The sequence below is a fragment of the Lithobates pipiens genome, unplaced genomic scaffold (assembly GCF_037356315.1).
Source record: "Lithobates pipiens isolate NorthernLeopardFrog02 unplaced genomic scaffold, aLitPip1_a1.2 Scaffold_30, whole genome shotgun sequence".
Lineage (NCBI taxonomy): Eukaryota > Metazoa > Chordata > Amphibia > Anura > Ranidae > Lithobates > Lithobates pipiens.
In genome coordinates this window covers 179567268-179639356 of record NW_027507791.1, presented here as the reverse complement: position 1 = coordinate 179639356, position 72089 = coordinate 179567268, and the positions used below count along the sequence as shown (strand labels likewise).

Here is a 72089-nt window from a genome sequence, read left to right as displayed (position 1 = left end):
GCAAGCCTATGCCATTGCACCTGTTCAGCTGACATGAGGTTGTAGAAAACCCAGGTCCTACACAGCTGAGAAACCTTCTGCAATAAGCCACAAGACACATAGGGGGTTATTTATGAAAGGAAAATCCACTTTGCACTGCAAGTGCACTTGAAAGTGCACTAAAAGTGCACTTGGAAGTAAAGTTGCTATAGATCCGAGGGGGACAAGCAAGGAAAATACAAAACAGCATTTTAGCTTGCACGTGATTGGATGATAAAAGCAGCAGAGCTTCCACTCATTTCAGATCTACCCCTTAGATTTAGAGCGACTGTACTTCCAAGTGCGATTGCAGTGCAAAGTGGATTTGGCTTTTGTAAATAACCCTCATAGTTTTGCAAGTATGCATATATTCACTATTTTGAAATTGTCATTTTCAGAATGCCTGCTTAAAAAATACAAATAAAAACTTTAGTTCTTCTTTTATTATTTCATTAAATGTATTATTTGCATGCAAGCACTAGAAGTTGCAGTTCACTGTACAGCAGAGCTCGGACGGAGGAGGGAGAAGCAGTACAAGGATAAAATCATCTGTGCTGCAATGCAAAAAGCTTGCTGGTAGGAAGAGAAGATTCACATAAATCTTATCAAGTCTGCTGCTTTTCCTTTTACCTGTATGTGTTCCTGAACTAAAGCAGAGACACATCAGAACTCTATCTAAATGATGACAATTGGGGGGGTGTGGCTGGCCGGAACCCAGGAAAGACGCACTGTGGCTGTGCTCCGCCAGCCGTAACAGAATCCACAGCCATCCTCCGTTGTGGTTTGTTTTTTCTGCCCAGAAGCACCTCCTCCTCTGTACTGGGCTCTCCCTCTACTGCCCCATACGGATTTGGCCGCTCTCCACTGCCCACAGGCCGCACGATCCGGCCCGTCGCTGACTCCATCTTGCGGCCTACTCGGCCTCCAGGATCACCGTGCTTGCCTGCCGTGACCACCGGGAGTTGACCCATTGGCAGTGGGCGGTACACCAGAGAGGATTCCTCCAGCCTCCAGACCTTGGAAACGTGAGCCGCCTCCCGGACCCCCACACAGGCCTTCTTCAGCCTGGTGAGTTCCCTGAGGGGTTGTGTCTGTGCCCCATGGGAAAAATTGGTCAGCAATAGGAATATTACAAACACATCCCTGAACAGCAAACAGTGCCTACTATGGACCGCTTTGTTAGCAGATCTCAGCCTCCACCCTCCCATTCCCCTGCAGACCCTTTCTCCAATATGGACCCACATCTGAGAATGGAGGACTCTGGCAACCCCCCAGCTACTGCCCCCCCAAGCCTCCGACCTGGGTCCGTCATCCCCACAGGGGATCCTTATCCCAGATATTTTGGACGCTAAACTGGATGCCAAATTACATCTCCTGCTCCAACAGATCACAACCAATGTCTCGGCCGAGGTGAACAAACTTGCGGTGGAACTGAGAAAGGAAATTAACTAGCTTGGCGAACGCACAGACACACTCGATAACAAATTTGACGAGATGGTCAGCTATGTCCAGACCATCGAGGAGGACAACCACAACTTGTGCCTCTCAGTGTCTCAACTACAGCTGCAACAAGAAGACCTAGAAAATAGAGAGAGACGCCAGTATCTGTGCTTCAGAGGTATCCCGGAGACTGTGGGAGATCCTGATCTACGCGCTTTCTGTTGGTCTCTTTATTACCCTGGCTCCCACGGTAGTGGACATAGACTGGCGCCTTAATAGGGCCCACCGATCTCTGGCCCCCAAACCACCTGCTGGAGCTAGACCCAGAGATGTTATCGTTCGGTTCCACTTCTTTGAAAGCAAAGAGGCACTGATCCAATCCACGCGCAATAAACCTCAAATTGTTTATAAAGGGGCGAAGTTGCAGATTTTTAGTGACCTCTCTCCCATCACTCTGGCTAAACGCAGGAACCTTCGGCCGATTACCTCCTACTTGTAACATCACAAGGTCCCATACTACTGGGGCTTTCCCTTCCGTTTTCTAGTGTCTAAAAATGGAGCCCAGTACACCCTACGTGATCTTCCGGAGAGCAAATCTTTTCTAAAGAGCCTCGGTCTCCCTCCCCTTCCTGAGGATGACATGCACCCAGCTGATGTCCAGACTCGCCCACCCCCCAATACTCCAAGCCGCATCTGGACACCCATGAGGAGTAAGCCCAGGAGGCACCTCTCCACACCTCAGCGTCCACGGTTCTCCAAGCAACCCCCCTGACCTCCCCCAGCAACCCCCACATGGTTCAGTTTTATATGCTGTTCGCATTCCCCCATCTTTTCTTTTTCCTTTGAGAATTAAAAGGAAAAGATCATGTTGCTACGATTATACCAAGTTTGTCCTCTGCCTTGAATATTCAAGCCAGGACTTGATTTCCCCACCCCATGGGGTTTCTTTCTTACAAATGACTATATGTTGTTAATGCATTTTGATAATTTCCGAGTTCATAAGGAGAGTAGATGGCCCTCCCATCCTCACGTACGGCCTCCTCTGGTGATCGTCCGGTCAGGACCCTCCTGACCCTCCTGACCTGGGTTAATACCCTGGGTCCCCTAAGGTACATGTTTCCCTCATTTTCTCAAGATGTTCTGCTTTTTTTTTTTTTTTCTGACGCTTTTGTTAATGTTTCTTTTCAACGTTTTATGTTCTACTGTGTCCATTCCTATAGATCAGTTTCATTGTTTACACATGCATTGCTTATGCTGGTACAGCCTCAGGTTATCCCGTCTCAGGGTATACCCAGTCTTTCCCCACTACCTAGGAATAACTGACACTAATGACACTTTTTACCAGTTAGAGTTCTGGTTCATTGTTACTTATTTTCTGCTGTATTGCAACCTTATGGCTCTTACATATGCTTACCCACCTAGACCGCCCTTATGGCTCTTGTCATACAATGTAAAGGGCTTAGGTTCTATACGTAAGCACTGGCTGGCCCTGAAGGAATTCAGGTTTTCTGGAGCAGACGTGATTATTTTGCAAGAAACCCATTCTAAAGCAGATGGCTCCCTTAAGTTTGCCTCCAAACACTTCCCAACCTCCTTCCTAGCCTCTGACACCACAGGTAGGGCGGGTGTTGCGATTTTGATCAGAAAGTCATGCCCCATTAAGGTTAAAAACTCCCATGTAGACCCTCATGGTAGATACCTAATCCTAGACTGCCAATATTTTAACACCTCTCTGACCCTCGTCAACCTCTATGCCCCTAATGCTGGTCAGTAGGGATGAGCTTCGTGTTCGAGTTGAACATACGTTCGACTCGAACATCGGCTGTTCGCCCGTTCGGCGAATTCCGAACATTATGGGCCATTCGCGTCAAATTCGTGTGGCGCTCACGGCCCACAATGCACTGCGATGGCGCAGTGCATTGCTGGCTCATGATTGGTCAAGCATGCACTGTGACCCCGCATGCTTGGCCAATCACAGCGCCGGCAGCGAGGAGAGCCATGATTGGCCACAGGCAGGATGCCTGTGGCCAATCATAGCTCAGGCTGTGTAGTACACGCCCCACACTATATAAGGCCGCCAGCGCAGCGGCCTTGTGTAGTGTGTTGGCGTCTGAAGCAATTAGTGGGTGTTCTGTGTACCTTCAACACAGTATACACCGATCGTTATCGGCCGATTTTTCGATCTTGCTCTTCTGTAGTGGTTGTTGTCTGCGTGCCCTGACCGCAGTATACACCGCTATATTCACCTCACCTATATAGCTAGCGATATATCTATCTTTTATAATAGAGTTTGCAGTCAGTGCTAGGAGCTTGTGCGTGCTGTCTGCGTGCTTTGTACCCAGTACACACCGCTATATCCACCTACATAGCTCTTCTCTATTTGAGCCATCTGCCATCTGCAGGAGTTATTGGAAGTTGTGTGTGCCTCCAGCACAGCACAGTATACATCTGTATTTACCCTTTATAGCTGGTGTTCTATAATAAAGGCATCTGCAGGAGTTAGTGGGTGTTGTGTGCCTCCAGCACAATATACACCTGTATCTACCCTTTATTGCTGTTCTCTAATAGAGCCATCTGCAGGGCTTAGTGGGTGTTGTGTGCCTCCAGTACAGTATATCCCTTTATCTACCCTTTATTGCTGGTGTTCTATAATAAAGGCATCTGCAGGAGTTAGTGGGTGTTGTGTGCCTCCAGCACAATATACACCTGTATCTACCCTTTATTGTTGTTCTCTAATAGAGCCATCTGCAGGGCTTAGTGGGTGTTGTGTGCCTCCAGTACAGTATACCCCTTTATCTACCCTTTATTGCTGGTGTTCTATAATAAAGGCATCTGCAGGAGTTAGTGGGTGTTGTGTGCCTCCAGCACAATATACACTACCCAATTGCTTTTTTACCCAACTCCCTTCAGGCCATTACCATGTCTGGAAGGCCAGCAAGGAGAGGCAGACAGGCGCGAGCCGATAAAAGAGGGCAAGCAGGCTCTGTGTCTAGAGACAACAGTGCTGGTCGTGGACGCGGTGCATTGTCATCATCAGCACGTGGCCATGGGACACGCTTGTCCTTCTTTTCGGCAGCTGGACATGTTGAGCCGCAACATGCCAATGACTTGGTAGAGTGGATGACCAAGCCCTCTTCATCCTCCTCATCCTCTCTCACCCAGTCTCAGGGTACTGGCAAAGCAGCTGACAACGCATCGTCTTCCCTCCTCTCAATGTCATCATCAGTGACTCCTTCCCTAGACCCACCACGTCTTCCTGAGGAGTCCCCTGAACTCTTTGAGCACAGTGTTGGGTACATGCTCCAGGAGGATGCCCAGTGTTTTGTAGGCTCTGATGATGATACTCAGCTAGAGGAAGGCAGTAGCGTGAGCGCAGAGAGAGGGGATGCTCAAGAAGGACAGCAATCTGGCAGTCATGTTCCACAAGCTGCAGCATACTGCCAGGTTTGCTCCAGCGATGAAGAGGGAGGGGATGATGAGGGCACTGACTCCACATGGGTGCCTGGTAGGAGAGAGGAGGAGGAGGAGGAGGCATATGTCCAACGAGGCAGGATGCCCTCCGGGGGCCAGCTTAGGGGCAGCACACCGACTGAATCACACCGCAGAGCTCCGCCTGTGCAGGGCGCTGCCTCTGCGCGTTATTCTAAAAGTTCTTTGGTGTGGGCCTTTTTTGAGACGAGTGCATCAGATCGCACCGCTGCTATTTGCAACATATGTCTCAAGCTTATCTCGCGTGGCCAAAACATCAGCCACTTGGGCACCACATGCTTGACCAGACATATGTTGACCTGCCATGCAGCTCCTTGGCAAGCATACCTCAAAGACCCACACCAAAGAACAAAGCGGACCTCTCCTTGCTCCTCATCAGCTGGCATCTCCAACCCCACTAGACCTTCAGTCCTCTCTGAAACCTGCTCTGAGAGGAATGAAGGTGTAGAATTAGGTGTGTTACAGCCAAGTGCTTCCGGGCACTCTGCTAGCAGTACACCCACGTCCGATTATAGCAGGCAAATGTCCCTGCCCCAGCTGCTGGACCGGCAAAAGAAGTTCACTCCCAGCCATCCACATGCCCAGCGGTTGAATGCTAGCTTGGCTAAATTGCTAGCACTTCAACTGCTGCCTTTTCAGTTGGTAGACTCGGCCCCCTTCCGTGAGTTTGTACAATGTGCAGTTCCTCAGTGGCAGGTCCCCAAACGCCACTTTTTCTCACGGAAGGCGATTCCGGCTCTCTACCGGCATGTGGAAGGCAATGTCCTTGCCTCGCTGGACAGGGCGGTCAGCGGTAAGGTGCATATTACCGCTGACTCATGGTCCAGCAGACATGGACAGGGACGTTACCTGTCTTTCACGGCCCATTTGGTCACTCTTCTGGCAGCTGGAAAGGATGCAGGACAAGGTGCAGTAGTGTTGGAGGTTGTTCCGCCACCATGCCTCCAAAATGCTACTATTGGTTGTGACACACCTCTCTCCTCCACCCCCTCCTCTTCCTCTTCCTTCATGGCCTCTTCCAGTGCTCTATCCTCAGAACCAGCGGTGCTCCGTAGGCGTTCCAGGGGCTACGCAAGTACGCAGGCAAAACGATGCCATGCAGTGCTTGCGCTGGTTTGTTTGGGGGACAGGAGCCACACTGGGGCGGATGTTTTGTCAGCTCTGCAGGGGCAGGCCGAGAGGTGGTTGACGCCACGCCAGCTTAAGCCAGGAATGGTGGTTTGCGACAATGGCACCAACCTCCTCTCCGCCCTCCTACAGGGACAACTGACCCATGTGCCCTGTGTAGCTCACGTCCTTAACCTGGTGGTGCAGCGGTTCTTGGGCAGGTACCCCGGCTTACAGGATGTCCTGAAGCAGGCCAGGAAAGTCTGTGTGCATTTCTGCCGATCATTTAATGCCTGTGCTCGGCTGGCTGAGCTCCAAAAGGAGTTGAACCTGCCCAAGAACCGCCTTATATATGACATGCCCACCAGGTGGAACTCAACGTTGGCCATGCTGCAGCGGCAGCACGCGCAGCAGAGGGCCATCAATGAGTACCTGTGCGACTATGGCACCAGGACAGGGTCAGGGGAGCTCGGTTTGCTCTCACCATGCCAGTGGGGCATGATCAGGGATGCATGCACTGTCCTGTCACCGTTTGAGGAGGCCACAAGGATGGTGAGCAGTGACAGTGCATGCATCAGTGACACTGTACCTCTTGTCCACCTCTTGGAGCATACGCTGCGTGGAATAATGGACAGGGCACTTGAGGCAGAACAGAGGCAGGAAGAGGAGGACTTCCTTGCCTCGCAAGGCCCCCTTTATCCAGACAGTGTTCCTGCTGTGCCACCCATCACACAGGAAGAGGATGAGGAGGAGGAAGAGGAGGAGGATGATTGTGTCAGCATGGAGGTGGAGGCTGGCACTCAGCATCAGCAGCAACAGCAGTCTTGTAGGGATGATTTACAGTCCCAAGAAACCCGTGGACTTGTACGTGGCTGGGAGGAGGTAGCTGCGGATCATGTTGTCCCTAGTGACCCAGAGGACTCCGGACCGAATGCCTCAGCTAACCTACGCTGCATGGCCTCCCTGATCCTGCAAAGCCTGCGGAAGGATCCTCGTATTCTTCGGATCAAGGAGAGGGACCATTACTGGCTGGCCACTCTCCTTGATCCACGGTACAAGGGTAAGGTTGCCGACCTTATCTTGCCATCGCAGAGGGAGCAGAGGATGAGAAATCTCCGGGAGGCCTTGCAGAAAGGTCTGTGCAACGCGTTCCCAGAGACTGGGAGGATACAAACTTCTGGTCCTGGACAACATGTTGCTGAGGCATCGGTCAGAAGGAGCGGTGGAGAAGGTGGCCGTCTGACTGATGCTTTCAGACAATTTTTTAGTCCGCAGCCCCAAGGTATGATCGGTTCCAGCAACCATCGCCAGCGTCTGATTTACATGGTGCAGGAATACCTAGGGGCAAGGTCAGACTTGGACACCTTTCCCACCGGAAATCCTCTGGCTTACTGGGTCTTGAGGATGGATCACTGGCCAGAGCTTGCACAGTATGCAATTGAGCTACTGGCCTGTCCTGCATCCAGCGTTCTTTCGGAACGCACCTTCAGTGCTGCTGGTTGCTTTGTTACTGATCACAGGGTGCGCCTGTCCACCGAATCAGTTGATCGACTGACCTTCATCAAGATGAATCAGTCTTGGATCACCCACAGCTACCAAGCACCTGAAGCTGATGTAACTGAATAATTTTTTTTGAAATATCACATCCCTTCAAGACTGCCTATGCTGATGCTGAGTGACTGTCCTGTTATGTTGATTGTCTATCCTCTTCCTCCTCCGCTGATATGTTGGAAGAACATTTCTGGTTCTGGGTGATGCCATCAGCCCAATTTTTCTGCCCCTGTTTAACAGGGGCGTTTAATTACAGTTTTTGATGCAATGCTTTGCAGCAGGGCTAATTCCTGTAATAAAACTAGAGTATATGGGAGAGGTTGCAGTGTCGTGGCACCAGCACCAGTGCCTAAGGCCCAATTTTTCTGCCCCTGTTTAACAGGAGCGTTTAATTACAATTTTTGATGCAATGCTTTGCAGCAGGGCTAATTCCTGCAATAAAACTAGAGTATATGGGAGAGGTTGCAGTGTGGTGGCACCAGCACTAGGAATGAGCCGAACACCCCCCGGTTCGGTTCGCACCAGAACTTTCGAACGGACCCCAAATTCGTATGAACTTTAGAACCCCATTGAAGTCTATGGGACTCGAACGTTCAAAATTAAAAGTGCTAATTTTAACGGCTAATATGCAAGATACTGTCCTAAAAAAGGGTTTGGGGACCTGGCTCCTGCCCCAGGGGACATGGGCAATGCCTAAAATGTTTTTAAAAATGGCAGTTTTGGCGGGAGCACTGATTTTAATGACGATTAAAGTGAAAAAAAAAAGTGAAATATTCCTTTAAATATGGTGCCTGGGGGGTGTCTGTAGTATGCCTGTGAAGTGCCACGTGTTTCCCGTGTTTAGAACAGTCCCTGCACAAAATGACATTAAACGGAAATAACATCATTTAAAACTGCTTGCGGTTTTAATGTTATATCGGGTTCCTGCAGTATCGTTGATAATCATTGAGAAAAATGGCATGGGTAGCCCTCCCTTCCCATTACCAGCCCCTTCGGGTCTTGTACGCATATTAAGGGGAACCCTGTACCCATATTAAAAAAAGGAAATGCGTGTGACCCCCAGGCCCTATATACTCAGAACAGCAGTATACAGGCGGTGCAAACAAGACAGGGACTGTGTAGGTTTGTTGTGTTAAGTTGAATCTGTTTGTAATTTTCAACTGGTACATTTTTAAAGTGTAGCTCCAGTTAAAAAAACTATTTTTAAGCTTTTTGGAAAACATAGGGAAGGGTTATTACCCCTGTATAATTTGTTTTGTCGTCCATCTTTTTTCATCTCACTTGCTGTTGTCTCCTTCCGTTTGCAAGTAGGAGATGTTTGTAAGTTGGATGTTTGAAAGTAGGGGCCTGCCCTATATGCTCTGCAGAAATGGCAGAACAAGGTTGAAGTAACTGATCAATTCAATCTAGTCTTATTATTATCAGTTATGTATTCCTTTGTCTAGTCCCTATAGTTCAGCTAATCTATCAATCTATTACGCCCAGCACATGTTATTGTTAATACCACAATGCTACCATCCTTGGCTATGAAATCAATACACGGTCTAAGGTCAATTAAATCTTATTTATTTCCCATGGAAATAATACAGCGTGCACAAGGTATCAATAGAAGTTACAATAATACATAGCATACAATCACAGTGCAATCTAAGCCATACTTATCCGACCTTCGCAGCCACACCTCATGATGGAATAAAGAGGGACAGAGGAAGACCTCATGGTCGCAAAACCTTTTTGTTAAACATACCTCAGCCATACCACACCCCATAGCCCATCCTACTCTTTCCCGTAGACCAATCAGCGTCTCTGGGGCGTCTCCTCCCCCAGGCTAACAGTCCTGCCATACTTGGCCTCTGGGGGCAGTGTTTGCCCATGAATTGCAACTGCTCCGACTGGATTGCTATCTCGTGGCCTGATCTCGGACGCCCCACCAGCTGTCCCCCTGTTATTGCAGACAAGCCGGCGCCATATCATCTTTGAAATTCAGTACATTCCAGGTGGGCTGAATAGAAACTCATTCTGCTATTCAAATTGTGTCACATTCCTTGCTTTCACACATATGAAACTGCCTGGCATCACTATGGCTGAGTTCGGCTGTACAAACAGCTGTGTAGATGTATAATAATAATTCCTGTCTGATTCCAACATATGCCACTTTGCGCCTAAAAACAGCGCATACCACCCTTCTTCAGACACGGCTCCTTTTGAACAGTCCATAACTGTCTTAACGTGTGTGGTTCCCCAACATGTGCTTCCGAACCAGTACCTGTGGCACAGTCCTTAGCTTGTGTAACGCGTGGTTGTTTCCAACGAGCGCTCCAGAGACATCTCTTATGGAACAGTACACAAGTGTCTTACCACGTTGTGTTTTCAACGTGTGCAGAAACAGGTCCTATGGAGCAGTCCATAATTGTTTTACCACGTGATGTTTCCCAACACGTGCCGCTTTGCCACTGAGTGACACATCTCCACCATTCTTCAGCGACAGCTTCCATGTCACCATTCTGCATCTTGGGTATCTTCAGGATGGCAGTACAGGCAAGGGGTGCCCATTCATTCACCATTCACCAGCACCCATTCAGAGCGACATATCACCCAGCTTTCAGACCCAGAGTCTTGAGGAGGGCCTTTCTTGCCCATATTACTAGCCTACAATACCCATAGGTCATACTCTACCACAAACATAAATCAACTTATTACCATAATATATACTTATATATGTATTACGCACCCCGCTCCCAACCTCCTATAACCTTTTACTGTAAATACGGGTCGGGATTAGGCAGGCTTGCTCGCAGCGGCGTTGCAGGGCTCTGACTTGGCAGCAACGTCTCCAATTTGTACACAGAGCGCTCACCGTCAAATCGTCCCTCAACTTGCATAGACAACTGGGAGACCCTTCTAGATAAATATCGCTTAACTACACATATAAGTTTACAACAATCACCAAACCCACACAATTCCACCCCTGTACCTGGATTTCAGAGATCATGCCCATTGTGTACCATGCACCTCTACCTACGGTTAGGTTCAGGGAACCCTCGAGTCCCATGACTAACACTACACCGGTATTCTTTAGGACAAAGAAACAAAAACTCGCCTATGTCCTAAATAATACCTGGGTGCCTTCTTCCCAGCAATGACCTCTCCATCCAGAATACAGAGAGAAATAACTTCCCAACATTACTCGTTCATCCCCATGTATTGATCTAGCCTACAAAGGACATCATGGTCATGCTTCCGACAAAGGGAAATATCAACCTGCCTCCAGCGTTTATCTTCTCTGATCACATGTGTGATATAGCCTCAAATGCAACAAGATAGAGTCCCCAGTCAGTAAGCCCATTGATGCCACCAAACATACAGACCAAGTCTGCACTTCTGTATATGAGAACATACAGCATAACACCTTTCACAATCCAACTTAGTACCACCCATACAGGCATTCGACCACTATTTTGGATTAGTGTAAGCAACGTGTTTTGGCAAAATCTTACTGAGCGGTGACGCTAACTCATCAGGCCACTGCCCCTCATACAGAGACAGTACAATCAGCTTGATGTTGGCTGATATTTCCACCTGCCACAGAGTGCGCGCCAGAGCCAATGACAGGTTTCTGTCCTCCCTACCAACCTCTCAACATGGTTGACAAAATCCGGAGCCACTCTAACCTGAGTGTTTCTGTGACTTCATTGAATGTTATCAAGGATACCACCAATCTCCCGGGGTAACAAAGTCACGCTCCTTCTCTGAAGCTATGGCTGTGAGTTTGTTCCTCAGGAGGCTGATGTCCCCTCCATTAACAACACCCATCCCAGCTATTGTTCTCCCCCAATATAGTGCTGAATACAACCCTCCTCTTTCGGGTTACTCCTCAGCAATAAGCATCCTGCATGGACCTCATTCTCATCTTTGGGAGTAAGTCACTGGTACAATAACCGCACCTGATTCAGTGTATACTCAGCACATATAGGGTGATAGGTTTTTGTCAACCACCATGAGATGTTGCAGCACCATGTGGTGAAGTCCTACGGCACCCTGGTAGCCAGCGTTTGTTCCCTTTATTTTAACGGAGCATGCTCCTGTGTGTATTTACTGGCATTATCTGTGCAGGGTTTCAACCTCTCAGGTGAGACACCAACCGGGCGTATCTTCCTCATGTCTAGTTCTGGTGTCCCGCATGTCCTGTAACCGAAAGCTTCTCTCTAGGACCGCTAGGATTGAGACACCACCCCTACGAGGAAGTTTTCCCCCATTGATGTGTCACCTGGCACCCTTTAGTCTGATCCACAGCTACCTTATTATGCATAAGCGCCAGTATGCCTCCTGGGTACCTGCACCATATTAACTCCGTTACATCAATACATGTAATACATTAAAACCTTTCTTCTTTCAATTCCTCCTTCCAACAAAAAAACACATATTTTAAATTTTCATGTTTTGACGGATTGGATGTGTCACAACTCTTCCCCAACCTCCAACCCATTGCACATGTATAAATAACATGTTTGCATTCATCAGGAGAGACTTCAGCAAAAATATTTCACAAGTTCTCTTGCTAGGCACAGTCTTTCAGATTCAGCATTAGCACCAAATTGTCCATACGAAAAAAAAACAGGTATTAATCTGAATCTTTCAGTTTTCCTTCTCTCCTGATGTTTATTGGAACTAATTTGTGGTATGGTGTGGCACAGACAAACTGCCAACCAGATGATCATCTGTCATCCATGTTCCAGAAGCCTCTCCAATTCTCGCTCCACTTGGATTCTGGAAGTGAAAAACAAGAGCAGTATCAAATTCTTATCCACAATATCTGCTCGCTTACCATGTTTACTTATAGTTCCCTCCTTGGAGCCCAGGACCTCAGTATTCCTGGCTTCTGCAACTCTGACCAAACTATCCAAACAACCATGACCTCTTTAGGCTACACCCACTGTAAAATGCATCCCCATGGTATGATCAAAAAACGTTTAAAACTGAACGTCAGTGTTGTTTCTCAAAAACTTCAAATTTTACAAACTAAAAAAAACAATGCATCTATCTGTATCTTTACGATGTATGCACTACCCCTTTTCAGGTGACTGGTTCTAACTGAGGGCATTGTCAATTCCCCCCCTTTCAGGTGGATTAGACCTACTACTTTTCCACCTGAATAAAAATATAACTAACATAGAGGACTAAACCAATATCAACAAAAAAAAAAAATTTTAGAAGAAAAATAAATAAAAAAAAAAAAAAAAAAAATGAAAATAAAAATAATTTTTTTTTTTTTTTTTATTAAAAATCTGGCCATGATCACACAAACAACATGACAAGACAACCATCATAAAACAATGACAAACACTCAACTTTTAGTTAACAACATCCATGGACTTTTCTCCTGCAAAGAGTGCTTATTCCAATCTGAAATACAATTAGTTAATGGGGAAAACAAAAACAAAACAAAGCATATGTATCATCACAACATTTTAGCTTCATTTGTAACTCTTTTTAGTACTATTATTTTTCATTGTTTGCAAACAATTACTAACTAATGAGCTCATGGTACCATGTGATAATCGATTATGCATTTACAATAACCTAACCCCTGTTCTGTTATATTTTACCACTGTTGTTACTTTGAGAGACCTGCAAACAAATGCAAATGTCCGTATACGAATCAGTTTAACTTCTTCCTGGTCTCTGGAAAAAGGAACACACAAGTGATTACACACAATTCTTATGTTAATCAGCAGTATTGGATACTCAGGAAAAGTTTACAAAGACTGACAATAAGAGAAGAGTAAAGAAACACAAGATTAAAAAACTCATAACAGAAACATCTTTTAACCACACAAAAGAAAAACCACAATACCAATTCAGGGGTTTATCCCTAAAAGTACAAAACAAAAAAAAATGTATATCTATATCCAGGTCCTCTATCATATTCTGAACTTGAAACTTACATCAAACCTTTTTCATAGCCGGGAAACATTGACCAGAATATTCTTACCATGCTTGCAGCTCACTAAGTTCTGCTAACATTGTTTCCCCCAGTGCTATATTTGAGTAACCATGCGTCTATCTCCATTTTGACTCTACACAACTGTCCTACATATTGCTTTTTAGTTTCTAGACCCCGCATTTGCGTTTTACACGGGAAATGGGTTTTATTACTATTGGTTCCGTGCTGTGGATGGCTACCCCACCTGGCTGAATAACACACACGAAGCCTTGGGGTCGTTTTCGGGTATAATTTCCTTTCGATATCATTATTCGCCGCCCGACAATATTTTGAAGTGTGACCCCCCCTTTTACACAAAAAACATTTTAGTTCTGGTTTCCCTGCATAGGCCATTTTTTTAGCATATGGCGCTGGAAATCCACATTGCTGGATAATATTACTGCGATTGGAATGCACAGACTTTACACTTTCGTTGTCTGAGGAGTCATCCGAAGTGTCAACTCCTGAGTCAATTTCAAGTGCAGTTATCCCACCTTTATTTGCTTCTTCCACATCGATTCCCATCACATTACTATCATTTGCAGTGATAATAGCATACGGGTTTTCTTCATATTTCACTTCTGGCTTTTCTATACACTGAGCATGTGTGGAGGGTACCTCCACTATTGCACACTTGGAGGATAATTCCATTATGGCTGCTTGTGCCTTAAGCCTTGTGATAACCTGCAAATTCTCAGCCTCCCTTTGATTCAAAGAGGCAATGCAACTTTCTCTCAATTTACACGTTTGTTCTAATTCATCTAATCTCTGTTGCAATACACATTTCTCAGCCACTAATTGTTTAATCCGACTACAAGCATCCGCATCAGCCTTTTCAATCCTGATTGATATATCCCTTACCTGTTCCATCACTTTTTCTCTATCAGCAAACCATTCTAATTCTTTTTGTTCCGCAATTTCATTCATTCTCATTAACATGCATAAGGCATTGGCCATTCTCTGTTTCCTGCCTTTTTTTGATTTATTACATATGCGACTGTTATGTGTATCACATTGTTTTAAAAGTTCATTAAACTGATATGTTAATTTACCTTTGTGAGTAATTTGAAATCTAATCCCACCATGCTTGCTAACGAAACCTTCAATGGCTTCCATTGATATGCTAATTAGCCTATCCACACCAACTGGTTGAGCAATCTTGCTTAGACAAAAGAAATCAAATAACAAATGGACAAAAAAAAAAAAAAAAAAAATACGAACCGTTTAAATTTCCAGTGACTTGTGGTTCTACAGCATACAAGACACAAGGCACACTCTTAATCAATGCCTTGGTCTTCTATTGGACCAGAGCTATTTCACTCTCACGTGTGTAGAAATAAAAACCTATACTTCCCCCACTTTTTTCTCAAAGATGTATGGTAATTCCTGCCACTCTCTAACCAACACTGTGCATTAGCAATACACTAAACAATCAGATACCAAGCACACAAAGACATAGAGGAAGCTGTTTAGAAGCTAGCTTTGACCTGTAGTCCCCCTCCAAATACAAAAAACAACAACAACAAACAACAAATACAAATCCGTTTACCCACGAATTTCTGTAGGAGAACACACTCTTATTCAATGTCCTTCTACCCGATAGCAGGTCATAGGGAATTTCTATTGGGACATTGGGATATTTCCACTTTTCCCTCAAAATTGTATGATTTATCCTGTCAATCTGCGGTTATATCACATAACCAGGGATGATCAGTCCCTTATCTCGCCAGTGCGCCAATTTGCCCTCTGGTTACAGTTTCTGCAGCAAACACAACAATAATGTACATATATATATATATCAGTCACAGTTCTCACCAGGTTTTACGCGAGCGTTTATACCAGTGAAATATCTCACAGAATTTTCCTGCTCATCCAAGCGTGGTTTCAGAATTCGCGAGCCAGCGCTAATCTTGTCCACACTAAAGATGACTTCCAGTTCTGGGTGGCTTTGAGCATCTGTGCTTACAGGGACTCAAACAAAAATACCTTAGATTTTTGTGGATTCTGTGTAAAAATATGTTTTACACGCCTTCTGGGGTGCCAAATGAAGTAACTGATCAATTCAATCTAGTCTTATTATTATCAGTTATGTATTCCTTTGTCTAGTCCCTATAGTTCAGCTAATCTATCAATCTATTACGCCCAGCACATATTATTGTTAATACCACAATGCTACCATCCTTGGCTATGAAATCAATACACGGTCTAAGGTCAATTAAATCTTATTTATTTCCCATGGAAATAATACAGCGTGCACAAGGTATCAATAGAAGTTACAATAATACATAGCATACAATCACAGTGCAATCTAAGCCATACTTATCCGACCTTCGCAGCCACACCTCATGATGGAATAAAGAGGGACAGAGGAAGACCTCATGGTCGCAAAACCTTTTTGTTAAACATACCTCAGCCATACCACACCCCATAGCCCATCCTACTCTTTCCCGTAGACCAATCAGCGTCTCTGGGGCGTCTCCTCCCCCAGGCTAACAGTCCTGCCATACTTGGCCTCTGGGGGCAGTGTTTGCCCATGAATTGCAACTGCTCCGACTGGATTGCTATCTCGTGGCCTGATCTCGGACGCCCCACCAGCTGTCCCCCTGTTATTGCAGACAAGCCGGCGCCATATCATCTTTGAAATTCAGTACATTCCAGGTGGGCTGAATAGAAACTCATTCTGCTATTCAAATTGTGTCACATTCCTTGCTTTCACACATATGAAACTGCCTGGCATCACTATGGCTGAGTTCGGCTGTACAAACAGCTGTGTAGATGTATAATAATAATTCCTGTCTGATTCCAACAAAGGTGTTGGTTTTGCCACAACATTGTAAGCCCTGAAAGTGACTCTTGGTGGGCGCTGGAGAGCCCTGCTGTGAACGATTATATCAAGAATTGTAATTACATGCCATTGTTGAACAGTGGTAGAAAAATTGACCTTTGGTGGTTGTGGTGCTGGTGCCTCACAGTCCTCACAGTTACTCTGGGTGGGCACAGGAACGGGCCCTCCTGTGAAATATTATATCAAGAATTGTAATTACATGTCCCTGTTAAACAGGTGCAGAAAAATTGGGCCTTAGGCACTGGTGCTGGTGCCACCACACTGCAACCTCTCCCATATACTGTAGTTTTATTGCAGGAATTAGCCCTGCTGCAAAGCATTGCATCAAAAATTGTAATTATACGCCCCTGTTAAACAGGGGCAGAAAAATTGGGCCTTAGGCACTGGTGCTGGTGCCACCACACTGCAACCTCTCCCATATACTCTAGTTTTATTGCAGGAATTAGCCCTGCTGCAAAGCATTGCATCAAAAATTGTAATTAAACGCCCCTGTTAAACAGGGGCAGAAAAATTGGGCCTTAGGCACTGGTGCTGGTGCCACCACACTGCAACCTCTCCCATATACTCTATTTTTATTACAGGAATTAGCCCTGCTGCAAAGCATTGCATCAAAAATTGTAATTAAATGCCCCTGTTAAACAGGGGCAGAAAAATTGGGCCTTAGGCACTGGTGCTGGTGCCACCACACTGCAATCTCTCCCATATACTCTATTTTTATTGCAGGAATTAGCCCTGCTGCAAAGCATTGCATCAAAAATTGGAATTAAACGCCCCTGTTAAACAGGGGCAGAAAAATTGGGCCTTAGGCACTGGTGCTGGTGCCACCACACTGCAACCTCTCCCATATACTCTATTTTTAATGCAGGAATTAGCCCTGCTGCAAAGCATTGCATCAAAAACTGTAATTAAACGCCCCTGTTAAACAGGGGCAGAAAAATTGGGCTGATGGCATCACCCAGAACCAGAAATGTTCTTCCAACATATCAGCGGAGGAGGAAGAGGCTAGACAATCAACATAACAGGGCAGTCACTCAGCATCAGCATAGGCAGTCTTGAAGGGATGTGATATTTCAAAAAAAATTATTCGGTTACATCAGCTTCAGGTGCTTGGTAGCTGTGGGTGATCCAAGACTGATTCATCTTGATGAAGGTCAGTCGATCAACTGATTCGGTGGACAGGCGCACCCTGTGATCAGTAACAAAGCCACCAGCAGCACTGAAGGTGCGTTCCGAAAGAACACTGGATGCAGGACAGGCCAGTAGCTCAATTGCATACTGTGCAAGCTCTGGCCAGTGATCCATCCTCAAGACCCAGTAAGCTAGAGGATTTTCGGTGGGAAAGGTGTCCAAGTCTGACCTTGCCCCTAGGTATTCCTGCACCATGTAAATCAGACGCTGGCGATGGTTGCTGGAACCGATCATACCTTGGGGCTGCGGACTAAAACATTGTCTGAAAGCATCAGTCAGACGGCCACCTTCTCCACCGCTCCTTCTGACTGATGCCTCAGCAACACGTTGTCCAGGACCAGGAGTTTGTAACCTCCCAGTCTCTGGGAACGCGTTGCACAGACCTTTCTGCAAGGCCTCCCGGAGATGTCTCATCGATGCTCCCTCTGCGATGGCACGATAAGGTCGGCAACCTTACCCTTGTACCGTGGATCAAGGAGAGTGGCCAGCCAGTAATGGTCCCTCTCCTTGATCCAAATAATACGAGGATCCTTCCGCAGGCTTTGCAGGATCAGGGAGGACATGCAGCGTAGGTTAGCTGAGGCATTCGGTCCGGAGTCCTATGGGTCACTAAGGACAACATTATCCGCAGCTACCTCCTCCCAGCCACGTACAAGTCCACGTGTTTCTTGGGACTGTAAATCATCCCTACAAGACTGCTGCTGCTGCTGCTGATGCTGAGTGCCAGCCTCCACCTCCATGCTGACACAATCATCCTCCTCCTCCTTTTCCTCCTCCTCATCCTCTTCCTGTGTGATGGGTGGCACAGCAGGAATACTGTCTGGATAAAGGGGGCCTTGAGAGGCAAGTAAGTCCTCCTCTTCCTGCCTCTGTTCTGCCTCAAGTGCCCTGTCCATTATTCCACGCAGCGTATGCTCCAAGAGGTGGACAAGAGGTACAGTGTCACTGATGCATGCACTGTCACTGCTCACCATCCTTGCGGCCTCCTCAAACGGTGACAGGACAGTGCATGCATTCCTGATCATGCCCCACTGGCGTGGTGAGAAAAAACCGAGCTCCCCTGACCCTGTCCTGGTGCCGTAGTCGCACAGGTACTCATTGATGGCCCTCTGCTGCATGTGCAGCCGCTGTAGCATGGCCAACGTTGAGTTCCACCTGGTGGGCATGTCACATACAGTGGTGTGAAAAAGTGTTTGCCCCCTTCCTCATTTCCTGTTCCTTTGCATGTTTGTCACACTTAAGTGTTTCGGAACATCAAACCAATTTAAACAATAGTCAAGGACAACACAAGTAAACACAAAATGCAATTTGTAAATGAAGGTGTTTATTATTAAAGGTGAAAAAAAATCCAAACCATCATGGCCCTGTGTGAAAAAGTGATTGCCCCCCCCCCTTGTTAAAACATACTATAACTGTGGTTGTCCACACCTGAGTTCAATTTCTCTAGCCACACCCAGGCCTGATTATTGCCACACCTGTTCACAATCAAGGCATCACTTAAATAGGAGCTGCTTGACACAGTAAGGTCCACCAGAAGATCCTTAAAAGCTACACATCATGCCGAGACCCAAAGAAATTCGGGAACAATTGAGGAAGAAAGTAATTGAGATCTATCAGTCTGGAAAGGGTTATAAAGCCATTTCCAAAGCTTTGGGAATCCAGCGAACCACAGTGAGAGCCATTATCCACAAATGGCGAAGACATGGAACAGTGGTGAACCTTCCCAGGAGTGGCCGGCCGCCCAAAATTACCCCAAGAGCGCAGCGACGACTCATCCAAGAGGTCACAAAAGACCCCACAACAACGTCCAAGGAACTGCAGGCCTCACTTGCCTCGGTTAAGGTCAGCGTTCATGCCTCCACCATCAGGAAAAGACTGGGCAAAAATGGCCTGCATGGCAGAGTTCCAAGGAGAAAACCACTGCTGAGCAAAAAGAACATCAAAGCTCGTCTTAATTTCCCCACAACACATCTTGATGATCCCCAAGACTTTTGGGACAACATTCTGTGGACCGATGAGACAAAAGTGGAACTCTTTGGAAGGTGTGTGTCCAAGTATATCTGGCGTAGAAGGAACACTGCATTTCATAAAAAGAACATTATACCAACAGTAAAATATGGTGGTGGTAGTGTGATGGTCTGGGGCTGTTTTGCTGCTTCAGGACCTGGAAGACTTGCCGTGATAAAAGGAACTATGAATTCTGCTGTCTACCAAGAGATCCTGAAGGAGAATGTCCGACCATCTGTTCGTGTACTCAAGCTGAAACGAACTTGGGTTCTGCAGCAGGACAATGATCCTAAACACACCAGCAAGTCCACCACCGAATGGCTGAAGAAAAACAAAATGAAGACTTTGGAGTGGCCTAGCCAAAGTCCTGACCTGAATCCTATTGAGATGTTGTGGTATGACCTTAAAAAGGCCGTTCATGCTCGAAAACCCTCTAATGTAACTGAATTAGGACAATTCTGCAAAGATGAGTGGGCCAAAATTCCTCCAGGACGCTGTAAAAGCCTCATTGCACGTTATCGCAAACGCTTGGTTGCAGTTGTTGCTGCTAAGGGTGGCCCAACCAGTTATTAGGTTTAGGGGGCAATCACTTTTTCACACAGGGCCATGATGGTTTGGATTTTTTTTCACCTTTAATAATAAACACCTTCATTTACAAATTGCATTTTGTGTTTACTTGTGTTGTCCTTGACTATTGTTTAAATTGGTTTGATGTTCCGAAACACTTAAGTGTGACAAACATGCAAAGGAACAGGAAATGAGGAAGGGGGCAAACACTTTTTCACACCACTGTATAAGGCGGTTCTTGGGCAGGTTCAACTCCTTTTGGAGCTCAGCCAGCCGAGCACAGGCATTAAATGATCGGCGGAAATGCACACAGACTTTCCTGGCCTGCTTCAGGACATCCTGTAAGCCCGGGTACCTGCCCAAGAACCGCTGCACCACCAGGTTAAGGACGTGAGCTACACAGGGCACATGGGTCAGTTGTCCCTGTAGGAGGGCGGAGAGGAGGTTGGTGCCATTGTCGCAAACCACCATTCCTGGCTTAAGCTGGTGTGGCGTCAACCACCTCTCGGCCTGCCCCTGCAGAGCTGACAAAACATCCGCCCCAGTGTGGCTCCTGTCCCCCAAACAAACCAGCGCAAGCACTGCATGGCATCGTTTTGCCTGCGTACTTGCGTAGCCCCTGGAACGCCTACGGAGCACCGCTGGTTCTGAGGACAGAGCACTGGAAGAGGCCATGAAGGAAGAAGAAGAGGAGGGAGTGGAGGAGAGAGGTGTGTCACAACCAATAGTAGCATTTTGGAGGCATGGTGGCGGAACAACCGTCCAACACTACTGCACCTTGTCCTGCATCCTTTCCAGCTGCCAGAAGAGTGACCAAATGGGCCGTGAAAGACAGGTAACGTCCCTGTCCATGCCTGCTGGACCATGAGTCAGTGGTAATATGCACCTTACCGCTGACCGCCCTGTCCAGTGAGGCAAGGACATTGCCTTCCACATGCCGGTAGAGAACCGGAATCGCCTTCCGTGACAAAAAGTGGCGTTTGGGGACCTGCCACTGAGGAACCGCACATTGTACAAACTGAAGGGGGCAGAGTCTACCAACTGAAAAGGCAGCAGTTGAAGTGCTAGCAATTTAGCCAAGCTAGCATTTAACCGCTGATCATGTGGATGGCTGGGAGTGAACTTCTTTCGCCAGTCCAGCAGCTGGGGCAGGGACATTTGCCTGCTATAATCGGACGTCTGTGTACTGCTAGCAGCGTGCCCGGAAGCTGCACACCTAATTGTACACCTTCATTCCTCTCAGAGCAGGTTTCAGAGAGGACTGAAGGTCTAGTGGGGTTGGAGATGCCAGCTGATGATGAGCAAGGAGAGGTCCGCTTTGTTCTTTGGTGTGGGTCTTTGAGGTATGCTTGCCAACGAGCTGTATGGCAGGTCAACATATGTCTGGTCAAGCATGTGGTGCCCAAGCGGCTGATGTTTTGGCCACGCGAGATACGCTTGAGACATAGGTTGCAAATAGCAGCGGTGCGATCTGATGCACTCGTCTCAAAAAAGGCCCACACCAAAGAACTTTTAGAATAACGCGCAGAGGCAGCGCCCTGCACAGGCGGAGCTCTGCGGTGTGATTCAGTCGGTGTGCTGCCCCTTAGCTGGCCCCCGGAGGGTGTCCTGCCTCCTTGGACATGTGCCTCCTCCTCTCTCCTACCAGGCACCCACGTGGAGTCAGTGCCCTCATCATCCCCTCCCTCTTCATCGCTGGAGCAAACCTGGTAGTATGCTGCAGCTTATGGACATGACTGCCAGATTGCTGTCCTTCTTGAGCATCCCCTCTCTCTGCATTCACGCTACTGCCTTCCTCTAGCTGAGTATCATCATCAGAGCCTACAAAACACTGGGCATCCTCCTGGAGCATGTACCCAACACTGTGCTCAAAGAGTTCAGGAGACTCCTCAGGAGGACCTGGTGGGTCTAGGGAAGGAGTCACTGATGATGACATTGAGAGGAGGGAAGACGATGCGTTGGCAGCTGCTTTGCTAGTACCCTGAGCCTGGATGAGAGAGGATGAGGAGGATGAAGAGGGCTTGGTCATCCACTCTACTAAGTCGTTGGCATGTTGCGGCTCAACATGTCCAGCTGCTGAAAAGAAGGACAAGTATTTCCCATGGCCACGTGCTGATGATGACGATGCACCGCGTCCACGACCAGCACTGTTGTCTCTAGACACAGAGCCTGCTTGCCCTCTTTTATCGGCTCGCGCCTGCCTGCCTCTCCTTGCTGGCCTTCCAAACATGGTAATGGAATGAAGGGAGTTGGGAAAACCAGAAATTGGGTAGTGTATATTGTGCTGGAGGCACACACAACTTCCACTAACTCCTGCAGATGGCAGATGGCTCAAATAGAGAAGAGCTATGTAGGTGGATATAGCGGTGTATACTGCGTTCAGAGCACGCAAACAGCACGCACAATCTCCTACCGCTGACTGCAAGCTCTATTTAAAACGAGCAAGATAGTTTGCTATATAGGTGGATATAGCGGTGTATACTGGGTTCAGAGCACGCAGACAGTACGCACAATCTCCTACCGCTGACTGCAAGCTATATTTAAAACAAGCAAGATAGTTAGCTATATAGGTGGATATAGCGCTGTATACTGGGTTCAGAGCACGCAGACAGCACGCACAAGCTCCTACCGCTGACTGCAAGCTCTATTTAAAACGAGCAAGATAGTTAGCTATATAGGTGGATATAGCGGTGTATACTGCGTTCAGAGCACGCAGACAGCACACACAATCTCCTAACATTGACTGAAAGCTCTATTTAAAACAAGCAAGATAGTTAGCTATATAGGTGGATATAGCGGTGTATACTGCGTTCAGAGCACGCAGATGGCACGCACAATCTCCTAACACTGACTGCAAGCTCTATTATAAAAGATAGATATATCGCTAGCTATATAGGTGAATATAGCGGTGTATACTGCAGTCAGGGCACGCAGACAACAACCACTACAGAAGAGCAAGAATGAATCGGCCGATAACGATCGGTGTATACTGTGTTGAAGGTATACAGAACACCCACTAACTGCTACAGACGCCAACACACTACACAAGGCCTTATATAGTGTGGGGCGTGTACTACACAGCCTGAGCCTGAGCTATGATTGGCCACAGGCATCCTGCCTGTGGCCAATCATGGCTCTCCTCGCTGCCGGCGCTGTGATTGGCCAAGCATGCGGGGTCACAGTGCATGCTTGGCCAATCATGAGCCAGCAATGCACTGCGCCATCGCAGTGCATTGTGGGCCGTGAGCGCCACACGAATTTGGCGCGAACGGCCCATAACGTTCGGAATTCTCTGAAAGGGCATATAGCCGATGTTCGAGTCGAACGTATGTTCAAGTCGAACACGAAGCTCATCCCTAGTCCTCTCTTAATGCCACGAGTCAGTGGGCTGCTATTGATAAGGGGGTGCTATATCCGGTTCACCCCTGCACCTTGATCTGGGGCACTCCATCCCCTCTGCACCCCAACCTTAGGCGTCAATGTACGGCCCCGATGTCCTTTACCCTGGACATATGGCAAAAGTGCCAAAAAAAGTACTCCCTTACCTCACCATGTCCCCCCTCACGAATGTGTTGTTTAACCCAATTATTCCTGATGGACTGTCCCTGGGTAGGACTTTTGCGTGGCTCGATCCCCCCCTCTTCCAACTTAGAAATTTGGTGCATCCCATTTCGCGAAGGCTCTATGCTTTTGAGATCTTACGTGAAAAGTATGATATCCCTAACCATTATTTTACTTTTATATACAAGTTAGACACTTCTTTAGCTCCAAATCTCCGACATTAACCCTTGACAACCCTACGGCCTTTGAACACCTCTGTGCCCAGGGTCCGCATCAATTACATCTAATCTCCTCTATCCACCAAATCCTCCATGAGTCGACCCCCCCTAAATGAACTTACACATCTGTATATGAGTAAATGATCTCAACCTATCACCCTACAAACATGGGATAAGATTTGGGCCTCTACCTTTAAATCCTCTAAATGTGTCACAAAAAGGGAAATGGCTCTAAAAATCCTTATGTTCTGGTATAGGACCCCCAATGTCATCCACAAATTTGACCCCTCAGTCTCACCGCGTTGCTGGCGTTGCGGGGTTGACATCGGGTCACTATTCCACATCTTTTGGAAATGTCCCCTGAAACGTCCCTTTTGGGGAGAGGTGGGATCGTTGGTGATGGGGCTGACGGGGGTGTCCCTTCCGGTCAATCCCTTACACTGCTTGCTGGACCAAATATGACGCATCAGAAGCTATTGGCTACCGGCTATTGAACGTCCTTGTTTAGTCAGGTTTTACATCATCACGTTCAAAACAAACGGACTTTCGAACGGACTTAGTCCGTTCGTGTGTGGCCAAGGCCGTTCGTTCGGAAAGTCCGTCGGAACTCTGCCGATAGACCGTCGGGAAGACTGTCGGACCTAGTCTGCCGGAAAGTCCAGTCATGTGTACGCGGCATTAGTCTCCTAATATTGTATAGTGAGACATTTCAAACTATGGGTTGTGGTCAAGCTGATAATGTGTTCCATAATAGAAATTATTGTCTCTAGTAATTATTCTCTGAGTTACTTGTTCAAACTCTTTAGTGAATGTGTCAAAATAAAAACTTTCTATTTTAGGAGGTCCTACATGGCAACTGTCTATGATTGGAAATCATAGACAGAGAGTGAAAATTCTCTTTTTCGCATTGCGCCAGGTCTTAGCACATTCACTATGTCCAGTCTCCATGTGAGTCAATCTCTCTACTTATCTTTACTTTTATTAAAATATTTTTTTTTCCTGCTATTTTTTTAATTTGTTTGGCAACAAATAAAAAACCCAGTGGTCATGAATTACCACCAAAAGAAAGCTCTATCTGTGTGAAGAAAATTAGAAGAAATGTATTTGTTTACAGTGTTGCATGGCCGCGCAATTGTCATTTAAAGTGCAACATCACTGAAAGCTGAAAAATGGCCAGGGCAGGAAGGGGGTGAAAGTGCCCTGTATTAAAGTAGATAATGGGACAAAGGCTATCGCCACATGGGTAAGTTAAATGGACATTCTGCTGGGCACACTTCTTTGCCAAATAAGAAACCAGTTATTTAAAAAAAATATAATTCTGTTTTTAATGTTTTTTTCCCACAAAACAAACCGTCACATATTTTAATACTCAGAAAATTACAAATACACAAAATATGATTACAATTTTTTTTTTTATAATAGCAAACTATGTTCTAATGGTTTTTTAAACATATAATTGTCAAATAAAAATTTCCTTAGTGCCTTTTTCACATCTTTATTTCGTAGCCCATAGATCAGAGGATTTAACGCTGGAGTAATGACTGTAAAGAGAATTGCACTCATCCTGTCCTGCTCAAGTGAATCTTTCGTAGTTGGTCTCAAGTATGTGCTGAACGCAGTCCCATAGTACAAAAGGACAACAGTAAAGTGGGACGTGCAGGTGGATACGGCTTTATGTCTGCCTTGATTAGACTGGATATTCTTAAGATGAGTTGCAATAAAGAAATATGATATAACAATTAATATAAAAGTACCAACTGCCACGGTACCCGTGACTATATTCACCAGACTTTCATTGATATGGGTGTCTGTGCAGGCCAGTCTTAGTAGAGGCTTGATATCACAGTAAAAGTGAGTGACTTTGTTGCCACTGCAAAATGGCAATCTGGAAGTCAGAATTGTGTGCGATAAAGAGTATAAGAAACCAACGAGCCAGGAAGTGAGAGCCAACTGAATGCATGCTTCCTTCGCCATAAGGATATGGTACCGTAATGGGTTACAAATAGCAATGTATCTGTCGTAAGACATTGACATAAGAAGCATGGCCTCAGTGCTGCCCAAGAAATGAAATACATGGAGTTGGACTATGCAGCCTTGAAAAGATATCCTTTTATCTTCCATAAGTAAACCTGACAACATCTTTGGGACAGTTGTTGTAGAGTAAAAAAAGTCCAAGAAGGAAAGATTGCCCAGAAAGAAATACATGGGGGTGTGAAGGCCGTGATCAATAATCACTAATGCTACAATACTTAAGTTCCCAACAAAACAAAGTAGGTAGAACATAAGAAAAGTAAAGAAAAGCAACATCTGCAGTTGAGGTAGGTTGGTAATGCCTAGAAGTATAAACTCTGTGACAAATGTCCGATTCAGCTCTTCCACTGCTTTCTGCAAATAAAATGTTAGTTATAAAAAAAAAGTTTAAAGGTAGTAAAAATGAGATCTGAAGTGTAAAAATGTACAAATAAGTATAAAACACATACTGTATTTATTGACATATAACATGCACTTTTTCACCCTGAAAATCGGGTGCAAATAGCGTGCGCTTGTTATACGCCAATACTTCAATTTTAGCTGCCTCGGAATTGACAGGGAGGCGGGCAGGACAAGCGCCGTCAGATTACATACAGTGAAAATCTCCTATTTACTTTGCGGCCTCTGTAATAGGAAGTACCGTCTCCTGGGCCGCCATTGGATCACTGTTCTGTCTATCACAGGAGATTCTCACTGTATGTAATCTGTGGGTACTCATCCCACCCCCTCCTTGTCCCCTCTAGGCTGCAGATGGGCATCCATCAGGCTGCATTGAAGGTAATGGTGAGGCTGCTGCATTGATGGCACTTGTGAGGCTGCATTGATGTGGACTGATGAGGCTGCAATGATGGTACTTGTGAGGCTGCAGATGGGCATTGATCAGGCTGCATTGATGACAATGGTGAGGCTGCTTTAAACTTCCTTATTTAAAATGTAAGTTTTTTTTCCGGAAATGTCCCTTTTAAAATGAATCTGCGTGTTATGCATAACACGCAGATTCATTTTAAAAGGGACATTTCAGGAAAAAAACTTACATTTTAAATAACCATTGCCATCAATGCAGCCTGATAATCCGCGTTGTCGGATAATCTGACCATTTGTGGGCTCCATCGGACTGTTTCCTTTGGAATATCCGACCGACCAAGCTTGAGAACTTAGCTATAAAATTTTCCAACAACATGATCCGATGCGCGTAAGTTCCGATCGTGTGTAGCCTAGTCCGACGGACAAGGTGCCACGCATGCTCAGACTAAATTCTGAGACGGAAGCGCTTGGTCAAGTAAAACTAACGCTTGTAGTTGATATAGCACATTCGTCACGCTGCAATGTTAAAAATTATTTAATGCAGCGCATTCTCTTTACAATGCTACAAGAATGAAGTTGTTTTGCTGCTCATATTCACACACACTTCTCCCAAACTTATTTCTTTATTCTTTTTACTCATTTCATGAATACAATATTTTAATTAGTCACATCTCCCCAATCATTTTTCTTTTTTTTTTTGGTTTTAAATTTGGGGTTGTTTTTTTTTTAATCAAGATCTCCTTTTTTGACAGTTTGCTCATCTTCACAATTTTTTTTGGTGTGTTTTGTGTGTCAACTTACCACAACACCATTATTATCCTTTTATTATATTGTTTTCTTTTTTAATCTAGAGGAGGTTGTTTGGTGTTGGTGCCCCTTGTTATTCATTTGACTTTGTATTTTTGAAATGTACCTGCCTACTCACAAATAAACTGTCCTTTTTGAAGTAAAACGCATAGACAAGTATTTCTTGAACCAAAAAAAAACTTTATTTAGGTGTCAAACAAATAAACAGGAAGGCAACGCTGGAGAAACTGGTCAATTTGGCGAAGCCTTTGGCCCCCAGGGCAGATATGAAATAATTTGAAAATGCAAAATTGGTGGCCTTAGGAGTACATATGTCAGGGAGAGCAGTCTGGTCCAGAAGTCCAAGAGATCAGGAAGAGCAGATGCTATCTATGTCCCCAGGCTGTGGTCCTACAAGAGGCTGCATCTTCTGTCAGACCAGACTGAACCCAGGCCATCACTCTCTGGTCTTCCTTAGGCACTTCACTTCAGGCTTCCTTCCAGGCTGTGGCTCGGCTCCTTTAGTTGTGGCAGGAGGAGGAGGGCGATGATCGACCTCCCGGCTGCCACTTGTCACAGCCTCCTCCCGGCTGCCACTTGCCACAGCCTCCTCCCGGCTGAGGTGTTCCTGTGTATGAAAATGGGACATAGTTTTAGTTTTTTGGTCATCAATCACTCAATTTTGTGCTCATGACTGTTGCAAATTGAATGTTAACAAATAGAACAGACTATCATTCTGAGCCCAGCATTTTTCATTCTTGTCCCAATCATTTTTGGTCACTACTGTCTATTGATATGTAAACCACTTTGTTAAATCACAACTTACTGATCAATAATAACATCTAGTTAACATCATTAAATGTACGACAAGAAATATGTTCAACAATGCTATACCTGTCTCAAGCTGGGCCCCTCCACATGTTGCTGCCTGGAAGGCCCAGGTTGGACATTGGAAGCCTCAGCTGGGGGGAAAGGAAGCCTTGAAGGAAGACAGTAGAGTGGTGGCCTGGGTTCCCCCTGGTCTGCCAGAAAATACAGCCTCTCGTAGTATACCGTCCTGGGGACATAAATGTCATCTGGATCTCCTGATCTCAGGGAATCCTGGAACTTCTTGCGCTCCCTCAGATATGTACTCCTCAGGGCACCAACTTTGGCCTTCACATAGGTCATGTCTGGCGTGGCGACCATGATCTTTACCAAACCAAGCAGTTTCTCCAGCGCTGCCTTCCTCTTTCTTAGGTCCTTATAAAAGGGGTTGTTCATCTTCCACAGACAGGGCAGCTCCCTGAGCAGATCAATGAATAACCCCATAAAATGTGATTCCTTGATAGGATCCATCTTGTCTGCAAGACACAACACAAGACAAACCCTAACAATAATGTCAGGCTAAACTCTCCTAATCTTGTCCCAACATAGGCCTATATAGAAGCAGCATAGGCTAGTGATGTACCAAGTTAAAAGTGTACCTTTGTGTGAACGATCGGTGTGTCAGCTCCTCACTCTGCTCACAGATCGTACGTACGACACACGCGTGTTGTGTTTTATATACAGTACGCATGTGTGAAACTCTGCCCGCCCCTGATGTTCTTTCTAGACTATTCCCTGCCCCTTCTCTTTTGGTGCAGTGGGGAGAGCACATGGAGGAGACACAGCAGGTGCACACTAATAATTCCACTAACGAGGAGGAGGGCAAGGAAAGCCCGGAGCCTGACACGTCCCGATCCTGGAGGAGAAGATTTAGGGCCTCAAATATGTCTTTTGGAGAGATGTTGGAGATGGTGGACATATTGAAGAGGAACGACTATGATGGGAAGCATGGACCTCACCCAAACCCAAATGTCAGAAAGGCCAAGATCATGGCTAAAGTTGTGCAGAGTCTTCAGAAGAATTTTGGGGTACGACGATCCAAGGATCAATTAAGAAAATGCTGGTCAGACCTGAAACTGAGGGAGCGCGATCAGTACAGAAGGATCAAGCGAGTTCTTCAAAAAAGTAAGTAGTTGTCATATGTTCATATTATTATTATTGCTTGCATACTGCTCCATGTGCTTTGATTTAATGTTGTACAGTTTACAATGACCACTTTCATCTTCATGGGTTCAATCGCTCGTAATGAACATCGTTCGTTAGCCCACTCCAAAAACGATGTTTTGCCAACTTGCACTTGACTACATTTGTTCACACAACAGGTAAATATTCCAGCTTTCGAAAGTGTCAAAAATAATGTTTTCACCTTTGAAGCCAAAAAAATCAATTGTACAACACTTCCAAGCAATGTTTCATATTCCTATTTCTGCCCTCAAATATCTGTGTGCTAAGTATTCCTTTTTTACATTCTCATAGAGGAGAGAAGACTCGGGACGCCTGAGGACACCAGGGACCCCACACCTCCCAAAGAAGGGGAAATACCAAAAGCACAAGCAGAGGAGGAGGAGGAAGGAGAGATTGTTTAATTTGTCACCACAACAGGTGAGTGCCGGAGACCACAGCTTCAGGTAAGCTAATCAATGTATACCTGCATATTTATAATACATGGTGTGTTTTTTTGTTTCTTTTTAGGTAATGTTGATGTTGTAGAAGAAGAATCGCATTTTACCAGTGAAAGGGCCCAGATCCTCATTGGGGAGATAATGGGGTGCAATCGTGATTTAAAGAATATACAGAAAAACATCAATGATGTTCAATAAAAAATTAAGAACATCATTGATGTTTTAGGGAGAGTCTGAAACACCCAAAACTAGCTAGCATCCATTTAACATTTAAAAAAAACACTTTTATATTTTTAGAAAATCCAAATTTGGAAGGTGCACACAGTGTGTCAACATGTGCTATCTCCCATCATGGGGGATCAATGTACGCGTTTTGTGGGTGTAACCCCTTCCTTGCTACTAAAGTGGCTGAGATGAAGGGGTTGCACCCCCAAAACGTGTACATTGATACCCCATGATGGGAGATAGCACATGTTGACATTAGGCATGGGAACAGGAGGAAACTGGCCACTTTTTGATTCTCAATTCGTGTGCAGCTTCCAAATTTGGCTTTTCCAGGGGTGACACCCCATCTGATAAAGGCAATATCAGCCCAGTATGTACATACTCATGTCTGATATTGTCTTCACTTTTCAAAGTTGAACTTTGTAAGTTCCTGTGTTCAGTATGTTATGCTTTGATACATGCCTTACACAAAAACGCCAAGTTAGAAAAATGTTACCAAAAATAATGTTTTATATACACCAAATATGTTGGTTTGTTGTAAAACCCTTTTCTAAACGCACATGTGAATGTGCTTTGAATAAAAAGTTAAATTATCAAAAATGTGTGGCTTCCTTTTTCAATGTGTAAAAGCAGTATTTGTAGTAAACTTGTTGTTTTCTGTGGCAATGGGTGGTATTTACTAAAGGCAAATCCACTTTGCACTCCAAGTGCAGTTTCAGGTGCACTTTTGCAGTGCACTTGTAGTGCATAGTGGAATTGCTTTTAGTAAATAACACCCACAGTGATGTTTACATTTTCCCAATCACGCCATTTTCATGACCCCACATATTTCTGCCATGGTGCTGAAAATGAACAATATTTTTGTCAGTAATGCACTACATACATTATCAACAAAAACATGGTGTGTGTGCAGCTAACCCACAACATAATAAGAGTATCTGAAGAAGAGACTGTCACCTCATCTCGCTCTGAAAGTTTGCACTCTTGTAGAAAAAGGCCCAAAAAAAACACAAATCAAACCTAGGAGACACCTAAAACAAAGCCAAGCACTAAATGAAAACAAAGATTATTGGAGTTTCAAAGAAAAATGTATTAAAAAAATGCCTCTCAGACATTGTCTGGCATATCAATGGCCCCCCTACCCACAAAGTACTCCACATATCTGGATCTGACCTCGCGGGCGCTTTGGGGGGCAAGCCAGGATGTGAATCTTCAAGGGCCATGAGGTTCACATATTCCATCAAGTCTGCATCAGGGCCAACTGAGGCCACATAGTTTGCTGAATGTTTTTTTCAAAACATTGTGCAGAACGCAGAAGGCAAGCACAATATGATTTAGTTTATATTAAGCCATGTGTATTGGAGTCAAAAATAGGCAGAACCGGCTGGCCATTATCCCGAAAGTGTTCTCCACTACTCTTCTGGCTCTGGCCAGCCGCACATTAAAGATCCTCTAATCCGGGGTGAGGGTCCTCATCGGGAAAGGCCGCATCAGATGATTTACCAGAGCAAACGCTTCATCCGCGATGAAAGCGAAGGGGAGTCCTTCTACATTCTCCTCTGGAGGTGGCAAGCCCAGACTGCCACTATGGAGACGCCAGTAGAACTCCGTTCGTGCAAACACTCCACCATCCGACATACAGCCATTTTTCCCTACGTCCACAAACAGGAAGTCATATGTCGCTGACACCACCGCCAACATCACGATACTATTATACCCCTTGTAATTATAAAAGTAGGACCCCCAGTTGGGGGGTGTGACAATGCGGACGTGTTTCCCATCAATTGCACCTCCACAATTGGGAAAGTCCCAACGGCTGCCAAAGTGGGAGGCCACAGTCTGCCATTCCTGTGGCGTTGAAGGAAACTGTGGAGTCAAACAAGAAAAAAATAATTTGTCATTTTGCACATCAACATTGCAAGCAGATTAGACACAAACATTTTTGGCCAAGATCAGTATAACATTTTTGGAAATGAGTATTTAAAGCCAAAAGTATTAGGTCCCCTTATCAGATTCCTGTTTTGGACAGGCAACCCTCTCCACTTCATTGAGAGCTGAATGTATAAATAATGTGTGATACTTTGGCCAGCCCCTCCTTACTTACACTATTGGCAGCCCACCGGACAGGTAAGAAGTGTCATAATACGAAAAAAGGAACAAATGGAAGCACATTTTGACATTCTGCTATTACCTATCAAGATATAATAGGAGAAAAAAAACTTTAAACTGTAGCATTTGGAAGTATTGAGGCAGGCCCTTTCACTACATGCTTTGGTGAATTCATCCATAAATCGGACTAGAAAAAAGGTAGGTATAGTGTGTATTGGGTTTGGTAAAGTCAGCAGATAGAGGATTGCTATCAGCTGACCTAGCAGCTGGGGGGAGGGGGGTTTCTAATGAGTTTGGCCCACCAAAAAAAAAACTCTGGCACTCTGCATGAATTTAAGCACACACATAACATTTGTACTCATTATAGGGGGTGTTTAGGGGAAAGCAATACTATGGAGCCGTCAAAATACATTGCTAAGTGACTAGGCTATAGGTTTATGGCCCCAGAAGAGCATGCTGGGGAAGTTAGTGAAGGCAAATATGCATGAAGGACAAAAAAGGAACTTGAAAAGCTTCCAGCATGCAGGAGGACAAAGGGGCACAGCATATCAATTACAGCATATTGCAATCATGGTAATTAGGGAATGAGGAAAGAAATCCAATACATTAGCAAACATTAAATAAAGATGTATAAAATGTTAAAAGGAGAAAACTTACCTTAATATAGTCCTTCTGCAGGACCTGAATTATGGTAGAACAGATCTCTGGAATAATGATTCCCAGAGCCTGGGGGGAGATGCCTGTCGAGAACTTGAGGTCCTGAAGACTTCTCCCTGTCGCCAGTTACCGCAATGTGGCAATGAGCCTCTGCTCCGGAGTGATGGCTTGCCGCATGCAGGTATCCTGCCTGCTGATATAAGGGGACAGCAAAGCCAGCAGACGGTGAAAAACGGGGTCCGTCATCCAGAGATAATTCCTGAAATCATCAGGATTATTCTCCTGGATCTCACGAAGAAAAGGCATGTGCGAGAACTGGTCACGCTGGAGCAACCAATTCTTGGTCCACAAACTCCTCCTCGCCCTCATGGACCGGGCTTGTGTCAAAGCTAAAAGCCCAACACCAAGCCCCTGAACAGCACGAATTCTACGATGAGTACGTACACGAAACATGGCTTCAAAACGGTTGGCTGGTCAGAACGGACAAAAGAAGGCACCGATAAACAGCAAGGCCTGAAAGGACGAACTGAAAACCAGAAACGAGCAGACAATAAGCACTGAAGATCAAAGCAGAAGGAGCCCAAAGGGTGCCAGATGTGGTGCTGAACTTCCCTTTTCTAGTCCTGTCATACACGGCTTATGTCACCGTGTTCTTGGTGGTCGGAAATTCCGACAACTTAGTCCAATCGCGTGTATGCAACACCACTTCCTGACCACTTCCGGAATTTATCTGACAGATTTTGTTGTTGGAATGTCCGACCGTGTCTACAAGGGCTTACAGAAATAAAAATTAAAGGTTCAGCTAGATTTTAAATGTAAAGGTAACGTTCCTTGCTTTTTTACTCCTACTTGTCTGTGTAGATTTACCCCACCCTAGCCACTATCTGCATAGATCTATCCCACTCTCTTCCCTCAAAACTCCATGGTTAAGCTGGGTACAAATAGGATGAAAATCAGGCAAAATTGGTTGGTTCAGCAAGGACTGTCTGACTTTTATCCCATGTGTGCAGCTGTCTGTTCTACAAAAGCCGATCTTACAATCAACTCCTGTCAATCAGTCATGCTGGAAAACCGGCATCCGACCAGCACTGGCAGCTAATGGCTGAGAGCGCTGATCAGTGTGCTCTGGCGGGTCGATCCCCCTGTCAGAACCCAATAAAACAGCATAAAAGATCAGCGCACTAACATTGCATGTGTTAGTATGGGTTCTTTCAGGTTTTTTTTTTTCATTTAGCCCACTGGGTTGATCTAAAAAAACATCTTATGTGTACCCAACATTAGTCTATGGGATTCTACTGTGCAAGCGTGGACAAGGGAAGGGAAACTTTGATTTCATTTGCTGGTTATCCATTAAACATTCTGTTCTAGTAAAGGGCAAATTATTTTCCACAAATCATGATGTAGACCTTCTGAAAGCTCACACTAAAAGTGTTGTGCCACCTTGGTAGGACTAAAAGGTACCTATCATTTGAGAATCGTGAAGGTTACGATTTCTGACTATTCCTTCTGATAATGTCATTTTGCTGCATTAGCTTAACTACTTCCTGAGTCATGGACTCAACTGGAGTAAACTTAAGCACCTTCCGCCCGGCCTATAGCAGATTGATGGCTGGGAAGTGGTTCTCTTTTCCAGCCTGGCCGTCATGTGACGTCCAGCAGGATAACATGCTGGAGCGCACCCTCGGTGGCACGCATCGCGGTGATGTCTAGTGCGGCATGTCAATCTGACACACCGCATCTCCAATCATGGTAAGGAGCCTCTGACAGATCAGCTGTGACCAATCACAGCTGATCATTGCGTGGACCTAGAAGTGGCGGTAAACGGAATTCCTTGGTTCGTGTTGACAGGGAGAGCTTATCAGTGGCTCTCCCTGTCAATGGGGGAGGTCTGTGATGGGCACTGATTGACACTTCTGATGGGGGCTGTGCTGATAATCAATGTGCTGATTATCAGCACAGCCCCCATCAGAAGTGTCAATCAGTGCCCATCACAGTGCCAATCAGTGCCCAGCAGTAACACCTGTCAGTACCTCATCATCAGTGGTGCCCATCAGTGCCATCTATTAGTGTCCATAAGTGCCACCTGTCAGTGCCCAACAGTGCTGCCTGTCAGTGTTTATCAGTGCCACATATTAGTGCCGCTTATCAGTGCCACCTATCAGTGCCCATCAGTGCTGCATATCAGTGCCGCTCCTCAGTGCCCATCAATTCTACATATCAGTGCCTCCTCATCAGTGACCATCAGTGCCACCTTATCAGTGCCAATCAGTGCTGCCTTATCAGTGCCCATCAGTGCTGCCTCATCAGTGTTCATCAGTGAAGGAAAATATCAAATTTTATGACAGAAACAAAGAAAAACTTTTTTTTTTCAAAAATTGCAGTCTTTTTTAGTTTATTTAGCAAAAAATAAAAATCCCAGAGGTGATCAAATACCATCAAAAGAAAGCTCTATTTATGGGAAGGAAGTGATAAAAATTGAGTTTGGGTACCGTGTTGCATGATGGCGCAATTGTCATTCAGTGCGACAGTACTGAAAGCTGAAAATTGTCCTGGGCAGGAAGGGGCGAAAGTGCCCGCTATTGAAGTGGTTAAACATAAAGAATTCTTTACCTTTATTTACAGAGGGGCAACAAGAATCTTTATAGTAGACTACCAATTTCATCCCCATATGTTTCCCATGACAGGGTCACCTAACACCATTTATTAGGATTGTCTGTGGTCTTTGACATGTCCTGAAAGCCTTTTCCCTTCCTCCTGCCTTTTGCAAGCAATATTTAGGGGATGTGTCATCTTATACATATAGAGATACATTGCTATAGAATGACATTACAACAAGTATCTACTCAGAAAAATAATGGCAATGAGGACTAAGTGTCAGCAAGGCATTGCTCGGAGTAGGTTCATGTCTCAGTTTATAATTCAATTTTTCAGTTTGCTTGGCTGGCTAATACTGTATACACAAACAGTAAGGAAGCGGATGAGAAAACTGTTATGCCGCATACACATGGTCGGAATTTTGGCCAGTAAAAGACTGATGAGAGCTTTTCATCGGAAAATGCGACCGTGTGTAGGCTCCATTGGAATTTTGCTGGCCGAATTTCCACCAGAAAAAGATTGAGAGCAGGTTCCCAATTTTTCCGATCGTGTGTATGCAATTCCAACGCACAAAAACTCATGCATGCTTAGATTCAACTACGAGATGGAAGCTATTGGCTACTGTCTATTGGACTTCCTTTTTCTAGTCCCGTCGTACATGTTGTACAGCACCGCGTTCTTGACGGTTGGAATTTGGTGTGACCGTGTGTATGCAAGACAGCTTGAGTGAAATCCCATCGGAATTCCATCCGGAAAACTATCAGAACTTTTTCCAACCAAAATTCTGATTGTGTGTACAGAGCATTAGGGTCTCCCAGTAACAAGGTTAGCATGAGCAAATTTGAAGACAAGCATGTTAAAGCAGAGCTACACCCAAGAAGGGACGTTCTGCTTGAATGCTCCTCCCCCGCTCCTCTTCTCCAAATGCCACTTTTTAGGGAGGAAGGGAGCTGATACGTGGTTGTGCTCTCCCTTTGCCTCTACGCAATCATTTGGGTCACGTCACAGGTTCCAGAAGACTGTGGGACCATTCACAACATGCAGCGCGGGTCACACATGCGCAGTGGGCACCCGGCTATGAAGTCACATCTGGATGCCAACAGTTGAGATGTTGGTGGCAGGAAAAAAAATTGGGGCAAATGATGGCTTGGGTGAACACATCGCTGGATGCTGGGACAGGTGAGTGTGTGTTTATTAAAAGTCTGAATCTACAAAAACTGTAGCTGTTGACTTTTTTTAAACACAGAAATAACTGGAGATCCTCTTTAAGAGGTTTAAAGTCTAAGTTCACCTTTACAGGAAAAATAATAAATACCAATTTTTTTCCAGAATGAGATGGTAGGCTGCCAAATTTCTGGCAAAATGCAACATAATGCAAAAAGATTCCATTGCCTCTGTTGCAAATAAATTTAAAAGAAAAGTTCTCCACAAAGTCTATAGCTACAGAGGTCAATAAAGGTTTATTCTAAAGTGATTTTAATGTTTATTCAGAATATGTAAATTCTTTAGTGTGCCTAATCTGAGCACAGATTAAGTATTTTAAGTACTAGCATCAGGGTCACTTTAGAAAAAGGGTCATATATCAACAGAACGCCTGTTAGACCCTTAAATTAACTGGATAAAATAAATAAATCAATACAATTTTTATTTTATCTTTAAAAGAATATCACTCTTCATATTTAAACTTGGTTGGTATAAATGTGTTTCCCTTGAAACCGAAGCAGTTATTAGGACCAAAAAAAGGATAAGGAATCTAGAAATTTAAATGTGTACACTGTTAAAGTATTAAGATTTGTATTAAGAGTTTTAGGTATGTTTTGACATTTTATTTAAAGTATTTAAATGAAAACATTTGAATTATGTTTGTTAATGGTTTAATAAAATATAGAATATAAATAAACAAAAAACAAAAAAAAAAATTAAAATATTTGATAAAAGTTAATGCAAGTTCTAAACATCTTCTGGAGATATTGTTGTAGGCCCTTTGCCAAACTGACTACATAGAGGGGAAGATCCGCCTATTTCTATGAAATTGTTAGTGTTATTGAAATATGATGGGCATGAGCTCAAGTATTCTTTTATTCATGCAAAGATGACATTTCTATGATGTGAAATGCCTCCAATTTAATTTCAATCTCTATGCATATTATACATTAAACCAATTACATTAGCAGGGAAATTACATATGTCATGGCTTTTTATCATGCTACAGACTAATATAATAATCATTTAGCAAGGGATTTTGTAACTAGAAAAATATGTGTAATGTATTTTATAATTGATCTTAAATCTCGAGGTGACACAAAATAATTAATGGACATCAGTTAGCAAAAAATGGAAGTACTTCTATAGTATTTAATGACGTAACAGGACAATACTACTATCCACTTATAATTAAATATTAGGTTTGAATGGACTTTTCAATTACCATATAAAAATGCATTTATAGCCATTAATGCCCTTAATAAATGATTAATGACACTAATATTTAAAGACTGCTAGTATATTTACTCATATCTATTTCTTCGTACTTACCCTCACTTAGGATCTGTTCCTTGTAGTACTTCTTTTTCATCATATTATGTCCTTAAATCTTTAGGGTTAAATATTTGCCAGTATTAGTCAAACTATTCTAACTCTGAGCTTAGGCCATCACTGGACCACATGCATTTTTCCAGACTGAAATTGCAAGAAATGGTGTCAGCCCTACCCTGTCAACTGAGGTTCAACTACTGAACCCCTCCAACTCACCTCAGTTTGGTAATATACACAATAATTGTTTTTTAGTCTAAGATAGGAACTAGGACAATACATTTCCTGATACCTTACAATTTTCTCTTTTATTTAGCTCAGAAACTTTCCATATATGAAAAAATGTGGACTTTTATTAATGCTAAATGTGAACATGTCTGTGCTTTAGTGAAATCCTATAAATAGTTTACATTTTATTGTCACTGAGATCATACCCTATATTGCTAAAAGTATTGGGACACCTGCCTGTACATGCACATAAACTTTAATGGCAACCACGTCTTAGTCCGTAGGGTTCAATATTGAGTTGGCCCACCCTTTGCAGCCATAACAGCTTCAAATTTTCTGGGAAGGCTGTCCACAAGGTTTAGAAATGTGTCTATGGGAATGTTTGGCCATTCTTCCAGAAGCACAATTGTGAGGTCAGGCACATATATGAATAAGAAGGCCTGGCACACAGTCTCCACTCTAATTCATCCCAAAGGTGTTCTATTGGGTTGAGGTCCAGACTCTGTGCAGGTCAGTCAAGTTCCTCCACCCCAAAATCACTCATCCATGTCTTTATGGACTTTGCTTTGTGCACTGGTCCAAATCATTTAGTGAAGGAGGGGATTATGGTGTGGGGTTGTTTTTCAGGATTTGGGCTTGGTCCATTTGTTCCAGTGAAGGGAACTAAGTGAAGGCGTCAACATATAAAGACATTTTGGACAATGTCATGCTCCCAACTTTGTAGGAACAGTTTGGGGATGGCCCTTTTCTATTCCAACATGACTGCACACCAGTGCACAAAGCAAGGTCCATAAAGACACGGATGAGCGAGTTTGGGGTGGAGGAATTTGACTGGCCTGCACAGAGTTCTAAACTCAACTCGATAGAACATCTTTTGGATGAATTAGAGCGGAGACTGAAAGCCAGGCCTTCTCATCCTACATCGGTGCCTGACTTCCTAAATGCGCTTCTGGAAAAATGGTCAAACTTTCACATAGACACATTCCTAAACCTTGTGGACAGCCTTCCCAGAAGAGTTGAAGCGGTTATAGCTGCAAAGGGTGAACTCAATATTAAACCCTACAGACTAAGACTGGGATGCCATTAAAGTTCATGTGTTTCCCAAATACTTTTGGTAATATGGTATATATTTTTGAACATTTTATAGAAAGTTTCATATTAGATATTATTGCTACCTATAATTTGAAGGCAACTTTTGTTTGAAATCAATAACATTTTAAATATTTCTTATATCCGTTTCAAATTCATTTCCAACCAACATTTACAGCCCTAGCTAACTTTGTTATGAGTATAATCTTACCTTCTTTGCTAAAAAACAAAACAAAAAATATATATATTTTTAGGTTCCATGCACACTAGCAATTTTTATTCATTTTATAATCAATTTATACAAATACAAATACATTCACATGCTTTACTTTTATAACTATATATGTTATCCTGTATCCCTGACAAAACATCGTAATTTATATTCTTTAAATCTATCTTCTTCTTCTATATTTTTTCCTTTGTCTTTTACACAGGACCACGTTATTATCTTCAATTCCAATCATCCATCTACATTAACTCAAAATACCATATAACTTAAGCACAACCCATTTGGGGATGCCATTAGGGCACTACCACACATCTTCTGCCCTGGTGCTGATACCATGGTCTGCACTTCTGCCAGAAGACTGGGTTTCAGGGACATACGTGTAAAGGCATATGGTAAAGGAGAATATATTATGCTAGCAGGGTTTCTAATATTCCAGTTATCCTTTAAAGGGATTCTATAGATTTACTTAGATATAGAGTATATGTAAATGAGATCAGCTTGATGTAAATATACTTATCAGTATGTAGCAGTGTTTTAAAAATCATATTTCAATGTAAAGTTTGTAATTTGTGTACCTGATTTGCAGTGTTACCAAATGGTTGTATTTTACAGCTCCTTTCTACAATGCAAACCTATTATCAGCAAAATGACTTAAAAAATAAATAAAACATCACTCCCCATGTGGGTAATATGTTATAGAAACAATTGTAAAGCAGCTAGTTAAATTGGCTGCTAATCTGCCTTATATCCAATGGCTGATATACAAATTTCTACATTTAATAAAACAATGTTGTAGAAGATCGCCCATTAAAAAATATTAAAGTCCTATCCAATTTTCATTAAAAATAAACATGCTGTGAGAAAAAAATATATATACAGGTTTACATCGCAGGTCTAATTCTGGAAATGCTAGTTGCTTAACTGCTATGCTGACAAGTGAATTAAAATTATTATTATTATTATTATTATAAGCAATCATTCTGATTTTGATTTATTTGTATTAACCATTATTATTTAAACTTTGTTTTGTTTTTTATTAGTTGTGTGAGTTATTTTTTTAGTGTCAGCCTTAAATAGTGCACAATTGGAAAAAAAAACAAAAACGTTATTTTATGTTTTTAGATGCATTGTACAAAAATCATAATATTAAACAAGATACATTGAAGAATAAAGATTTACTTTAAACTTTATTTATTTATTTTTTATTAAAATTGGTCCAAAATAAAAGTGCTGTTTATATAGTTGTTGCTTTTTTGTTTAAGTATTGCTTAGACAAATCTGTAATCTTTTTAAGGTACATTTTAAGGTGATCAATGGAGCAAATTAAAATAGGCTATTATAGTATTATAACATTAATCATACACGTTTAATAGAATTCCCCAATTAGTGACTGTACAATTTAGAGAATAATATTGAAAAATAGTATACAAAGGCCAAGTGTAGGAATCTCTGTCCTACCTATAATACAAAGTGTTATGTACTCAGGAATGGCAAAAAAAAAAAAGGCATAATTGTCAGAGCAAAGTATACAACAGTTTGCATTAGTAAATAAACATAGTAAGACTGATTTATTAAATGAGTTGATAATCTTTACTCGAGAGTGAATATTCACTTCAACTATTTAATCAAGTGATAAGCAAGTTCCTATTTATCTATTTCATATGCACATGATTGGGTGTTGAAGTGAAAAGTGCTACAATTTATTAGGTGAAAAATATTTGCTCCTTTAGTAAATCAGCCTCACTGTGTTAAGGATTACTTACCATTCTCAGAAAAAAAATAAAAATATCAATGTTAAAAGAAATATGTATGTTAATTGATAATATGTGTATGTACAGGCCAAATAAAGCAATGAATGTATAATAATAATAATTTCACAAGAAGCTTTATTTTATACCTGCTGCAAAACATTACCTTGGAGACTCAAAAATCTCAATGACAATTATTTTTTCTTTAGATTTCTCCAGACACCATAGAATTGTATAGAGACTACAATTATATGGTGACTAACCTTCAAAACTTAACACATCATCTGCCCAACCCTGAAATAATAAAGTTTTAATGGAAAAAAAGATAACAACCAAACTTAACTATATGGCATTGAATATCATTTTAAAATATTGGGGATGGTTTACTATAAGAATAAAAAAAAAATAATCAAATTGCAAAGAGAATGGAAAACGCTAATGCATATGTGGTGATTAGGGTGTGCCTAGGCACACCCTGTACACCCTGTGTGCACACCTATGGACCTGGTACTAATATGCAGAAAAACCCATCTCCGCCAACAGGAGCTCTTATGAACACTGGTCTCACAATTTGATTTGATTACAATTATCCTGTCAATGATTCAATTCGATTCTGCAATGCATCATGACGCATCGTGATTCCTGCCCATAGTTTTCATCCAAAAAATGTAAGCAGTTGGAGAAGTGAGGACAGGTATTTGAGGAGCCATACTGATCTCTACATTGATGGTGTCTGCCCAGTTAGTAAATATGGAGGCATAATAACATACTAAGAGGGAGATGTGGCAAGCCTATGCCATTGCACCTGTTCAGCTGACATGAGGTTGTAGAAAACCCAGGTCCTACACAGCTGGGAAACCTTCTGCATTAAGCCACAAGACACATAGGGGGTTATTTATGAAAGGAAAATCCACTTTGCACTGCAAGTGCACTTGGAAGTGCACTAAAAGTGCACTTGGAAGTAAAGTTGCTGTAGATCCGAGGGGGAAATGCAAGGAAAATACAAAACAGCATTTTAGCTTGCACATGATTGGATGATAAAAGCAGCAGAGTTTCCACTCATTTCAGATCTACCCCTTCACCACTTCACTTCCAAGTGCACTTTGAGTGCACTTTCAAGTGCGCTCAAAGTGCAAAGTGGTTTTGCCTTTAGTAAATAACCACCAATGTGTGTGTGGCAGAGCTGTGAAAATTACAGGACTGACTGGAAAGAAACAAATCCTTTGGTAGGTAAAATATTTCACAGTTGTTCTGGGGTTCAGCCACTAGATGACTGTGAAATAAGCAGGGTGTCTCAACTAAGGGGGTTGAAGTGTACCTAACAAAATGCCCACCTCTTCTGCTTTTCTTTGGCAGTAACATTGGCCTTAGCATGTTAAATCTCCACTTTTCTCCTCATTATAGGCAACAGCATGAGGAATAAGCTGGTGTGAACTTCTTCATACGTTTGATTTTTAATATGTCCCTCTAAGCCCTTGTACACACGGTCGGAGATTTCGACAACCAAATCCGTCGGAGTAATTCCGACGGATTAATTCCGGAAGAGATCCGGAAGTGATGTTGCATACACACGGTCGGACTAAATTGTCGGAAAATCCGATTGTACATAACGTGATGACGTTATTTCGTTACGACGGGACTACGTTCAGGCTAGTAGCCAATAGCTTTGGTCTAGGAATTTGATCTGAGCCTGCGTGGCACTTTGTCCGTCAGAGTAGGCTACACATGATCGGAGTATGTCCGATAGGAGCATTTACCGGCAAGTTGGAAAACTTGGTCCGTCGGATATTCCGACAAAAACAGTCCGATGCAGACCACACACAGTCGGAATATCCGACAAAACGGTCCGATAGGACACATTCCGTTGGAATCTATGACCGTGTGTACAAGGGCTTACACTTTTTTTGATATACAGTGGTGTGAAAAAGTGTTTGCCCCCTTCCTCATTTCCTGTTCCTTTGCATGTTTTTCACACTTAAGTGTTTCGGAACATCAAACCAATTTAAACAATAGTCAAGGACAACACAAGTAAACACAAAATGCAATTTGTAAATGAAGGTGTTTATTATTAAAGGTGAAAAAAAATCCAAACCATCATGGCCCTGTGTGAAAAAGTGATTGCCCCCTTGTTAAAACATACTATAACTGTGGTTGTCCACACCTGAGTTCAATTTCTCTAGCCACACCCAGGCCTGATTATTGCCACACCTGTTCACAATCAAGGCATCACTTAAATAGGAGCTGCTTGACACAGTAAGGTCCACCAGAAGATCCTTAAAAGCTACACATCATGCCGAGACCCAAAGAAATTCAGGAACAATTTAGAAAGAAAGTAATTGAGATCTATCAGTCTGGAAAGGGTTATAAAGCCATTTCCAAAGCTTTGGGAATCCAGCGAACCACAGTGAGAGCCATTATCCACAAATGGCGAAGACATGGAACAGTGGTGAACCTTCCCAGGAGTGGCCGGCCGCCCAAAATTACCCCAAGAGCGCAGCGACGACTCATCCAAGAGGTCACAAAAGACCCCACAACAACGTCCAAGGAACTGCAGGCCTCACTTGCCTCAGTTAAGGTCAGCGTTCATGCCTCCACCATCAGGAAAAGACTGGGCAAAAATGGCCTGCATGGCAGAGTTCCAAGGAGAAAACCACTGCTGAGCAAAAAGAACATCAAAGCTCGTCTCAATTTCTCCACAACACATCTTGATGATCCCCAAGACTTTTGGGACAACATTCTGTGGACCGATGAGACAAAAGTGGAACTCTTTGGAAGGTGTGTGTCCAAGTATATCTGGCGTAGAAGGAACACTGCATTTCATAAAAAGAACATTATACCAACAGTAAAATATGGTGGTGGTAGTGTGATGGTCTGGGGCTGTTTTGCTGCTTCAGGACCTGGAAGACTTGCCGTGATAAAAGGAACTATGAATTCTGCTGTCTACCAAGAGATCCTGAAGGAGAATGTCCGACCATCTGTTCGTGTACTCAAGCTGAAACGAACTTGGGTTCTGCAGCAGGACAATGATCCTAAACACACCAGCAAGTCCACCACCGAATGGCTAAAGAAAAACAAAATGAAGACTTTGGAGTGGCCTAGCCAAAGTCCTGACCTGAATCCTATTGAGATGTTGTGGTATGACCTTAAAAAGGCCGTTCATGCTCGAAAACCCTCTAATGTAACTGAATTAGGACAATTCTGCAAAGATGAGTGGGCCAAAATTCCTCCAGGACGCTGTAAAAGCCTCATTGCACGTTATCGCAAACGCTTGGTTGCAGTTGTTGCTGCTAAGGGTGGCCCAACCAGTTATTAGGTTTAGGGGGCAATCACTTTTTCACACAGGGCCATGATGGTTTGGATTTTTTTTCACCTTTAATAATAAACACCTTCATTTACAAATTGCATTTTGTGTTTACTTGTGTTGTCCTTGACTATTGTTTAAATTGGTTTGATATTCCGAAACACTTAAGTGTGACAAACATGCAAAGGAACAGGAAATGAGGAAGGGGGCAAACACTTTTTCACACCACTGTAAATGTTTATTAGTTTTCACATTATACAAAATATTCATACATTTATTCATAACAATCTCTTTCCTCAATTCATTATAAAAATAAAACTCCCTGCATATTGATGCCAAGAATCAATATGTAATACACTATACCCCATCTGTTGAGTAACATGGTGAATATGGAAAAAAAATATGAAATCAGAGTAAAAAGGTAGAATAAAAAAGTAGAATAAAAAAAATGGACAGTAAAAAAATACTCTACTATAAAAATAATAAATATACTATAAAAATAATTATAGTTCAAAAATGGGGGTAAACAAAAAAAAATGGGGGTACTGTAGAATCCAAAGGTGTGAAAAGAGTATGAGAAATATATGTATACTGTCCTTTGAATATACAGTACAATGAGAGCGTAATTTGTCGATAATCAGAAAAAAAGTTGTTAAAGGTCATTCCCTAGTAACCAATCAATTCCTTAAGAGCTGGTTAGTGCACATGTCCAGACCTATAATACTTTCTCCAGATGCTTCTCTAGCACATCCTCCCATATCTCCCAAGGTAGGTTTTACAAAGTATTAGGCCACACTATTGTTTTTATGTGTCTGACTATACTATACTGACTGCTTTCCTTAACCATGGGCAGGACTTCACTAGACTTCAGAGGTATTTATAATACAGCACCGAAAATGTACATAGCGTGGAGACGGAGAGTAGGGAAACCAGCAATCGGGGTGCCATAGGCAGCAGAGCACCCTAGGCCGCCGCCTAGTCTGCCTAGTGGTTACACCTCCACTCAGGGCCGGTGATACCACTAGGCAAACTAGACGGTGGCCTAGGGCGCTCTGCTGCCTAGGGCGCCCGATTGCTGGTTTCCCTACTCTCCGTCTCCGTGCTATGTACATTTTCAGTGCTGTATTATAAATACCTCTGTAATAAATATTATAACCTCTAGTGGGCGCTGCTGGGATAAAGTGTGCGCATCTAGGGGGATCTATGATCAGTGCTCTCTACTGCAGCCGCATGCTTCCTCTAGCACCAGCTTCTGTCACACTGATTCTCAGGAAAAGGGGATGGATTCAGGAGTGGAGCCAGGGGGCAGCAAAATGAGGTTTTGCCTGGGGTGTCATAAATCTTTGCACTAACCCTGCCTCCACTAGTGCATTTCCAGCTTGTCATGGACAAGCCCTTGGACAAAGTTTATTAGTTTTCCATTAGTGTCTCTCCCAACAGTAACCCCTCCAGTTGCAGTGACCAGTAAAGTCGCTGAAACTGGTTGATTAACCCTTTCACTTTCAGATCTGTGTTTGCATTTTATTTTATTTTTTTTCACACATATTTAAATGAACATTTTAGGCCTAAAGATTAGTTAAAACCCCAAACATTATACATTTTCTGAAATATTATATATATATATATATATATATATATATATATATATATATATATATATATATATATATATATATATATATATATATATATATATATATATATATATATATATATATATATATATATATATATATATATATATATATATATATATATATATATATATATATATATATACATTTTCAGAAAAATTTGAAAATTAGGAGGCTGTGCTGAATAAATAGATACCCAGCATGTCAATCCTTAAAATTGCACAGCAGCTATCTAAAAGATGATAATTGGCTTGTAATATTTAAAGTGGAGTTCCACCCAAAAGTGGAACTTCTGCTCATTTGTCTCCTCTCCCCCTCCGGTGCAACAATTGACACCTTTTGAGAGGGAGAGGGGACAGGATACATGCCTTTTATTTCTCACTTATGGGTGTCTGGGCCGCAGCCCGTGACCTCACTGAGGGGCTCCCTCCTCCTCTCCCTGTCACCAGGCCAGTAGGAGAGAGGAGCGGGGCTCGCTCATGAGCAGTAGGGTTCCTGTGTGAAGACGTAAGGCTACACTGCTGGGTACCCTCACACGCAATAGCTGTGGCTGCACTCGACAGCTGATGGAAACATCAGCTGCGGTGCCAACATTGCTGGACTCCAGGACAGGTAAGTGTCCTATTGTTAAAAGCCAGCAGCTGCAATATCCTTAGCTGCTGGCTTTTAATTTCTTTTTTTTGGGACGGAACACCGCTTTAAATGCATGCCTTATGTCAGTTGCAGCTTACAAATTAAACCAGGGTTCTTATCCCATGCAGCTTCTCCAGTGGTCCCCATTAGCTTTTCACTCTTGACATATCTATAGGCTTTGGTAATTCTCTTCCACTACTGAAGTATTTACATTACCTTTTAATAAAAAAAAATATTGCTTCAATAATGATTACATGACAATATTAAGTTCTTATATGCTGTTGTTTTTTTTAATTTTTTTAATAACAGGTTTGGTTGCTAAAATGTTGTTTGTTCCAAAAGATGTTATTAGAACACTGTCCCTGGAATGTGTTGTTGTGCAGTCTGTAGAGGCAGTTATGCCACATACACAAGACTGGACTTTCCAGCAGATTAGGTCCGAAGGGATTAGTCTGTCGGACAATCCGATCGTGTGTGGGCTTGTCCGATCATTTAAAAAAAAAAAAATCAGATGGACCTAGAAATAGAATATGTTTCAAATCTATCCGACGGACTCAATTCCAATGGACTAAAATCGGGAAAACCATTCGTCTGTATTCTGGTCCATTGGACCAAATATGACGCAAGGGAAGCTATTGGCTACTGGTTAAGGAACTTCATTGTTCAGTTACGGACTTAGTCCGTTCGTTCGGAAAATCAGTCGGAACTCTGCCGAAAGTCCGTCGGGAAGACCATGGGACCTAGTCTGCCGGAAAATCCGGTTGTGAGTACGCGGCATTAGTCTCCTAATATTGTACAGTGAGACATTTCAAACTATGGGTTGTGATCAAGCTGATAATGTGTTCCTTAACCCCCCTAGCCTTAATCCCAAGTCTGGCTCGGGTTAGGAATTTACTGATAGAAGAGGTAACCCCGAGCCAGACTCGGGATCGCTTCACTGGATGCAGGGGAGGACACAGTGAGACTTACTTACCTTGTCCCCTGGATCCAGCGATGTCCACCGCGCTGTGTAATCGAGCCGTCCTCCGCTCGATTCACAGTGCCAAATGCCGCCGAGCTCCGTTCCCTGCGACGTTATGGCGCACGGGAGCGGAGAATGGCGGAAAATTCAAAAAAGTAAAAGTACACAAAACACACACAGCACTGTAATCTTACAGATTACAGTACTGTATTAAAAATTACACATCCCCTTTGTCCCTAGTGGTCTGTGCAGTGCCCTGCATGCACTTTTATATTATAAATACTGTTTTTTCTGCCTGGAATTTGGAGATTGTCCATAGCAACCAGAAAGTGTCCCTTTTTCAGTGTTTTAGGATTTGATTACATTATTGAATAATTTTTATTATTCTTTATTATATTATAAACTTTATGATACCCAGGATGTCTGCTAGACTCTGGTTTGAAGAGATTTAAGAGCGTTATTCCTAAAAATTACAGGACTACAAAATAAAACGCCAGATTTCCATGCAAAATAATTGTACCGCTTTCAGCTCCTAATTCCAGACTGAATCATACCGCCAGGGAGGTTAAAGTAGATAATGGGACAAAGGCTATCGCACATGGGTAAGTTAAATGGACATTCTGCTGGGCACACTTCTTTGCCAAATATGAAACCAGTTATTTCAAAAAAATATAATTCTGTTTTTAATGTTTTTTTTCCCACAAAACAAACCGTCACATATTTTAATACTCAGAAAATGACAAATACACAAAATATGATTACAATTTTTTTTATAATAGCAAACTATGTTCTAATGGTTTTTTAAACATATAATTGTCAAATAAAAATTTCTTCAGTGCCCTTTTCACATCTTTATTTCGTAGCCCATAAATCAGAGGATTTAACGCTGGAGTAATGACTGTAAAGAGAATTGCACTCATCCTGTCCTGCTCAAGTGAATCTTTCGTAGTTGGTCTCAAGTATGTGCTGAACGCAGTCCCATAGTACAAAAGGACAACAGTAAAGTGGGACGTGCAGGTGGATACGGCTTTATGTCTGCCTTGATTAGACTGGATATTCTTAAGATGAGTTGCAATAAAGAAATATGATATAACAATTAATATAAAAGTACCAACTGCCACGGTACCCGTGACTATATTCACCAGACTTTCATTGATATGGGTGTCTGTGCAGGCCAGTCTTAGTAGAGGCTTGATATCACAGTAAAAGTGAGTGACTTTGTTGGCACTGCAAAATGGCAATCTGGAAGTCAGAATTGTGTGCGATAAAGAGTATAAGAAACCAACGAGCCAGGAAGTGAGAGCTAACTGAATGCATGCTTCCTTCGCCATAAGGATATGGTACCGTAATGGGTTACAAATAGCAACGTATCTGTCGTAAGACATTGACATAAGAAGCATGGCCTCAGTGCTGCCCAAGAAATGAAATACATGGAGTTGGACTATGCAGCCTTGAAAAGATATCCTTTTATCTTCCATAAGTAAACCTGACAACATCTTTGGGACAGTTGTTGTAGAGTAAAAAAAGTCCAAGAAGGAAAGATTGCCCAGAAAGAAATACATGGGGGTGTGAAGGCCGTGATCAATAATCACTAATGCTACAATACTTAAGTTCCCAACAAAACAAAGTAGGTAGAACATAAGAAAAGTAAAGAAAAGCAATATCTGCAGTTGAGGTAGGTTGGTAATGCCTAGAAGTATGAACTCTGTGACAAATGTCCGATTCAGCTCTTCCACTGCTTTCTGCAAATAAAATGTTAGTTATAAAAAAAAAAGTTTAAAGTTAGTAAAAATGAGATCTGAAGTGTAAAAATGTACAAATAAGTATGAAACACATACTGTATTTATTGACATTTAACATGAACTTTTTCACTCTGAAAATCGGGTGCGAATAGCGTGCGTGTGTTATAAGCCAATACTTCAATTTTAGCTGCCTCGGAATGGACAGGGAGGCGGGCAGGACGAGCGCCGTCAGATTACATACAGTGAGAATCTCCTATTTACTTTGCGGCCTCTGTAATAGCAAATGTAAGGTCAGTTAGCGCAAAATAATGCCTTATTTATAAAAATTTAATAACACAGCTGCTGAACACTAAAGGCAAATATAACAAAAACCTCAGATAGACATAATAAACAAAGTAGTGCAGCGCTAAAATACCCTCTATTTAATTGAACATAAAGTCTCTCAAAACTTGAGAAGCATAATGGAAATCTTATTAAAGGAAACTTTGATAGAAATGGTCAACAGTGATGTATTCCTCTGTGTTGTTAGAGATACATGCAGATATCCTTATGGTGTCAGCAAACTCAGTGATTCCACCACCAGATAGCCAAACCACTCACCTTAAAGTATAGACCTCTGACTGAACAGATAGGTCAAACAAACTTTCGCCACTACCAGTGGTCACACACCAAGGTTCAGGTGGGTGAACTTGGTTTCTTGGTTAATATGGCGCTGTCGTCAATGGTAACTCGCATTCCCAAAGTAAGGTATCATAAAATCAAAAAGATATATATAGTGCAGACCGTATGGATAAAAAAATGGATTTATTACTAATGAACAGGTACTCATGTACAGAGCACTAAAGCCTAGTGCTGGATTGAAAACATGAACAAAAACGTTCCACAAGATAAAATGCAGTAAGATGGTTGCAGTGACATTCCAGGGTCCTCCCGCACACGTATCGTCCTAAACGGGACTTCATCAGCGGAAAGCCTCTGTAATAGGAAGTGCCGTCTACTGGGCTGCCATTGGATCACTGTTCTGTCTATCATAGGAGATTCTCAATGTACGTAATCTGTGGGTGCTCATCCCACCCCCTCCCTGTCCCCTCTAGGCTGCAGATGGGCATCAATCAGGCTGCATTGAAGGTAATGGTGAGGCTCCTGCATTGATGGCAATGGTGAGGCTGCATTGATGTGGACAGATGAGGCTGCATTGATGACACTTGTGAGGCTGCAGATGGGCATTGATCAGGCTGCATTGATGGCAATGGTGAGGCTGCAGATGGGCACTGACCCTTATTTTGCTTTAAACTTCCTTATTTCAAATTAAATTTTTTTCCTACTTGATGTGATTGTAGCTGTATCAGTGCAATTGTGACAGAGAAAATAGAGTACTGTCCGTAATACTTTTTTTATTTGCCCTAACATACAATTTTTCAGGACAAGCTTTTGAGGTATGTCCCCTTCTTCAAAGTCCAAGCAGTACTCAAGTTTTTTCCCTGAAATGACCCGCTTAATGAATGTGCATGTTATACACCCATGCGTGTTATACGCCGATAAATACTGTAATTTGATCTTCTTCAGATTATATTTTACACTGTTAAAGCCAAAATAAAATGTCACTTTTATTACTACATAGTTAAATGTTGTCCATGATACTTTTTTTTTTCTTTGCACTAACAATCACATTTTCTGGACAAACGTTTGCATATAACTGGTAATGTTTTAATGCAATCAAGCTGCATAAGCAATAAAATATGCATCCGCTGTTTTATCTTTTTAATGTACCAGTGTGTTGCAACCTTTAAAAAAATTCCCTATGCTCGGCAGTATGTTGAGGATCCAGAACGCTGCTAGTCACAGAGCGCACTAGTCTGATAGAGCCTCTGCCCACTGCTCCAATCAACAGCACTGCTCAGAAAGCATGAGCTGAGCATTCTTCATTGGAACACTGTGCAAGGGGCATGCCAGACTACTGTAAATCCTGACTGCTAAGCTTTGTGTTGAGCGGTGGTCCAATTTCTGACACAGGACATTTTTATGAAGTGCTGCAGTACAATAGTATGTAGTACGTAAAAAACATATCAATTACACCTTTACTGCTGGGCTCAAAATGTCAAGTCCTGAGCTATAGCCAGGCATAGTTAGTCGCCACCAATTGCCCCACCCAATCCACACCCTTCCCTGTCCTTAATTCTGCCCATAAACCCCCTGTAAATGATCTCATGAAATGACACTGTTAAATTGTTTTATGCAGAATTAAGTTACAAAAAGATATGTTAACAACAACTTTATCAATATTAACGTAAAGCATGTCATTGATCTGACTATGATACATAAAATAAGGATAAAATATGATTGGCTACAATAGGCACTGTAAACATACTTACTGCTTTGTTAAAAATTTTAAAGTGGAGGGCCACCCAAAAAAATAAAAAAATAAATGGATTACTAATCTTCAAAAAAATAATAATAATAATTTTAATTTACCTGAAACTGCTGTTGCTAGGCAGACTTCCTAATCTGCTTCTTCCTAGTCCACGTGGCTTCCTTATCTTTGGTGAGCGGCCCCGTTGCCTTCTGGGACAGGTTTGTGTCCCAGAAAACAATGGGGCCATTCACAAAGTGCCGCGAAGCTCGCGAATGCACAGTAGGAAACAGGCAGTGAAGCTGCAAGGCTCCACTACCTGTTTCCCTTCGTTAAGATGGAGGTGCCAGCAGCCGATCCGATGGACGGATCAGCCTCGGGGCAGCTGACATTGCGGGATTGCTGGACAGGTAAGTGTCCTTATTAAAAGTCAGCAGCTAAAGTGTTTGTAGCTGCTGACTTTTAAAAAAAAAAATTATTGGCCGGTACGTTCCTTTAACCACTTGAGACCCGCTCTATAGCCGAATGACCTCCTTTGCCGGGACTACGTCTATTGACGTCGTCCCGTGCACGAGCGGCCTGCGCGCCCCCTGAGAGGCGCGCGCGGTGTGCTCTGTGATCGGCGAGTCTATGAGACTCGCCTGATTACCGATCCGAGCAAGGGGTCGATCCCGACCCCTTATCACGTGATCAGCTGTCAGCCAATGACAGTTGATCATGTGATACAACGGAGCCGCTAATCGGCTATTATTCCTCCTCGTGCTGATAGCGCGAGGAGAAAAAAAAAGAGCCGATCACCAGCGGCCCTGATCGGGACATCAGTCCCGATCACGGCCAGCCCTGCCAGTGCCCACCTTCCCCCTGCCAGTGCCACCTCAATAAAAAATAAGTGCCCCCCGTCAGTGCCACCCAGCAGTGCCCATAGTGCCACCCAGCAGTGCCCACAGTGCCACCCAGCAGTGCCCATAGTGCCACCCAGCAGTGCCACCCAGCAGTGCCCACAATCTGCCTCAACAAAGGTACTGCACCCTAGTGCCACATATCCGTGCCCATCAGTGTCATCTACCAGTGCCCATCAGTGCCCATCAGTGCCGCCCATCAGTGCCCAGCAGTGCCACCTATCAGAGCCACCTATCAGTGCCACCTATCAGTGCCCATCAGTCCCATCTATCAGTGGTACCTATCAGTGCCCCTTAGTGCCACCCATCCGTGCCACCCATCCGTGCCATCTTATCTGTGCCCATCTTTGCCCATCAGTGCCGCCTTATCTGTGCCCTTTTTTGCCGCCTTATCTGTGCCTATTAGTGCCGCCTTAACTATGCCTATCAGTGCCCACCAGTGCAGCCTATCAGTGTCCACCAGTGCAGCCTATCAGTGCCCACCAATGCAGCCTATCAGTGCCCACCAGTGCAGCCTATCAGTGCCGCCTCATCAGCGCACTTCAATGAAGGAGAAAAATGACCTGTTTGCAAAATTTTATAACAAACTATTAAACATGATTTTTATTTTTTGCATCTTTTTTTGTTTGTTTAGCAAAAAATAAAACTCTGAGCTGTAATTAAATACCACCAAAAGAAAGCTCTATTTGTGGGAAAAAAATGATACAAATTTAATTTGGGTACAGTGTTGTATGCCCACGCAATTGTCATTCAAAGTGCATCGGCGCTGAAAGCTGAAAATTGGTCTGGGCAGGAGGGGGGTTTAAGTGCCCAGTAAGCAAGTGGTTAAGTAAATATTTTATTGCTAAATTACTACCTCAATACAGGGCACTTTCACCCTCTTCCTTCCCAGACCAATGTTCAGCTTTCAGTGCAGTCACATTTTGAATGAGAATTGCGTGGTCATGCAACACTGCACCCAAATTAAATTTCTATAATTGTTTTCACACACATAGAGCTTTCTTTTGGTGATAATTAACTGCTTCAGCCCGGAAAATGTTACCCCCTTCCTGACCAGAGCAATTTTTGCAATTCAGCACTGCATCGCTTTAATTGACAATTGCGTGGCTGTGCAACATTACACCCAAACAAAATTGACATCATTTTTCCCCTACAAATAGAGCTTTCTTTTGGTGGTAATTTATCACCTCTGCAGTTGTTATTTTTTGCACTATAAACAAAAAAAGAGCGACATAATAGAATATATAAAAAAACAAAATGTTTCCTCATTTGAAGAATATGTATTATTCTACATATTTTTGGTTAAAAAAATCACAATAAGCATATATTGATTGGTTTGTGCAAAAGTTATAGCGTCTACAAAATAGGAGATAGTTTTATGGTATTTTTATTATTATTATTTTTTTATTAGTAATGGCGGCGATCTGCGATTTTTATCATGAATGTGACATTATGGCGGACACATCCGACACTTTTGACACTATTTTGGGACCATTGTCATTCATACAGTGATCAGTGCTATAAAAATGCACGGATTACTGTATAAATTACACTGGCAGGGAAGGGGTTAAACAGTAGGGGCAATGAAGGGGTTAAGTGTGTCCTAGAGAGTGATTCTAACTGTGGGGGCTACCACTGACATGACAGCGATCACTGCTCCCAATGACAGGGAGCAGTGGTCTCTGTAATGTCACTAGGCAGAACGGGGAAATGCCTTGTTTACAAGACTAGCACTATCTATCAGACTAGCACGCTCTATGACTAGCATCTCCCCATTCTGCGGCTCCGTGACATGATCCCGACATCGGTTACCACGGGCATGGTCACACTGTACGTGGCAGGTGCGCCTGCTAGCCCCGACAATTAAAGGGAATGTACAGGTACTCCCATTTGCCCACTGCTGCCATTATGCCGATGTATATCAGCGTGTAGCAGTCAGCAAGTGGTTAAAGCGGAGCTCCACCCTAAAGTGGAACTTCCGCTCATTGGAACCCTCCGGCGCCACAATTGGCACCTTTCAGGGGGGAAGGGGGTGCAGATACCTGTACAGTACAGGTATTTGCACCCACTTCCGGCATAGATATCCGCAGAATCTGCGGATATTTACACCACTTCCTGCGGGACCATCCTTATTGCACAGCGTGACTTGCGCATGCGCAGAAGGGAACCGGGAAGTGAAGCCGCAAGGCTCAACTTCCTGATTCCTATACCCAAGATGGCGGCGGCAGCACCCGAGAGACCATCGAGAGATCGGCTTCGGGTGCCGACATTGCGGCGTGCTGGGCGGGTAAGTGTCCCTATTTTAAAAGTCAGCAGCTGCAGTATTTGTAGCTGCTGACTTTAAAAAAAAAAAACGGCGGAACTCCTGCTTTAATCACCACTGGGGTTTTTATTTTCGGTGCTACTAATGAAAAAAGACAGGGATTTTAAAAAAATGCATTTTTCTTAGTTTCTGTTATAAATTTTGCAAGTAAAGTAATTTCTCCTCATACATTTTGGCAAAAAATTATACTGCTACATTTCTTTGGTAAAAATAACCCAAATCAGTGTATATTTGTTGTTATCTGTGTGAACGTTATAGAGTTCACAAGCTATGGTAGCAATCATTGAAAATTGATCGCACATGATGTGCTGATGACCTATTTCATTTCTTGAGGCCCTAACATGTCAAGACAGTACAACAATTCTCCACATTTTTGGGAAAGTACACAGTCCTAAGGATTTAGTAAGAAGCATGACACGTTTTTTGAAGTTGTAATTCTTTCCCACAATTCTCACAAGTTATTTCTCACACACAGCATATGCATACATTCAACTACACCCCAAAACACATTCTGCTACTCCTCCTGAGTATGGCGATACCACATGTGTGAGACTTTTTCACAGCCTGGGCACATAACTTAACAGGCGAGTGGAAATTTTGAGGGCTGCTTTACTGTTTATACATCGTGACTGTCTTAGCCTTTGTACACACGGTCGGATATTCTGACGGAAAATGTCCGATCGGACCGTGTTGTCGGATAATCTGACCGTGTGTGGGCTCCATCCGACTGTTTCCGTGGGAATACCCGACCGACCAAGTTTGAGAGCTTGGCTATAAAATTTTCCGACAACATGATCCGATGCGCGTCAGTTCCGATCGTGTGTAGCCTAGTCCGATGGACAAGGTGCCACGCATGCTCAGACTAAATTCTGAGATGGAAGCGTTTGGTCAGGTAAAACTACCGCTCGTAGTCGATATAGCACATTCGTCACGCTGCAATGTTAAAAATTCTTTAATGCAGCGCATTCTCTTTTTCTTTACAATGCTACAAGAATTAAGTTGTTTTGCTGCTCATATTCACATACACTTCTCCCAAACGTATTTCTTTATTCTTTTTACTCATTTCATGAATACAATATTTTAATTTGTCACATCTCCCCAATCATTTTTTTTTTTTGGTTTTAAATTTTGGGGTTGTTTTTTTTTAATCAAGATCTCCTTTTTTGACAGTTTGCTCATCTTCGCAATTTTTTTGGTGTGTTTTGTGTTTCAACTTACCACAACACCATTATTATCTTTTTATTATATTGTTTTCTTTTTTAATCTAGAGGAGGTTGTTTGGTGTTGGTGCCCCTTGTTATTAATTTGACATTGTATTTCTGAAATGTACCTGCCTACTCACAAATAAACTGTCCTTTTTGAAGTTAAACACATAGGCAAGTATTTCTTGAACCAAAAAAAAATCTTTATTTAGGTGTCAAACAAATAAACAGGAAGGCAACGCTGGAGAAACTGGTCAATTTGGCGAAGCCTTTGGCCCCCAGGGCAGACATGAAATAATTTGAAAATGCAAAATTGGTGGCCTGAGGAGTACATATCTCAGGGAGAACAGTCTGGTCCAGAAGTCCAAGAGATCAGGAAGAGCAGATGCTATCTATGTCCCCAGAATGTGGTTGTTCAAGAGGCTGCATCTTCTGTCAGACCAGACTGAACTCAGGCCATCACTCTCTGGTCTTCCTTAGGCACTTCACTTCAGGCTTCCTTCCAGGCTGTGGCTCGGCTCCTTTAGTTGTGGCAGAAGGAGGAGGAGGAGGAGGGCGATGATCGACCTCCAGGCTGCCACTTGTCACAGCCTTCTCCCGGCTGCTACTTGCCACGGCCTCCTCCTTCCTGTGTATGAAAATGGGACAAAGTTTTAGTTTTTTGGTCATCAATCACACAATTTTGTGCTCATGACTGTTGCAAATTGAATGTTAACAAATAGAACAGACTATCATTCTGAGCCCAGCATTTTTCATTCTTGTCCCAATCATTGTTGGTCACTACTGTCTATTGATATGTAAACCACTTTGTTAAATCACAACTTACTAATCAATAATAACACCTAGTTAACATCATTAAATGTACAACACGAAATATGTTCAACAATGCTATACCTGTCTCAAGCTGGGCCCCTCCTCATGTTGCTGCCTGGAAGGCCCAGGTTGGACATTGGAAGCCTCAGCTGGGGGGGGAGGAAGCCTTGAAGCAAGACGGTAGAGTGGTGGCATGGGTTCCCCCTGGTCTGCCAGAAAATGCAGCCTCTCGTAGTACACCATCCTGGGGACATAAATGTCATCTGGATCTCCTGATCTCAGGGAACTTCTTGCGCTCCCTCAGATATGTACTCCTCAGGGCACCAACTTTGGCCTTCACATCATGTCTGGTGTGGGGACCATGATCTTTACCAAACCAAGCAGTTTCTCCAGCGCTGCCTTCCTCTTTCTTAGGTCCTTATAAAAGGGGTTGTTCATCTGCCACAGGCAGGGCAGCTCCCTGAGCAGATCAATGAATAGCCCCATAAAATGTGATTCCTTGACAGGATCCATCTTGTCTGCAAGACACAACACAAGACAAACCCTAATAATAATGTCAGGCTAAACTCTCCTAATCTTGTCCCAACATAGGCCTATATAGAAGCAGCATAGGCTAGTGATGTACCAAGTTAAAAGTGTACCTTTGTGTGAACGATCGGTGCGTCAGCTCCTCACTCTGCTCACAGATTGTATGTACGACACACGCCTGTTGCGTTTTATATACAGTGTGCATGCGTGAAACTCCGCCCGCCCCTGACGTTCTTTCTAAACTATTCCCCGGCCCCTTCTCTTTCGGTGCAGTGGGGAGAGCACATGGTGGAGACACAGCAGGTGCACACTAATAATTCCACTAACGAGGAGGAGGGCAAGGAAAGCCCGGAGCCTGAAACGTCCCGATCCTGGAGGAGAAGATTTAGGGCCTCAAATATGTCTTTTGGAGAGATGTTGGAGATGGTGGACATATTGAAGAGGAACGACTAGGATGGGAAGCATGGACCTTACCCAAACCCAAATGTCAGAAAGGCCAAGATCATGACTAAAGCTGTGAAGAGTCTTCAGAAGAATTTTGGGGTACGACGATCCATGGATCAACTAAGAAAACGCTGGCCAGACCTGAAACTGAGAGATCACGATCAGTACAGAAGAATCAAGCGAGTTCTTTAAAAAAGTAAGTAGTTGTCATGTGCTCATATTATTATTATTATTGCAGACATGGATGAGCGAGTTTGGGGTGGAGGAATTTGACTGGCCTGCACAGAGTTCTAAACTCAACTCGATAGAACATCTTTTGGATGAATTAGAGTGGAGACTGAGAGCCAGGCCTTCTCATCCAACATCGGTGCCTGACTTCCCAAATGCGCTTCTGTAAAAATGGTCAAACTTTCACATAGACACATTCCTAAACCTTGTGGACAGCCTTCCCAGAAGAGTTGAAGCAGTTATAGCTGCAAAGGGTGGGCAAACTCAATATTGAACCCTACAGACTTAGCCCTTGTACACACGGTCTGAGATTCCGTCGGAATGTGTCCGATCGGAACGTTTTGTCGGATATTCCGACTGTGTGTGGTCTGCATTGGACTGTTTCCGTCTGAATAACCGTCGGACCAACTTTTCGGAAATATTTTCCGACAAAATGCTCCGATTGGACATACTCCAATCATGTGTAGAGAATTCCGATCCGACAAAGTGTCACGCATGCTCAGATCAAATTCCTACACCAAAGCTATTGGCTACTAGTGTGATTGTAGTCCCATCGTAACTAAATAACGTCATCACGTCGGATTTTCCGACAACTTTGTCCGACCATGTGTTTTGGACAAACAGTTTCGGACAAAATCCGTCGGACAAAGTCCAACGGATTTGGTTGTCGGAATCTCCGACCGTGTGTACAAGGGCTAAGACTGGGATGCCATTAAAGTTCATGTGTTTCCCAAATACTTTTGGTAATATGGTATATATTTTTGAACATTTTTTAGAAAGTTTCATATTAGATATTATTGCTACCTATCATTTTTAAGGCAACTTTTGTTTGAAATCAATAACATTTTAAATATTTCTTATATCCGTTTCCAATTCATATTTCCAACCAACATTTACAGCCCTAGCTAACTTTGTTATGAGCATAATCTTACCTTTTTTGCTAAAAAAACAAAACAAAAAATATATATATACTTTTAGGTTCCATGCACACTAGCAATTTTTATTCATTTTATAATCAATTTATACAAATACAAATACATTCACATGCTTTACTTTTATAACTATATATGTTATCCTGTATACCTGACAAAGCATCGTAATTTATATTCTTTAAATCTATCTTCTTCTTCTATATCTTTTCCCTTGTCTTTTACACGGGACCACGTTATTATCTTCAATTCCAATCATCCATCTACATTAACTCAAAATACCATATAACTTAACCACACCATTTGGGGATGCCATTATGGCACTACCACACATCTTCTGCCCTGGTGCTGATACCATGGTCTGCACTTCTGCCAGAAGACTGGGTTTCAGGGACATACGTGTAAAGGTATATGGTAAAGGAGAATATATTATGCTAGCAGGGTTTCTAATATTCCAGTTATCCTTTAAAGGGATTCTATAGATTTACTTAGATATAGAGTATATGTAAATGAGATCAGCTTGAGGTAAATATACTTATCAGTATGTAGCAGTGTTTTAAAAATCATATTTCAATGTAAAGTTTGTAATTTGTGTACCTGATTTGCAGTGTTACCAAATGGTTGTATTTTACAGCTCCTTTATACAATGCAAACCTATTATCAGCAAAATGACTGAAAAAATAAATAAAACGTCACTCCCCATGTGGGTAATATGTTATAGAAACAATTGTAAAGCAGCTAGTTAAATTGGCTGCTAATCTGCCTTATATCCAATGGCTGATATACACATTTCTACATTTAATAAAACAATGTTGTAGAAGATCACCCATTAAAAAATATTAAAGTCCTATCCAATTTTCATTATAAATAAACATGCTGTGAGAAAAAAATATATACAGGTTTACATCGCAGGTCTAATTCTGGAAATGCTAGTTGCTTAACTGTTATGCTGACAAGTGAATTAAAAATATTATTATTATTATTATTATTATTATTATTATTATTATTATTATTATTATTATAAGCAATTATTTTCATTCTGATTTTGATTTATTTGTATTAACCATTATTATTTAAACGTTTCTTTTGTTTTTTATTAGTTGTGTGAGTTATTTTTTTAATGTCAGTCTTAAATAGTACACAATTGAAAAAAAAAACGTTATTTTATGTTTTTAAATGCATTGTAAAAAAAATCATAATATTAAACAAGATACATTGAAGAATAAAGATTTACTTTAAACTTTATTTATTTTTTATTAAAATTGGTCCAAAATAAAAGTGCTTTTTATATAGTTGTTGGTTTTTTGTGTAAGTATTGCTTAGACAAATCTGTAATCTTTTTTAGGTACATTTTTAAGTGATCAATGGAGCAAATTAAAATAGGCTATTATAGTATTATAACATTAACCATACACGTTTAATAGAATTCCCCAATTAGTGACCGTACAATGTAGTGAATAATATTGAAAAATAGTATACAAAGGCCAAGTGTAGGAATCTCTGTCCTACCTATAATGCAAAGTGTTATGTACTCAGGAATGGCAAAAAAAAAAGGCATAATTGTCAGAGCAAAGTATACAACAGTTTGCATTAGTAAATAAACATAGTAAGACTGATTTATTAAAGGAGTTGATAATCTTTACTCAAGAGTGAATATTCACTTCAACTATTTAATCAAGTGATAAGCAAGTTCCTATTTATCTATTTCATATGCACATGATTGGGTGTTGAAGTGAAAAGTGCTACAATTTATTAGGTGAAAAATATTTGCTCCTTTAGTAAATCAGCCTCACTGTGTTAAGAAAAGAGGATTACTTACCATTCTCAGAAAAAAAAAATATCAATGTTAAAAGAAATATGTATGTTAATTGATCATATGTGTATGTACAGGCCAAATAAAGCAATGAATGTATAATAATAATAATTTCACAAGAAGCTTTATTTTATACCTGCTGCAAAACACACAGGAATACTTACCTTGGAGAATCAAAAATCTCAATGACAATTATTTTTTCTTTAGATTTCTCCAGACACCATAGAATTGTATAGAGAGTACAATTATATGGTGACTAACCTTCAAAACTTAACACATCATCTGCGCAACCCTGAAATAATAAAGTTTTAATGGAAAAAAAGGTAACAACCAAACTTAACTATATGGCATTAATTATCATTTGAAAATATTGGGGATGGTTTACTATAAGAATAAAAAAAAATCTAATTGCAAAGAGAATGTTCACTAATGTAAAGCTGTGTTCACTTTAAACCATGTGCAAGGACATGTTTAAGTCATCTGATCCCAATTCAGCTAGGGATTTTGCAGTTATGGTGGCAACTCTGCACATGCTTAGTTTTCAGTGAGTTTCCATGCTGAGCATTTCCTCCCTATCATATCTGAGCAGCCCATGTAAACACAATGGGGTGGGTTATTTCATCTTGATTGATGGAGGCTTCACCCCCCTGTTAATTTAATACACAGGCTGGAGGTGTGTAACATAGCATGTGACTGTCAGAAATCCACCCACATCATGTTATTGCCTAAAGATAATGAGATTTGATTTCTTTTACAAAGGTTTTATTGAAAAATAAAATATAACAAGAGTATCCAAGTGATTGCTGGTTACAGTAAATATCAAACAAAGAAGAAGTCCCAACAGCGGAATGTTACATATATAGTACTGTGTACATAAATGCCAATGCCGGAGAACTTTAAAGTCTAGTTGAACAGAGAAAGGCACAATCATTGGTAAATTTCCTTAATACCATTTATACCTTGTACCAAACTTTATTATTTCACATGCGTGTCTGTAGTGTGGATAGCAAAAAGTGCAGCATAAAAAAGTGCACATTGTTGTACCTCCATCTCAGAAAAAAAAAAAACGCCCAAAATGAGCAAATGCTTATGAATAGAACAAAAGGTAGTTATATATAAGAAAGAATAAAAATATAATGCGATCTGTCGGGCTTGGCTATTTCCAACTTCCATAACCAACAAGACTGAATTGGCTCCTTCACAACCAAGGTCATAAGAAGGAGTACACAAGAAGACAAAAAAACTAGAGAGTGAATTGGTAGCAAAAGGCAGAAGGAGAGCAAAGAAGATAGAGAAGAGAGGGGGGAGAGAGTCCGTCCCACTAGGGGAAGGGGGTGCACATAGAGCCTTTAGATTGACAACAATTGACTATTAAATCTGGAAGGTTGATTACAAGATATCCAGGGTTCGCCAGATTCTAAGAAATTTACTGTGCGTGTCTGAAGTCAGGGACGTTAATTTCTCGTTGATCATGATGTCATTCATACGGTTTTTAACTGCCTCGAAACTAAATACAGGAGGTTTCCAAGAGCACGCAATGATCAATTTTGTTGCATTAAAGAGGTTGTGGGCTAATTGGCGCTCTGGACGAAGGAGCTCATGAATGGGTTTGCATAGTAGGGCTTCATATGGATCTCTTTTCAGATTGGTATGAAACATATTTTGTAACAGTGCATAGACCTTGACCCAAAGTCTTCAGACCCTTGGGCATGTCCACCAGATATGTGCCATGGACCCCGATGTTGGGCAGCCCCTAAAACAGTAAGGAGAATATGAGGGAATGAATCTCGCTAACCTGTCGGGCGTATAATACCACCTATAAAAGACCTTATATGGAAGTCTTTCTCCCATTGGAGATGATATTTGTTTACGGGGGGTTTGCTAATAGAAATGATAGAGGAGTATAATAGGGATATTGTGAGTGAGGGGTAGCCCTACATGTCCTTTCAAAGGGGGTCAGAGTGTACGGAGTTGGTTGAGCCCAAAGGAGTTGTTGGAGAAAAGTGCTTTATTTGTAGGTAACTATAATGTTCCCGCAGGGGAATGTCATGGGAGGAGTGAAGCGTGTCAAATGTGACTATTTTTGTAGTGGTAAGCAGAGAGTGGACATCTGTAAATCCACTATCCGCCCACCAAGAAAACTGTCCAGGATTTTCGCTACTAGGGGGGAATATTGGGCAGTGGGCAAGGCGCAGTAGAGGCAAATGAGGGGATATGAGACCTGCTGAATATTTTGTCGAGTCCCAGAGGCATAGCAAATGGACCATACATGACCCAAGTCCCTTTGGTCACTTCAGGGGGGGAGCCATGGTACGGACGAGACGGGTATAGGGTGTGAGTCGACCAGATCGATAGTGGCCCGTAGTGGCATTTGATAATTATCGTGAAGGCGGGTAATTGGGGCAATGTTTGCCGCCATATAATACGCCTGAAGATTAGGGACCGAAAGACCCCCCCCCCAGTCCGCCTGGCGTACAATGTCTGTTTGTTGATTCGAGGACGGGAAGAACCCCAAATAAATTTCAAAAGTTTACGCTGATGGATTCGCAGTACGTAGGAGGGAACTGGAATGCGTAGCACCCTAAAAAAGTATAGTAACTTTGGAAGATAGGTCATACAGACCGCTGTAATCCTGCCAAACCAGGATATCGGGCAGTGGAACCAGGAGGACAGCATTGCATCAAGCTTACGGAAAAGAGAGGGAAAATTGGCCTGGTACAAGCCATCGTACCGAGGGGTGATATGAATTCCCAGATAGGGTAGTGAAGGAAGCCATTGAAAAGGGAAATTTTCTTTTATAGAGGATAATTCTAAAGGCAAGAGATTTACCGACATTGCTTTCGACTTGGTAGGGTTAACTCGTAGGCCCGAAAGAGACGCGAAAGTCTCCAAGAGAGAAAATAGGCTAGGCAGTGAGAGTCTGGGTGAAGTCATAGTCAACATAATATCATCCGCGAATAGTGAAATTTTATGTGGAAAACCTGCCACTTCAATGCCTTTGATGTCTGGATGTGAATGGATCGACTCTGCTAGAAGCTCCATTGCCAGAACAAATAAGAGAGGCAAGATTGGGCAGCCCTGATGAGTGCCCCTTCGGACAGGGAACTCAGGGGATTCAAACCCATAATATTTAACTTTGGCTTGAGGGGCATCGTACAGTGCTGCCGACCAACGCAGGAATGAAGCTCCAAAGCCATAGCGGCAGAGTACGGTCATAAGATATGGCCAGGATAATGTATCGAAGGCCTTATTCACATCCAGCGACAAAAGCATGGATTCTAGGGATCGACTATGGGCAATGTGCTGCAATTGAATGATTCTCCGGATGGCGTCCCCAGCCTGCCTCATTGGAATGAAACCTACTTGATCTTTTTTAATTAGTCAGGGGAGGAATGAGTTCAGGCGGTTAGCCAGTATTTTTGTGAGAATTTTCATGTCTATATTGATTAGGGATATAGGACGGAAGTTCGCCCAGGAGGTATGGTCACGGTCAGGCTTCGGTAACATCACTATGTTGGCTGTCAGCAAGTCAGATGAAAGGTTCTGCCCATTCTTAATGGAATTATACATAGCAGTCAGAGGGGCTGCTACCACGTCTACTAATTTCCTATAGTAAAGGACCGTAAAGCCATCCGGGCCTGGCCGCTTCCCTATTTTTAAGTCCTTAATGCATTGTCTGACCTCGGATTCTCGAATATCATGGTCCATAAGGCCCTTCTGGGCCTCTGTTAAGGAGGGCAGTGAAATTCGCTGGAGAAATTCCGTCCTATCTTGCTCTGATCCAGAATCCTGGGCAGAGTATAGGGAGGAAAGTCTATGACGGAATTCGTCCAGTATATGAACCGGATTACTCGTGAGTAGGGATGAGCCGAACACCCCCCGGTTCGGTTCGCACCAGAACTTTCGAACGGACCCCAAATTCGAACGAACTTTAGAACCCCATTGAAGTCTATGGGACTCGAACGTTCGAAATTAAAAGTGCTAATTTTAACGGCTAATATGCAAGATACTGTCCTAAAAAGGGTTTGGGGACCTGGCTCCTGCCCCAGGGGACATGGGTCAATGCCTAAAATGTTTTTAAAAATGGCCGTTTTGGTGGGAGCACTGATTTTAATGACGATTAAAGTGAAAAAAAAAAGTGAAATATTCCTTTAAATATGGTGCCTGGGGGTGTCTGTAGTATGCTTGTGAAGTGCCACGTGTTTCCCGTGTTTAGAACAGTCCCTGCACAAAATGACATTAAACGGAAATAACACCATTTAAAACTGCTTGCGGTTTTAATGTTATATCTGGTTCCTGCAATATGGTTGAAAATCATTGAGAAAAATGGCATGGGTAGCCCTCCCTGCCCATTACCAGCGTATTTGGGTCTTGTACGCATATTAAGGGGAACCCTGTACCCATATTAAAAAAAGGAAATGCGTGTGGCCCCCAGGCCCTATATACTCAGAACAGCAGTATACAGGCGGTGCAAACAAGACAGGGACTGTGTAGGTTTGTTGTGTTAAGTTGAATCTGTTTGTAATTTTCAACTGGTACATTTTTAAAGTGTAGCTCCAGTCAAAAAAACTATTTTTAAGCTTTTTGGAAAACATAGGGAAGGGTTATCACCCCTGTATAATTTGTTTTGTCGTCCATCTTTTTTCATCTCACTTGCTGTTGTCTCCTTCTGTTTGCAAGTAGGAGATGTTTGTAAATTGGATGTTTGAAAGTAGGGGCCTGCCCTATATGCTCTGCAGAAATGGCGGAACAAGGTGTTGGTTTTAACACAACATTGTAAGCCCTCAAAGTGACTCTTGGTGGGAGCTGGAGCGCCCTGCTGTGAACGATTATAGCAAGAATTGTAATTACATGCCATTGTTGAACAGTGGTAGAAAAATTGACCGTTGGTGGTTGTGGTGCTGGTGCCACAACACTATAAGTCCTCACCGTTACTCTGGGTGGGCACAGGAAGGGGCCCTCCTGTGAAATATTATATCAAGAATTGTAATTACATGTCCCTGTTAAACAGGGGCAGAAAAATTGGGCCTTAGGCACTGGTGCTGGTGCCACCACACTGCAACCTCTCCCATATACTCTTGTTTGATTGAAGGAATTAGCCCTGCTGCAAAGCATTGCATCAAAAATTGTACTTAAATGCCCCTGTTAAACAGGGGCAGAAAAATTGGGCTGATGGCATCAACCAGAACCAGAAATGTTCTTCCAACATATCAGCGGAGGAGGAAGAGGATAGACAATCAACATAACAGGACAGTCACTCAGCATCAGCATAGGCAGTCTTGAAGGGATGTGATATTTCAAAAAAAATTATTCTGTTACATCAGCTTCAGGTGCTTGGTAGCTGTGGGTGATCCAAGACTGATTCATCTTGATGAAGGTCAGTCAATCAACTGATTCGGTGGACAGGCGCACCCTGTGATTGTTAACAAAGCCACCAGCAGCACTGAAGGTGCGTTCCGAAAGAACGCTGGATGCAGGACAGGCCAGTAGCTCAATTGCATACTGTGCAAGCTCTGGCCAGTGATCCAACCTCAAGACCCAGTAAGCCAGAGGATTTTCGGTGGGAAATGTGTCCAAGTCTGACCTTGCCCCTAGGTATTCCTGCACCATGTAAATCAGACGCTGGCGATGGGTGCTGGAACCGGTCATACCTTGGGGCTGCGGACTAAAAAATTGTCTGAAAGCATCAGTCAGACGGCCACCTTCTCCACCGCTCCTTCTGCCCGATGCCTCAGCAACACGTTGTCCAGGACCAGGAGTTTGCAACCTCCCAGTCTCTGGGAACGCGTTGCACAGACCTTTCTGCAATGCCTCCCGGAGATGTCTCATCCTCTGCTCCCTCTGCGATGGCAAGATAAGGTCGGCAACCTTACCCTTGTACCGTGGATCAAGGAGAGTGGCCAGCCAGTAATGGTCCCTCTCCTTGATCCGAAGAATACGAGGATCCTTCCGCAGGCTTTGCAGGATCAGGGAGGCCATGCAGCGTAGGTTAGCTGAGGCATTCGGTCCGGAGTCCTCTGGGTCACTAAGGACAACATGATCCGCAGCTACCTCCTCCCAGCCACGTACAAGTCCACATGTTTCTTGGGACTGTAAATCATCCCTACAAGACTGCTGCTGCTGATGCTGAGTGCCAGCCACCACCTCCATGCTGACACAATCATCCTCCTCCTCCTCTTCCTCCTCCTCATCCTCTTCCTGTGTGATGGGTGGCACAGCAGGAACACTGTCTGGATAAAGGGGACCTTGAGAGGTGTTATGGTCTTCAGGTGGTGAGTCTGACTTAGTGGAAGGGGACCGCTCTTACGGCTCTGGTTCTGGTCTCACTGGAATGGGAACAGGGAGACCAGAGTGCAGCGGGGTAGGAGAGTCCAGCCGGGTGCAGCAGCAGGTACTGGATAGGAGAGGATCCTCTGGAGCAGGAACTTGCAGTGGCAGGAATGCAGCTAGGAGAAGACTGCAGACGGGATGGCGCTCTTCAGGATGCAAGGTACAGATGCAGGAGCAAACAGGAACTGGCAGAGGTGTCAGGTGCAAGCAGAGGTTCGGCAACAGGTAGACAGTCCAAGAGAGGTCAAACAAGCCGGGGTCGGAGTAGGAGAGGTCAGCAGAGTCAGACGGAGCCAGGTCAGGTATCAGGTAGGTAGCAGACGGATCAACAGGTTTCTTCAGGCACAAGCTGCAGACGAACAGCACAGAACGACTGCAGCTGCTCCTTTAAAAAGGGCCACTGGCGCCAATAGCGCTAACGCGCACTCGTGCGTGCGTATGCCGCGCGCACATCCGAACGACGTGCACCCGCTCGTGCTTGGAGACGCGCGTGCCCACGACGACCCGCGGCACGAATGCGCGTGCGCGAACGGGCACCCGATCGTGCAGAACGGGCGGATTCCTGACATTGCCCCCCCACAAGGGGCAACCTCCGGGTGCCCCTAACGGCTCTCTTCTCAGGGTGTGCAGTAAAAAAGGCCTGAATTAGTCTATCTGCATGTAAGTTGGCAGCAGGTTCCCAGGAGTTATTCTCTGCACCATAACCCCTCCATTTAATTAAAAACTGACCTTGTCCATGACGTCTTCTAAAATCCAGAATGGCCTCCACTTCATATTCCTCATTGCCGTCGATCAACACAGGATCAGGAGGACCTGTTCCTCTACCGGGAAAAGGATCAGGTACAGCAGGCTTAAGTAGAGCTACATGGAAGACCGGGTGAATTTTCATGGAAACAGGCAAAGACAGTTCATAGGATACTTCATTGATCCTCCTTTTAACTGGAAATGGACCCAGAAATTTGGGTGCCAATTTTTTAGAAGGGCAGGCTAATTTTAAATTAGAAGTGGAAAGCCATACCTGGTCCCCGACTTGAAGAATCAGCTCTCCCCTTCTTCCCCGATCGAAGTTTCTCTTGCTATCCGCCTGAGCCTTGGTTATGGTTTCTTGGAGGATCTGGTTGTTCCGCTGTAGGAAAGATACGGTGTCCTGTACCGCTGGAACGTGGGATTCTGAAAGAATATCAGGAAGAAAGGAGAGGTTAAAACCAAAATTAGCAAAAAACGGGGATTGGCCGGTGGTAGCGTGGCTGGCATTGTTATAGGCGAACTCCGCCAAAGGTAAGAGGGAAACCCAATCATCCTGGACAAAGGATGAAAAGCACCTAATGTATTGTTCGAGGGTTTGATTGGTGCGTTCTGTTTGTCCGTTGGTCTGCGGATGGTAGGCCGAGGACAAGGCCAATTCTATTTTCAGGGCTTCACATAAGGCTCTCCAGAAACGAGAGGTGAATTGCACCCCTCTATCAGAAACAATATTGGAAGGTACCCCGTGAAGCCTGAGTATCTCCTTGATGAAGATATGAGCCGTCTCCGATGCAGTGGGTGTTCCCTTCAAGGGTAGGAAATGGGCCATTTTGGACAAACGGTCACAGATCACAAAGATGACTGTACAGTTCTCTGAAGGGGGAAGTTCCACAATGAAGTCCATCGTAATCATCCGCCAGGGGCGGTCGGGCACGGGAAGTGGTTTAAGCAGACCCCAGGCCCGGTTTCTGGGGACCTTATTCCGGCTACAAACAGGGTAGGAATTCACATATTTCTTGCAGTACTCCCTCATGCCTGGCCACCAGAAGGAGCGCTGTACCAGCTCCAGAGTCTTGCGGACACCGAAGTGCCCGGCGAGAGGGTGATCGTGGAGGAGGCCCAAGACCTTTATCCGGACGTCTTCCGGGACAAAGATTAGGTTGTCCTTCCAAAGCAGACCTTCTCTGGAAATAAGCGTAACTCCTGGAGGACTGGAGGACACGAGGGAAGCCCTCTTTAACAGGGACAGGAGGTCCGGCTGGACAAGCAAAAAGGTGTTGGCAGGGAGGATGGTATCAGGGGGTGTGATGTCCTTGGCGCTATCGAACATGCGGGAAAGCGCATCTGGCTTTATGTTCCTTGACCCGGGGCGGTAGGTAATATGAAAGCTGAACCGGGAGAAGAAGAGGGCCCAACGGGCCTGTCGAGGTTTCAGACGTTTGGCGGTACGGAGGTACTCAAGGTTCTTATGGTCTGTGTAGATAAGTACGGGGTGTACCGCCCCTTCCAGTAGGTATCTCCACTCCTCCAACGCAGACTTGATGGCGAGTAGCTCTCGATCCCCCACATCATAATTTCTCTCTGCCGGAGAAAGTTTGCGAGAAAAGAACCCCACAGGGTGCATCAGGTCATCTTTACCTTGACGTTGGGAAACCACCGCCCCTACTGCTACCTCAGAAGCATCCACCTCCAGGATAAAGGGTCTTGATGGATCCGGGTGCCTGAGAACGGGAGCAGAGGTGAACAGATTCTTGAGTCTCTGGAAGGCGGCCTGCGCTTCGGGCCCCCAATGAAAGCGTATATTTTGTTTGGTGAGCTGAGTAATGGGAGCGATGATGGCCGAGAACCCCTTTATGAATCTCCTATAAAAATTAGCGAAACCCACAAAGCGCTGGATTCCCTTTTTATCAGTGGGAGCTGGCCATTCGAGAACAGCAGAAACCTTTTGCGGGTCCATCTGGATGCCTGCTGGAGAGATTTCTAGGCCGAGAAATTGGATACTCTGCTGCTCAAACTTACATTTCTCGGCCTTAGCGTAAAGTCCGTGTTGCCGGAGCCGGAGCAGCACTCTGCTGACATGCCCACGATGCTGTTCTAGGGACCCGGAAAAGATTAGAATATCGTCCAGGTAAACAATGACGAAGATGTCCAGGAAATCTCGGAAAACATCATTAATCAGGTGCTGGAAAGTGGCCGGGGCATTGCAAAGTCCGAAGGGCATTACTAAGTACTCGTAATGCCCAAAACGAGTCCGAAACGCAGTTTTCCACTCGTCGCCTGCTCGTATTCTGACCAGATTGTAAGCTCCCCTCAAGTCCAACTTAGTAAAAATAGAAGCTGACCTTAATTTTTGAAAAAGCTCCGGAATCAGTGGTAAGGGATAACGGTTCTTAATCGTGATCCGATTTAACTCCCGGTAGTCCACACAGGGCCGAAGGGTCTGATCCTTTTTTGTAACAAAGAATATTCCGGCACCGGCAGGAGATGTGGAATGGCGGATGAACCCCTTCTTGAGGTTCTCGGTGATGTAGACCTTTAGGGCCTCCTGCTCCTTCTCGGACAAGGGGAAGACACGCCCGAATGGGATCTCTGCCCCAGGAAGGAGCTCGATGGGACAATCGTAGGGGCGATGTGGGGGGAGAGAATCAGCCCCCCGTTTACTGAAAACGTCCAGAAACTCTTGGTAGGATTCTGGAACTAACTGACACAAGTCCTGATCTGGATCCAGACAGAGGAGCATTCTGGGCTGTACCGGAGCTCCGGGCAAACAGTGATCCTGGCAGTAAGAGGAGAGAAAACTCACTTCCCCAGAAGACCAGTCGATGGAGGGATTATGTGCCTGAAGCCAAGGAATACCCAAGATCACAGGAAAAAGTGGTGATGAAATAACGTCCAAGGTTAGCAGTTCAGTATGTTGGCAGGAAGTGGTAGTGGGTAGCGGAAAAGTCTCCTGGGTAACTCGGCCAGACTTAATTTGCGAGCCATCAGCCAGGAAGATGGAAAGTTCATGGGGTTTCTTCCGAAGGGGGATGGAGTGCAGGTTGGTGAAGGCAGCGTCGATGAAGCAGCCGCAGGCCCCTGAGTCAAGGATAGCGCTGACGTGAATCACTCTTCCCTGCAGCTGGAATGAGAGCAGAAGAGCGACATGGAACGAGTTGGAAGGCAGAGTTACAGGATTGTGAGATACAGAAGAAAGGCACTTACGTGTCTTAACAGGGCAGTTGATCACGTAATGTCCGGGACTGCCGCAGTATAGGCACAAGTTCATCTGCCGGCGGCGGGCTCGCTCTTCAGGTGACAGGGTAGGCCGGAGTAACCCGAGCTGCATGGGTTCTTCAGATGCTTGGGCGGCACTAGCAGGTCTCCCTTGAGAGGATGGTATGAAGAAGGGTGCTGAAGAAGGGGTCCTGGCGGACATCCAAGCTGGTCTTTGGGATTGGGTGGAGCGTTCCGCCCTACGCTCACGGAGCCTCCTATCAATCCGAATGGCCGAAGTGATCAACTCCTCCAAGGAATCCGGGGTTCCAACACGGGCCAACTCATCTTTAAGGCCCTCGGACAGGCCCAAGCGGAATTGATGTCTCAGGGCCGACTCCTTCCACTGGGTATCTGCACTCCAGCGTCTAAAGTCTGATACATAGTCTTCTGCCGACCTCCGGCCCTGCTGGAGTGCAGTTAGTGCAGATTCTGCGGTAGCGGACCTCTGGGGATCCTCGTAG

The 72089-nt window shown here is 43.6% G+C and overlaps 2 protein-coding genes across 2 annotated transcripts; both read right to left on the bottom strand.

The window, feature by feature from the left end:
* Positions 1-25300: 25300 nt before the first annotated feature.
* LOC143942290 (olfactory receptor 12D2-like) lies at positions 25301-41593 on the bottom strand. Its single transcript, XM_077463525.1, has 2 exons — positions 41512-41593; positions 25301-26359 (listed from the first exon to the last, which is right to left on the bottom strand). Exons 1-2 carry the CDS (start codon positions 41512-41514, stop codon positions 25388-25390), a joined length of 975 nt encoding a protein of 324 aa, XP_077319651.1. The 5' UTR covers positions 41515-41593; the 3' UTR covers positions 25301-25387.
* Positions 41594-48729: 7136 nt separating this feature from the next.
* LOC143942289 (olfactory receptor 12D2-like) lies at positions 48730-61389 on the bottom strand. Its single transcript, XM_077463524.1, has 2 exons — positions 61303-61389; positions 48730-49767 (listed from the first exon to the last, which is right to left on the bottom strand). The coding sequence occupies exons 1-2, from the start codon at positions 61303-61305 to the stop codon at positions 48796-48798; spliced, it is 975 nt and encodes a 324-aa protein (XP_077319650.1). The 5' UTR covers positions 61306-61389; the 3' UTR covers positions 48730-48795.
* Between the last annotated feature and the right edge of the window lie 10700 nt (positions 61390-72089).